The 61029-nt window shown below is 45.5% G+C and overlaps 1 protein-coding gene across 1 annotated transcript; it reads right to left on the bottom strand.

Moving 5' to 3' along the window:
- Window positions 1–9015: 9015 nt before the first annotated feature.
- On the bottom strand, window positions 9016–58025 carry LOC135256025 (multiple PDZ domain protein-like). Its single transcript, XM_064337897.1, has 42 exons — window positions 57494–58025; window positions 55455–55548; window positions 53743–53909; window positions 51219–51422; window positions 50489–50628; window positions 49074–49287; window positions 46686–46814; window positions 45643–45831; window positions 45047–45149; window positions 44816–44904; window positions 43374–43587; window positions 42336–42415; window positions 41522–41677; window positions 41008–41160; window positions 40127–40300; window positions 39325–39534; window positions 37871–38023; window positions 33964–34069; window positions 30639–30837; window positions 28371–28472; window positions 26583–26678; window positions 25535–25712; window positions 24547–24657; window positions 22049–22114; window positions 21654–21719; window positions 20697–20877; window positions 19726–19922; window positions 19172–19263; window positions 18683–18752; window positions 18128–18208; window positions 16967–17059; window positions 16519–16593; window positions 15871–16057; window positions 15468–15595; window positions 14576–14659; window positions 13252–13445; window positions 12730–12877; window positions 12521–12607; window positions 12218–12340; window positions 11691–11767; window positions 11208–11331; window positions 9016–10803 (listed from the first exon to the last, which is right to left on the bottom strand). The coding sequence occupies exons 2-42, from the start codon at window positions 55465–55467 to the stop codon at window positions 10636–10638; spliced, it is 5421 nt and encodes a 1806-aa protein (XP_064193967.1). The 5' UTR covers window positions 55468–55548; window positions 57494–58025; the 3' UTR covers window positions 9016–10635.
- Between the last annotated feature and the right edge of the window lie 3004 nt (window positions 58026–61029).

Raw genomic sequence — 61029 nt, 5'->3', positions numbered from 1 at the left:
GACGACAATTTGGCCGGTCATAAAATGTTTTGTCATTGTTAGGTGGCAAAACATCTTTGCACACTTACACATCCCCTTCTGAGGTATGGATTTACATAATTTAGAATGAGAACCCTATTAGTAATGCACCCTGTAGTAACTGATGTTCCCTCCGTGACAGTTCAGCCCAATGGTGTCTCGCCCAATGGTGGTTCCTGCTAACGATGCGTAAGTATGTGGTAAATATACCTTTTAGATTCCGCACATTAATTGTCTGCGGTGGTTGTTTGAAGGACAGTGGGTGGAGTAGCTTCAACACGCAGGAATGAGGGCAGTGTTTTTGCGGTTTGGGTGGGTCTCAAAATAACAGCTGTGGGAACTCTAAACCATACATGTGTTTGGCTACAACACACACCGCAGGCACTGATATTAAAGCATTAGACCGTCTGTCTTAGGTATGTTTCCCTGTTACCATTAAGTCATCTAAATTATTTTACTGTATAATAAAATATGATTGTATTATATAAGAAGTTGGAAAAAAATCTTCCTGCATTAGTGCATGTGATTGATCTGTGTGGTGTATGTCCATGTATTGAATTTTTTGCATTGCATTGCAATGTGATAACATTTTTTTTTTTTTTTTTTAACAAAAAAACTACCTTAAACATGAGATGAGGTTTACACCCCTGGCAAAAGTTTTAAAAAATTCACTGCTCTCCATCATGATACACCATAATTTTTTCAGTGCTGATCTTCAGTAATCTCTTGAACCAACATAAAGAGCAAGTTTCTCTGAAATGTGAGAAGCTTTTAACTCCAGCCACATCACAGACAGCGCAGTTTACGTAGTGCAGTAGCACGTTTATTTTAATAGAGATGACAGAAGTCGATTAGACGAGGCCGCAGATCTTATTAGAACGTAATTGTGACTAGCATTTTTGCTATCTGATCAAAATAAAGATTGAAGGTGCAGTCCTTTGAACATGCCATGAACACGGTTGTTTATTACGTCAGTTATACGATAGCATTTACCACCGATATCATTCATATTTTCTTCGTTTGAAAAATGCAACAGGCTTAGGAAGCCTGCGCTCAGCAGACAGCCTCGAGTCTCTCGCTTGTGACAGGCTGCAGAAAGGATCTATCCACACTTCACATATTTAAAGTTTAATTTGAAGGGGGGGGAGGTTCCTCCCCGTAATGGCCTTTAAATGAACATTACATCACCGCCCTGAAGATCAGCCCCCCCGCCCCACCCCCCACCCCCAACCCAAAAAAATTAATCTGCTTGCATGCGGATACTTTAAAAGAAAGAAAAAAAAGAAAGGCACGCATTCTCGAGATAAGCAGGAGCACGTTTGGCGGCTCAGAGTAAAAGAGCCGCGTTTTAACTGGCCCCCGTTTCGAGCTGCAGGGATTAACTGACACCCCGTGGCGCTCGGGAGCCATTTGGCAACGCGACCCAAATGCAGCGAGGCGGAAGGGAACTCAGCGATCAATCGGACAAATGGAACCATTTCGGCACCATCCCATTTGATTATTTGAGTTGTAGCAGGTCATCAATTATCAAGCCTGGTTGAGCAACACCTGTCAATACCCATTAAGCAATACCGACCTCCACAGATGCACAGAACATTGGCGATGTCCTAAAGTGTGCTGTAGACTGCTCTTTCTCAGGGTAGATGCTTAGAGATGTGTTTTTACCCAGTGTGAGCCATATATTGGTAGAAGGGGGACTTCAGTTAGTATTGATAATTGTATATGTTTGTCGTTTTTGCGAAACAAGGAACTGACACTTTTATATGTTGTCATGCGGCACAAATTCCATTGAGATCAAGGCCTTGTGAAAACTCGGCCATTTTACCCAAAACGTTATGAGAGTTGAAGTTGTCATTTCTTGAAACCTCCAAAAAAGATTTTTTGCTGAATCAATAAACAAAATAAAACAAAATGAAATTAAGTCACATTACATTATAGCAAATGTTTTCTATACTGTCTAATCAATGATTTCAACTAGCAACACGATTGCACCACTTGGTTTGAGTTCTGAAGGCTGCATGAGAGATTTATGCACTACTGGGGCATAAATCAGACTGATCCATGGGAACTTTCCCAAAACTGCTCGCTTTACATCTGTGGTTCCTAAACCTTCCGAGCCCATGGCCAATTTAACGCAGCAATACATTTTCCATTACCTTATGTTTATTCAGATTAAAACGTAGCTGGTCATAGTCATGTGAACCTTTGTGGAAGAGGTATAAAGACAGAGTTTTTGTCTTTTTTTTCATGACCCACACCAACCTTTTTCATGCCAAACCTGGTTTTGGACAAAAATACTTCAGAATACAAAATTTAAATACGGAGTTCAGCAATGTGACTTGTAAACCCGTATTAACATGCCCTGACCAATTAATTCAACAGTTTACGGAAGGAGGTGAATTGGAGACTATGGGAATCCATGAGGGTCCATGAAGAGTCATTGGCCATCCCTGAGCCAATCAGATATGCAAGTAGCTTATGGGGGCTGGGGCATTGTTTTAAATGTAGTTTTCTAGATCAAGGAACGTCTACATACAGTGTATGATATCATCACCGAATGTACCCCTAACATCCACAGTAAAAGCATCATTAAAAAAATAAATAAATAAATAACATGCACGACGGAGTTCTAGAATCAGGCTCCGCTATGTTACTGGTCGCATTCGACTGTACCTGTCCTGCCGCGAATAAACCGCCTCTTCTCTTAGCGGTAATCCACAGGCGTCCGAGCGTGGGAGCCTGGCGGCGTGTCAGACAGAAGAGCGGCCTCTCTCTCCTCCGACCCCATCCCGACCTTCGTTCATGGGAACCCCGAGGAAAAGAACGTTTTTTTTTTTTTGGGGTGGGCGGGTTGTTTTCTTAACTTGTCCTCTCCTTGCACACTGGGATTTATGAGTCTTGACGTACTGGTGAAGAAGAAGAAGAAAAAAAAACATGAGTGACTGTAGACGGATTGTAGATTGCTAGCAAAGATTAGAATCTGCCCTGTGTTTCCGCTTGATTTATTGAAAGGATAACAGCAACATGTTATTGGTTAAATTGTTGCATGTATGGCAAACGCCATATGATAAACAATAGTCATATTTTGGGTATTTCCCTAAATTTGAAAAGAAAGCACATCATTCATTCTCAACAATCGTTTGGTGTTTACACACCAGCCCTATATGACAGATGGTAGGCCTACCTCTTCCCCTCTGCATAGCTGCAGTTTGCAAATTGACAATGACAGCAGTCCATACAGCAGAGCTGCCCAGCCCTGCTCCTGGAGATCTACCGTCCTGTAGGTTTTCACCCCAACCCTAACAAAGCACACCTCATTCAACAGCTAGAGCAGAGCTGTCCAACCCTGTTCCTGGAGATATAACGTCCTGTAGGGTTTCACCCCAAACCTAACAAAGCACACCTCATTCAACAGCTAGAGATCTCGTTGAGCTGCCAATTATTAGAGTCAGGTGAGCCAAATTAGGGTTGAAATGAAAACCTAGAGGATGGTAGATCTCCAGGAGCAGGGTTTTGCAGCTCTCACGTTCTGTCTTTCTCCTGCTTGTCATCACAGCAGAGATGACAGGGTTATGATGTCTGGGGCCAGCACAGATAGACAGCAACATGTCTGGAAGCATATGCCCCCAGCCCTGAGGCCACATAAGTGCCATTTCGGCTGCAGTGGTTGTTTATTTATGTTTTTACACCACAGGTGTCCTTTGCGATCGCAATCGCTCCCACCCGGATTTGCCATCCAAAAAGTCTGTGCCTGGCCTTGTCTTGCAATGATTCATGGTTTCGTATAAAAAATACTACATCATAAAAAATGATATATATGGAATATCTACTCTCTCCATTACTTTAACACATCCAGCACCTGAGACCAGAGAGGGCTGTTGAAATACAGAAACCGTTTTCCGAATTCAATGGAAAACAACAGCTTTGAAACTATGTTTTTTTTTAAGGCTTTCAAATTTTCTCCTTTCTCTGATGTCGTGTATTCGTGTCATCATACACTTGGTCATTGACTAAATTCTGTGATCGTGACACATGATAATTCCACAGTTGTTTTTTAATATAGATATTTATTAATTCATCAAACTATATCAAAGTTTTTTTTTTTTTACAGACCCAGCATGCTACACTTCAGAAGACCAGCTGAGAAGAAAAATGACCTTACTTTTGTTCTTAAAAAATGTTCCTATGAAAAATCAATGGGATTCATGACACATGTGCAGACCTTTGTTTTTGTGCATATTCCAGGTGTATGAGATGATGAATGCTGACTATGTAAATCCAATCCTGTTCACGTGATTAGCATAAGGAACCAGCCATGAACAAATACAGATAAGAAAAAATTGAAGAATGCCAAAATTTCCTAGGAATCGTTCTTACGCACGATTTACGATCATACACGTGTTCTGTGAACGAGGCCCATTGTTTCGATTATACAGCATTGCTATCGGTTATCTAACATTTCCTCTGATAAGGAAAAGGTAGAGTCATTTAAACTACAACGTGTCACTTTCTAATCTACATATCCTTTTCCATCCAATTCATTCTGTGCATTATTAATCTTACCATCAGGTCAGCACCCTTGTGTCCCCGAAGAATCCATAAATTATTGATATTTAATTTGGCAGACGTGTGATCCAGTGTGAATTTGAATAGATGCCCACCGCGCATCACATGAACAGGAAATAACCTCAGCGTAGGCATAAACGAGTCCTGGTGACTAAGCAGAAATCTGAAAGTCAGCATGCTGTATCTATTGATCCCTGTCTATTGTAAACATGACCACTGCATTGTGCACTTAAAAAATAAAAATTTGAAGGCAGGAAGAACGATGAACCATTTTAGACAAACCAAAGCTACAGCCCTTAGCCTTGGCATGCATTGCTTCTAACACTCATAGCTTTAACTGATACTAATTAACATCTAATCAGACTCAGGTGAGCTTCTTAAATGGCGAAGGTTTGCAATGCCATCACATTTAACACAAACCAGTGGTAACCAACCCTGTTCCTGGAGATCTGCCATCCTCATTCAACAACTAGAGATCTCGTTCAGCAGTGAAATGAGTAGAGTCAGGTGCACCAAATTTAGGGTTGAAATGAAAACCTACAGGACGGTAGACCACCAGGAACAGGGTTGGGTAGCCCTGCTCTAGCTGTTGAATGAGATGTGCTTTGTTAGGGTTGCAATGAAAACCTGCAGTATGGTAGATCTCCAGGAACAGGGTTAGTTACCACTGGTCTAAAGTAATTAACATTATTATAAAAAATTAAAAAAATAAATAATAACATATTTTTTAAATTACTTCCTCATATAGGGTGGAGTTACACGGACATTAATAAACATTTAAAACCAAACCTCCTACTTCACATGGCCCCAGCTCCCAGTGCTGGACACTGAAAGGTGCTCCTGCTGCCGTTGCCATGCTCTGTGTATATATCGCTCTCTTCATTATCTGGAGTTCATTGTGTCTGTGGATTATCATCATCAGGGGACTCAGTGTGTAAATCATTAATAGAAAGCGTACAGCACAGGAGCTCACACAGGGTGGATTGTGTGGCATGGATGTGCAGACACAGAGAAAAGACGCTGAGACACATACACACACACACACATGTCCACCCCCCCCCCCCCCCCACACACACACACACATATAGACTCAAAATATTACTAGTAAATTTCTGTTGTGCACACTAATAAAAACACGGTGAGATATGGATGTAAAACTGAATGCTGATGTAGAAATTTCTGCATGCATCAGTGGGAGTCTGCTGCCGTGGGGGGTTTCTATCCTGGCAGTTGAACAGGTGCTCATATGCAGGTCAAATTCTTCCCGTTACTGCTGCGCTATGTCACAGGCATTTCAGTCACGCTATGGAGACGCAGGCGTGGAATCCATAAAAGTATGTTGTTAACTTCATGTTTATGTGATGGAATTTCCATAAACCATGAGTCTAAGCATCATCAGACAAGCATGTGCTTTCCTTCAAACCAAGTGGCACTTCCTGTGATAACGTGTCACTTCCTGTCCAATGGCAGCTTACAATTCCAGCTCAGACAGACATCAGTTGAAGGAGGACTCTTCAATGTGCAGTTTCTCAGGCAGGTAGTCAATCGTCCAGTAGGGGGCACCCCTGTGTGCTGAGATACAATCATCTTGGCCGAAATTATTTCCTAAGCAAAACATATTATTTTGGACAAGAGAAATGAATTGTACGAAGACAGAAGCATATATTCATAAATTACTGAGTGGATGAGTAAAGCAACTACCACCAGCCTGGTTTCATCAGTGTAGAATCAATACCGCATACCTTCCAGGTCTTGTTAAAACTACCAGGCACAACTCGGGCAAAGTTGTTTAGAGTTGTACAGTGATTTATGAAATATGAAATGCTAACAGAGGCTGTATGTCTGCTCTGTTGCAATGCTCATTGCGTTGTGGTATTTCTGCGATGCGTTGTGTACGTGCCCTGTCTGGTGTCTTCCAGATTTTTAAAAATAACACTGTAGTGCATTTCTCCCTTGGATTTATCTTTGAAAAAGGGTGCTAGCTGCCCTTTCTAATTACGGTGCTCGGGTTCCATAACTTACTAAAAGCTCTGTAATTTACTGTTCTGTGCTAAAACGTGGGGCTTTTTTTTTTTTTCTTTTCTCAGCGGCGATCGAAAGTCAGGCTTCAATAAGGAAGTCCTAAACGCCGCCGCGGAATGCTGTACGGCCCGCAGTTTAATCCCCAGATTCATTGCGCCTGTCGGCCACGTCTGTCTGCGTTGATGTACCGTTCCTGTGGAGGGGAAAGCCCTCTCCTCGCTCCGGTTTACGGGAGGGGTCAGCGAGCGGGGCCACGTACGTCCCGCGTGTATTTGGAAACGTCACTTCACTCCGCTCCTCGGAAGGCGCCCCGAGTCGAGAAGGTTACCCCAGTATCGCTGCCGGAGCTACAGCTTCATGAACACGTGCAGGGAATAATCGGCTTCAAATTCCACTCTTGAAAAGAGACATTAAGGTACATTCCAGTGTCAAGGCATAATTTATTGCTGCAGTGCCCGCAAATACCATGCCTAGGTGTTCTCAGCGTATATACAATGACAGGGAATTCATTCCATACGTGTTTGATAAGTTGACACCACTTTGACAAAACTGTTGGGTTTGACATGGCTCAATATTCCCTGAACAAGAATACTCAGTGTGCAAATTGTGAAGTAGAGGGGGGCTTTGGGGGGGGGGGGTGGTTGTGGACAGGTGAACCGATCACCAGAGACACATAAAAAACAATACTGTATAATTGAAATGTGTTCCAAAAAACAAGAAAAGAGAAAACGGGAATTGTGTGTCCCAGGGAAGGTTGTGACCCTAAATGACTGAGCAATTATTGCTGGCAGCCAGCACTGCTTACAGTGAATAGAAACGTAAACAAACACAGGCGTCCTACGCTGCTGCCGTATTAGATTAGAGACGAACAACACAACGAGGAAGGTCTAACCTGATTGTCTGGTTTTTTTTTTCCTTCATTTTTTTAAATCATGAGTCAACAGATGACAGGCATGTTTTTTTTTTTCCACATATAAAGGCCTTCCAATGTCAATATAACCTGTCAGCAGATATCACAATATGACATTGTGTTTCACACTTGAAAAGGCCCTGGGATCAGGCTGAGGAGGAAATGATAGTGCGATTGTGTTCGTCTGCACATATTCGGGTCGCAGAAAGTTGGCCCGCGTCCATGTTCCGTGCTGCCAGCCAACGGGTCGGGGCAAGTCGGAGAATCGGAGAGGAAGACATTGATCCCTTGGCACGTTTAAGCTCTGATACGACTGAGACCGCACGATAACTAATAAGCACCTGTGTGATGTTAAATACACGCAAGGCTATAATTAACGCTTCAATCTCGGGGATTTCAAACGTCAGGCCAGTGAGAGGTGCGACATCAATCAGGCGCTCAGTTTATGTTTTCCCATAGGCGACGTGCTCTGTCTCCTCCTCTATTCTTTACACCACAAGTTAATTACAACCTGAATTCACGGCAGCGCAGGAGGAGTTCTCAAAAAGACCGAAGACGGACGTCTGGTCACACGAGCTGCGGTCTTCGGGCCTGTCTGCGTTCTCAGACTCTTCAAAGCGAATCCCGAGCTGCTCGGCTAACGGATCAAGCCGTAAAAAAAAAAAAGACCCATCTACGCACGCAAATTATACATTCTGCATAAGACGGGGCCATTTTGTTTTTTTAGACCGCTGCATTCACCTAAATGTAACCGGCTAAAAACGTCTCAAAATTACTTGTTATTGTGTGAGCATAATTGAAATCGCTGTTAGGCCACAGAACGGGCCAGGGACGCGATGAGTCACTTTTGCTGGAAAGCCGCTGGTACGATGACAAGAGGTGATAAAATAAAAACGAACATGGAGTGCTTCTCACCAGCGTCTCACTAACCTGCCAATTATCACTTTCTCTACCGCAGAAAGAGGGCTTTAAAGAGACGGCTTCAAAGGGCGCCTGCGGTCTCCTGCGGGTATTTAAGGCATTTTCATTCAGGGCGAAGTTCCCTTGGCTTAGACAGGAGGAGGCGCAGGCAGCGGTGCGCTTGGATGGAACATTAAAGGGGGCAGCAGAATATCAATGTGCGGAACGTCTAACCGAGGAAAAGCTGTGCTATATCCCTTTAATCGCTCGTCTTTGGGGGATTGTGCCGTGCCGTTGGGTATTCCGACCAGTAAAAATCCCAAAAAGAATCCAGGGGCAAGAGCAAAAATCCTGCTTGCTTATTGCCCCCTGGGGGAGGTCATGGCTGTTCCTAGAGTATACCACTCTCAGCCACTGACTTCACACCACTCCATCTGTTGGACGTCAGTTTGCTTAACCTTCAGTTCACGCGGAAATGCTATCACACGGTTCTGTTCTCCTCAATGACGCGACGACTGAAGGTCTTTTATGCACTTACCGAAACGATCACACGCAAAAACAACTTCTCCAACCTTACACCATAAAACAGTGACAAGCTGTGTGTCTACATCAAACATTTTAATGTATATTTCTATTTTATATTTGTGCTTCACAGAAATCTTGATTTTACTGCTCTATTTTTTTCCCAGAAGTCTTATTCAGCAGACAGACATGGAGTAGCATTGCTTTTTTTGCAGTCCACAGTCAATTGTTATTGAAAGGATGGAAGAAACTAAATAAATTCATTGTTAACAAAACACAAATGGACCTTCAGGAAAATATATATATACATAAAAACGATGAGAGTATCCATTGACCTTCATTCGTGAATACTCCTGTCTTTCATAACATCACAAAGGCATCAGTTCAGTCTAACCACAAAGCTATACACTTAAGCAACGTTTTTTTCTTTAAATCTTTTATCCATAATTTTCTTTATTTTTCTCTCAATTTTCAATGCCCAGCACTGGGACAGCCTTTCACAATTCAGAGTGCTGAATAGCATGTGTTCTCAATACATGTGTAGCGAGCAACGTTTTTCTATTCATGCCACTGTACTGTACATAAGCTGAGATTCACAGTTGCACAGCGGTGAATTGCCCAATTGGACCCACTAAATGGGACCCATTGGCCTCTTTGTGGATTTTTCATGTTCCCCCCATGTCTGTGTAGATTTCCTCTGGGTGTGTGTGTCTCACAGACTGTAAAATTGAACAGGACAGATATTGTCACCAAATGACTTCAGCTAACTTAATTGCTCATGCTGATGTGTCATTGAACCCTTAACTCCATTTGAAGAATGGCCCTTAAACATAAACCTCCAAGTATCCATAATTTAACGGCACTGACTGACTGATGATCGACACAACAATTGTACACTCAGAGAAAAAAGCCGTTAAATGTAGTTTACATTTACTCAGATGAGGACAAATAAGTCTCAATGTGTACGACAAATGATAAAATATTTTCCTCAATGGACATCAAAATACATTCAAATATATAAATGAGATAATTTCACTCTGTATTGCTATACATCAATATTGCAGAATAGTTATTTTTTTATGACGGCAATTAACTGAGAGATGCTTGTATGAAATAGTTAATAAATGAGACACATCTTATCTGAGTTAGCAGCTCTAAACAGCACACACTTTTGCACAGCACCTACTACTAAACCTCCCACTCTCATGAAGCACTCTTCCCATGGTGCACTGCAGCACCCCGTACCATAGAGATCACTCTCTGTGGTGATATCAATAGTGATCAAAATATACATATCTGTAGTAACATGGTGTCTTAAGAGGTCTGCATCACAATACCTTCAAAAGAGGGATCATTTTTGACTAATGTTTCAGCACATTGGATACTTGACCTATTACAAAAATTATTAAATGTGTATGATTTACCATAAATGGACCCACAAACAATAAGTCTGCCTGAATCAGCCACTGTATTGCACAATTGTGGCTAATTCTAGCTAAATCACAAAATCGCCACCAATAGATTCTCATTGGGTTGTGTTCAGTGTTCAGCTAGTTACTTGAACATGTACTATGAACATATCTGGTGTACAAATTAAGATTTCATCAGGTAGATACTGCAAATAAGTTAGTGTAAAATATCACAGTGTTTGCTACTAAAGGTAAAAATGTGTGTGTGTGTGTGTGTGTGTGTGTGTTTTATAGAGTAGAATCTCTTGTGTGAGACAGAACAGTGACAGACACGGTCCCCCTGGTCCTCTTCAGGATCTCCACGGCCTCCTCGTGAGTGACCCCCTCCAGCGGGACTCCGTTCACGGCCACGATCTGATCTCCACGCTGCAGTCGGCCATCTTTGGAGGCCGCGCCCTGTGATAAGACACGTTTTTACTGACGTCGATGCTCACAGGGATCTCAAGCTCAAAAAATCCCAGAAGGCCGCTTCATCTGCTGGTTTCTGATGCGTTCCTGTGCTCAATTTAAGTCATTGGTTGGTTAAAGAGTCCGCACGCCTTGTGTCCATGACCTAAAATGGCCGCTGATTGAGAGGAAAAATAACACAAAGCCAACAGAGTCTCCGGCTCTCCAGGACTGGAGTTTGAGACCCCTGATGTAAGGTGATCCACAGCAGTTAACCAACTAACCAAGTCAAAAGCTTAACACGAAGGACAGGTCTCTGAACAAGAAATCATTTACACATTTGAGGGTCACTGGGCGCGGCATGAAAATGTGGGACCTGTGCGTAGTCTTCCTCAGAGCGTAGTCTTCCTCACCTTGCTGAAGACCGTTTTCACGTAGATGGGCAGGTCTCCGTGGGGACTGCCAAACCCACCCACAATGCTGAACCCCAGGCCGTCCGAACCCCGGTCCAATGTGATCCGTTTGTACTGAGCAGGCCTGGGCGGGAGGGGAACATGATATGTGTCTAATAACGGGACTCTCTCCGTAGCCAAAAATGAAATACTGACATCAAGTCACAGTGTCATTCTTAACCCTAAACCACGTTATTTTTTCTTGCTTCATGAATGACATTTGCTTCCAGGAACTGGCATTGCAGGTTTTCACATGTGCAATCTTAGCTACCGATCGGCTAAATCCACCCATAAGGGCCTATAAGTCAAAATTCAAACCTTTAGCTATAGGCATGTGTGTGTGTGTGCACGTGTGTGTGTGTGCGTGTGTGTGTGTGCGTGTGCGTGTGAGTGTGTGTGTGTGTGTGTTTGTGCGTGTGAGTGTGTGTGTGTGTAGGCCCTTACCCAAGGTCACTGCAGAACACATGAGTGTCCACCTTTTCCTCAGGGCACCCAGTCATGCTGGCGTTACCCCCCACCACCTAAACACACACACGAACACACAAAAAGTTTAAGAACCTCATCCTGCTTCCAGAGGTGAACCCCTCGCCCCTCGGACTTCAAGCCCAAGATAAAACACATCAAATGGTCCTAATACAATGTACAGCCAGCATGCCTGAATGAAAAGTCCTTTTCGTGCTTATCTGTCGGATGAAAATCTGATTCCACTGAACAGTACTTAAGAGCATGACATTGTGTCTCATTTTGATCGATGTTAATATGACATCTAAAGCACAGTGTACAATACTTTTGGAGCCATTGTAATTGATATTATCTGTATTAAATACAGAACTCACAGATGTGATACATCTTCATTGTGGAGGTTGGAAGGACAGTAATTGAGAGGGAGGGAGGGGAAATTAATTTACTGAATAAATGGTGTGCCAGACCATTCCCTGTAAGAGTCGCTATGGCTCGGCGGTGGGACCTACTTGCGGTGTGTGAGTCTGGGCAGTCGGTCCCTGTGGGGGCAGGGCGGCGATGTAGAGCGGGGTGTCTGTGTGGGAGCTCCCCACACCCCCAGCAAGGGTGAGTCCCCACGAGTCTGAGGGTCCCTGTAAATACAACAGCAGGGTCCTCACAAGAGTGCTACACACACACACACACACACAAACACACAAGCTACCATAAATGTTGATAAAGCAATGAACAAGGAACGGCGCATGTAGGTTGAACTCCTTTCTTTTTTTAATTAATGATTTTAATGAGATAATGGGAGAATGATGACACCTTACCTGGCTGCACACGGAGGGTCTCTTTTCAGACGGACAGGGCCTGGCTTTGAACCGAGCCACCTCCAGAATAACCCCCCCAGCACAGCTCTGAAAGAGAGCGAGCATTAAGGCAGGTCCCGAAAGGTCACCATAATCAATAATCTGATTTAGTGTGGGGTGTTTTTCCATGTCCAAGGGGGAAGGGGGCGCTGTGGTAAAACGGGACCTGCCTTCAGCAGGGAGGCCACGTGCTCCTGCGTGGCGGCGCGGACGTCCTCGCCGTTCACCGACAGGATCTGGTCCCCCGGCCACAGCCGGCCGTCGGCCTCCGCCGCGCTTCCCCGCGCGACGTCCGACACGAAGACGCCCGTGTCGTTCCTGTCGGGATGCAAAGGGACACGGCGGCGTCCGTGAATTCGTTCATATTGGCTTTTGTGTGGTGCGGTATGCTCGTCCATATATGTGATATTTTAGACCAATTGCAGGCGATCTCCACATTGATGTCAGTGTGCAAGTTTGGCCAGGAGGGATGTGCACACTGAGAAGTTTGCTTCTGCAGCAAGTATACAACCAGCTTTAGGAAGCTAATACTGAAGAATAGCTCTGTTATTACTGATGAATAGCACTGCTATTACTGATGAGTAGCTCTATGCTTAGGAAGCTATTACTCATGAATAACTCAGTTATTACTGATGAATAGCTCTGCTATTACTGATGAATACCTCTGCTATTACCAGTGAATAGCTCCGCACCTTTTCCCCACCACATCCAGGCCGAGGCCCCGGCCCGGCGTTTTAAACAGGTCCACAGTGAAGACGTCCCAGAGGTCCTCCTCTCTGTACTGGTTCTCCTCCCTCCACACGGTCAGGCGGACCCTCTGTGGTGTCTGCCTCAGGACGTTCATGGCCTCGTCGTGTGTGGCCATCCTCAGGTCAACCCCGTTGACCTGGCCAGGGAAAAGGGGAGGGGCATATGTGTTGGCTCAGTCCCGCAAGGCATTGTGGGAAGTGTAGTTTCCTCTACAGGTTCTCCTTTGGTGAGAGAAGCCTTATTAAAGAGGGCGTCCATTATTCAGGAAGTCCACGCACAGTGATGGGAAGCTGATTTCCCAGAAGATCAAGGCAGGGGTCAGAGGTCATAGCATGAGACTATAATGAGCCAGCAAAGGACTAAAGCGAACCTCTTTCTCACACAAAGAAAGATTAAGAATAAGCACAAACTACCCCTCCATGGAAATCCCACTTTCATCAATTTTAGCTGTCAAATTTAGCCTAAATTCTCTCACACTTTGCATAAATTCTCTGTGGTTTCATTTATACAAAAATAGCTCAGACACTAGTACTGCTATCATGTCAAAGTTCAGTGGCACGGGCGCAGCATTGCTTTCTACCCAAGCTGAACGGAGGATCACACAGCTGAAGATGGCCGTGGGGGTGCGCAGTCACTGTGGATTTGTGAATCTGGCTCAGTTCTCTGTATGGAGGACGGACAGGGCTAGCGGCTAACCCCGGCTCCATACCCAACACCCACTGCTGCGTACAGACGAGCGGTTAGCACAGGGCCCCTGATGGCTATTTGGAACATCTGCGGTATGCGCTGTCTGGGGGTTACCCCACGACCTGCTGGGGTCAGGCCAGATACTGTGTCCCCCCCAAGGTCACTGAGCGGGCAGGGGGCTCATTAAAAGGGCAATTAAGTCAGAGCCAAGGGGCAGTTACCGGAGCTACTGGAGGAAGCACCATGAGTGACTGCTGCAGTTAAACCCCCCCCCACCCCACCGCCCCCCGTACGGGGGACTAAATTATTAATACACAGGAATTTAAAGAACTCCCCCACACTGCACACAGCTGCACTTATTCCCTTTTACGGGACTGTAAATTATTGATAAATGGGAATGTGAAATCTCACATATACAGCACGGCACGCGGCTGCAATTACCCTCCGCATCCACGCCTACGTTATTAAATGGGAATGTGCAATCTCACATACAGTACACAGCCACAGCAGCACTGTATGTGTAGACGAATATCTGAGTATCTACGGTAGAAATGGGGGGGGGGTTATGCAGCTCCGTACCTCCAGGATCTGGTCACCAGCCCATAGCCTCCTGTCTTTGGCCGCAGCACCCTCCTCATAGATCTCATGAACAACGATGACCCGCTGGAGAGAGAGAGACGGAGAGGGGGAGAGGGATGGTGAGAGAGAGGGAGAAGTGGAGAGAGGGATAGAGAGAGTGGGAGAGAGATACAGAGAGAGGGAGAGAGAGTGAGGGAGGTGGGGGAGAAAGACAGTGAGAGGGGAACGAGAGTAAGAGGGAGAGAGGGGAGAGGGGAGTGTGACAGAGAGAAAGAGTGTGAGAGAGAGAGAGAGGAGAGCAGGGAGAGCAGGAGAGAGAGAGAAAGGGAGAGAGAAAGAGAGAGATGAAGGTGGATGAAAGTGGGATGAGACTGAATTAACTCAGAGGCGCCAGGCCCACATTCCAGGCCTGGACACTGTCCTCTCTCGCTCAGGCTGCAGGAGCCTCCGTTTTGCAATGGTTTATGGGAAGGGAAAATGTGACAGGCAGAACGGATGGTGCAACACTTTTTTTACAGGTTTAAGCAACGGTACACAATACAACGTACACTGTTAAATCAACTCTTACAAAGTAGATATGCCATCTTTCGGACATTTTAGTGTCGAGTGCTGGCATTTCAAATTGCTTTCATATTTCACTGAAATATTTGCAGCCATTTTCAACTTATGATGATTATTGTGCCCAATCAAACATAAAGAAAAATATGATACACTCTCTATCAACCAGGCTTTCACACACACACACACACACACATACACATACACGCACACGCACACGCACACGCACACACACACATATACAGTACATATAAATAAACACAATGTAAATCATGATGTGAACTTGTATTTGTAATGGAGAGCGTAAGAGTGGTCACTTCCTGTGCGTTCTCACCAGCAGCGTATCAGAGCCTCCCACGATGCTGACGCCCAGACCAGTATGCCCTTTGGACAGCTCTATGGTGCTCTCACAGCCAGGGATTATGGGACAGGTCAAGGGGTCAGAGGTCACACAAGGGAAACCTACAGGAAATGCACCATGACAAATGTGATTAACCAACTGATACGGTCTTTTGAAAACAAACAAAAAGGGTCTCCTCTAACATAAAGGGGTCAGAAAATATGCAATAACAAACATCGTCTAATTAATTATCTTAATCTCCTTTTCAGCTGAGAAAGAATTGCCCAAGAGCAATGCTGCCAACCAATGCAGGGGCTGGGCTATAGTATGAAAGCTTAGTGCAGCGAGCAGGGGCATTTCCAGCATGCACCACTCTTACTCCTGACAGGCTCTGTACCTTGGGGCTCCTCGTAAAGGAGAGGGAGGGCAGGGGCACTGGCTGGCTGTCCGTCGGGCCCCCCCCTCGCTGGGTGGGGGTGAGAGGAGGAGGAGGAGGAGGAGGAGAGGGAGGAAGAGGTGAGGGAGTTGTCCGTGCAGACGGTGAGCTTCACCCTGCTCCGAGGCGTCTGCAGCAGACCAGCCACCTGGGGTCAGACAGGAGGAGGTCAGGAGGTCACTGCACATGTCCGCTACGCAACCAGAGCATTTACCCCTATTAGCCTATTAGACCCCACGGTAAATCTATCAATCTGACCGCCCGTCTGACGGTCTGTCTGTCTATCTAACTGCCTGCACGTCTGTCTGTCTGTCTGTCTGTCTGCCTGCCTGCCTGCCTGCCTGCATGCCTGCCTGTCTGTCTAAAAGGTTCAGCGTTAATCTGACATTAAAGGAGTTTAAATGAGTTCATCAGGGGTCAAATGTACTCTATCAGAGTATTTAGAATACTAACGTTTAGAATTTTAGGGTGTAACTAGTTTGGCTGACCAATCAGTGGCCTTGGTCTGTAGTGCATCTGTTCTAAGTTTTTATCAGGCCTCTGAAACCAGGAAGAAACTACAGTAACCAGCATGCCCGGCAGACACAGAGCGAGCAGCGCTGACCTTACCTTCCCTACGGGGAGGCCGATAACAGTCTCATCGTCCAGCGACAGGATTTTATCTCCGGCTTTTATCCTGCCGTCCTGTGAGAGAGAGAGAAGAGGAATGCACCGAAGATACCTTCCAGCAGAGCGGAGGTTTATGACCTGTATATCACCTGTATACCACCTCTATATCACCTGTATAGCACCAGTATATCACCTGTATATCACCAATAATCCATCTGTATGTCACTTGTATATCACCTGTATATCACCAGTATATCATCAGTATATCACCAGTATATCACTAATATATCATCTGTATATCATCAATATATCACCAATATAATAATATAAATGTTATAGTGAGCATGACCATCGTATCAAGCAACTACACGTGCCATGAAAATGTGATTTTTCATTCAGGCTGTTAATACCGATCTTGTTTTTTTACACATCGAACCCGCAGCCGCACCTTTCTCGCCGTCCCGTGCTCAGACAGGCTCTCGATCACGACCCCGTTCCTCGTGTCCTCGTCACTGAGGTCGATCCCAAACCCACCTGGATCCTGTCCATCACAGAGGACAGGCGTGACAGAGCACCGCATCACACACAGTCAACAGGTAACAGAGCACATACGGCTGAAAATAAGATTGGAGTATTTGAATTTCTTTGACATGAGTGTCTTGGATGTTGCACTGAAAATACTTTTTAAAATAATACTTATTTTGCACTGAGTGTCCCTTGTGGTGTATGTTCCAGCATAGTGAACACAGTACACGGTTCCTGCAGTAAAGAATAAGACTTGTGTCCCCTGCTGGGGACAGAAAATGAAACTGATTTATTTTTTAAACCCTTCCTCCTCCAGCTGCTCCCGTTCCCCGCTCCCCCGGGACACGCAGGGGGCGCCCGATCTTGTTTGAGGTCTTTACACTCGCTCCCAAATCACATTACACGCTCGCGACCCCCAATAACCGCGTGCCGGACATTCCTTTACCGCGCCCCACCCACGCCACAGCCGTCCTCCCGTCTACTTCCCCCCAGCTCTGCATCTGACTCAACCCCACCCCTGACCCCTGAACTCTGACCCCATCTCTCTCAACCCACTTCCCCAAAGGCCAACCCCCCCCCTCCATTCCCCATGCATACAAGCACAGGCCTAAGAGACAACCATAACCTCATAAAATCCGGCAATTCATTTCTGTCGCCTGTAGGGGAAATGAGCCTCTGGTCTTCATCTCCACAACCATATACAAGGCTAAAGACTGCTGAAACCTACACTACAAGGGACATTTCATGGGGAAAAAAACAAATTCTTAGTAATATATTCACAAAAAATATTTCACTGCAACATTTTTGTCATCCAAGACATCTGTATTATGTCAAAAAATAAATTAATAAAACTAAGATACTTTTTAGATTTTGAGCTCAGGGCAAACTCAGTGAGAGATGTGAGTTTGCACGGACGACAGGTTCTAACAGATGTTAAATCCTGTTTGCCAGGTGCTGAGACAGGACTTCAGCTACATGTCTGCCATCCAATAAAAAGGGCTTTGTATTTACAACACTACTAATTACATCTATGGTTATGACCCAATCGTGTGCACAACCTGAGAACATGACTTTTAGTACTTACTCTGGGAAGAACGATATGCTGGACATATCTGAACATGTCAACACTGACTGCAGAGGGAGAAATGACAGCACTCTGGTCCAGCTATGAGACACACAAATACGTTTTTATATTTTTTTCATCCTTTTCCAGAAAACAGCTGAAGTGTAGACCACAGAGCAGCAACATCGTCAACATTCATTTCATATAGATATATTAATAACACAGCTGGAAAGCTGTGGTTCGTTGTGATACAAACAAGAAATATATATTGCAAAAATAATGCTACAGCGAAGTTAAAAATAACCACAACCTACCGCTGCAATCATGATTCGTGATTGCGCGGACTCGTATTTACAATAACACTGAACATGTGAGGTGAAGATGACAGAGGAGGAGGAGGCCCTTGTGCTAATTTTCACAGCAAGAGAGAGATGTTAATTTCCACGGAAAGAGAGAGAGTGATGTTAAGAGACAGATTTCCACACGCATCTTGCGATGATGTCACAGCAGTGGTCTGAGTGCCGTGTGTTTGCTGGGTATAAAAGGAGGACCTCTCTGTGTTTTGAGCTGCTGTACCTCTGTTTGCGAGTCCGACACGTCTCTGTACCCCGGGCCCACCGCCATCTGTTTCTCAGTCTCTGTGTTCCTGTCCAAAAAAGCAAAAACATTAAAATCTACGTGAGTAGGTTTATCTTTTTTTTCCACTGTGGAGGAATCCTCCGAGCGTCTCTAATGGTCTGACTCAGTGATAGATTTGTGCTGGAGGGTGGTCTGTTCTCTAGCAGGACCGGGCATCGACCGTCCGATGACCAGATGTGTTTTGATGGATCGGGCAGCGATTTGCCCCCCCCCCCGAATGACCGTAGTGACTTTATAGTGGACAGGAAAGCTTGGAGCTCAGCCAGTGAGCTGAGGACACAGACGCGCTCTTCCCCCTATGACGCTACATTAGGGACCGGAGAGACACATGCGTTTCACAGTTTCCAGCGCCCTCTGCTGGAAAGACACAAATATTGCAGAGTCCCAGTATTTTCCAAAACCTTGTATTATGCTGTATGTGCGTACCTGATAAAAATGACTTTGACTTTTGAGGGAGCTCTGTCGAGGATAGAGGAGGCGTTCTGGTGGCTGCGACCGTACAGGATTTGTCCGTTTATCTGCTCACACAAAGAAAGAAAGGAAAGCATTGTTGCGTCTCAGCACTTTCCAGCGATGCATTATCCCAGTACAGCGAGGGCTCAGGATGCTGCAGGCCGCAACCTACTCCTTCTGTTACTACTGCTAATACTCTTACTGCTGCTGTTACTTCTACGGCTAATTATAATTATAATAATAATACAATTTAAATATCATATTTGATAAGTGATAACAAGAGGCTCACAGTATACCTCAAAAAAGAATACATTTAAAAATTCAAAACACTCAAAATTAAATACAGCCCCCACTCCCTCCCCAGGCCCCACCCACTCATACACCAACCCTTTCATTCCCAGACCCCACCCCCTTCCCCTCAGGTCCCACCTCTTCACTCTCAGACCCCACCCCCTCCCTCTCCAGGCCCCACCTCTTCCCTCCCAGGCCCTGCCCCCTCCCTCCCGCCTGAGGCCCCGCCCCCTCACCTCCAGCAGCTCGTCCCCAACCGCGATGCGTCCGTCCCGGCCTGCGGCCCCGCCCGGGTCGACCCCTCCCACGAGGACGCTCATGGGGGAGCGGTCGCTGTCTCCCGCCAGGGACAGCCCCAGTCCCTCCGCCCCCCTCTCCAGCTCAATGGCATGCAGCTCACCTGGCAGACTGCCGTACCTGTCCACTATCTTCCCTGGGGAGGGGAGTAAAAATTCTGCCTGCTCAGGACTTCAGCAGCCGGGGCCCCCCCCACCAATCGGATCTACCCTCTGCTACACGCCGTCAGACCACCCGAGGTTTACTACAACTAGGACAGTGAGCCCCAAACGCCCTGAGCAGGGTTTAATAGTTTAAACAGCCGCTAAAGTCCTGTGCTCTGACCCAAGGGGGCCACCGTACCTCTCCAGAGGCCATTCCTCCGTATAAAGCTTCTGCTTTTCTGACACAGTTTCTGTTGCCTGGCAGATACTTTTATCCAGGGTAGCGTGCATCGCTAATTTATGACACATTACCTATTAAAAATACTTACCATGCTGCTGGCTTTGTAATGCATAAACTAATAAAAGTTTGAAGACTTTAAATAAGTAATCAAATAAGCTTAATTAAAGTCTGAGGACGTTAAATAAGTAATATTTTGCAGTTGCAGACGTTGTTGGTTGCATGACGACCATTTGCATTCCACACTTGTTTCTTATACTGCTCTGTAAGAGGACAAAAGTGCTCCAATAAGACTGATACAATATGTTAACAAAAACATATGATACAAACTAGGAGACATTACATTATATTAATGCAGACTCAGACTCCCTCTCACACCCTCTCTATCGATTTATACTGTATATACACACACGCATTTACATAGAACATACGCCAAAAAAAACACACTTTTGAGGAATAGTGCCATCTAGTGGCAGTTCTGGTCTCATGCAGGGATGTAAGAAATCTCCACAGAGTCATAGTTACTCACTCCAACTGTAGCCAAACTGGTCCTCCTCTTCCCCAAGAGCCTTCAGAGTCGGAGCCTGTGGCCTGGGCGGTCCCTCGGCCTCCATGGAGCTGTCCGTCATCTCTGTGGGAGGGGCTACAGGTTGCTTGAGGGGTGGTTGCACCAGGGCAGAGATTTTCCCACAATCCCTCGGGGCTGGTGGCTGTTGGGACACGAGGAGGACTGTGAAAACTGGACTACATCAAAGAACGGAACATACCAGTCATTGTGGAATCACACTTATATCACAGCAAGTGTGGGAGGGTACAGATTTGAGCAAGCAAACACACGCATAGTTTTTGTAAGACCTCTGCATTTAGTTCTGATTGAAATAATCCAGGTTCTTTGATGTCTTTGTACTTTCATTTTGTTCCTCTTTTTTGAATTAATCAAAATGATTTGCAGCCTTTATAAAAGGGACTGTCTCGAACAGTGCTTGATAATTTTTTATGTTTATAATAGCTTGTGAATCTTCTACTAAGCATTTTTATACAATACGTCCGCATAATTAATGGTTTGTTTGATCAAAAATGTATTCCAACAAAAGGCAGAAAAACAGGCCCAGAATGCAGGGTAATAAATGACATATTTCATAATTAATTATACGTTTTTATGCTGTCACTTTCAGTTACTTCCATACAATAATAAATAAGAAGGAAAATCAAGAACTGAGATTAACTTACATGTGAATGAAGAACTGCAGAACTACAGTACATTAGTTTGGGGTTACGTAACATTTATAAAGTATTTATGAGCAGTCATATGCATGACATAACTGGGCATAGCACTTCCATAAGCCTCCATACATATGAACATGTATCTGTAAGTGCAAGGTGCTGGAAGAAGGTATGACCCTGTACCCAGGCACACGCGTGTACACACACACATGTAAGAGAGAAGGATGAGCACCGCAAGACACACACACACGCTCCTACAAACCTTAAAAGGGGTGGGGGTGAAAGGGTTAACTGGGGAGAGGAAGAGTTTACTCTGAATCTCAGCCCCCTGAAGGAACAGAGAAGATTCAGCCGCATTAAGGCCAGTGGAGACACGATAACACACCGTCTTACAGTCAAAATCTCCTCTGCAGTTACTGCGCCAGGGAACGTAATCTGACACAGTATGGGCTCCCGAGACCCGGCAGAAATGCAATTCAAGTATTTGAATTTCTTAGACGTAGTGCAAGTGTCTTGGAATGAAAAAATGTTACAGTCAAAGTATTTAAAAAACATTTATTTTTTAGGTACTCTGTATGGTAGAATATATGGTTCTTGATATTAAGACCAGAGACCCATGTCCCCTAGGAGTATATAATTTTATTTTTAAATAGCTACCTTGTTTTCGGCCGATGCGTTTGTCGACACGGCTGTCGGCTCGTCGCTGGCGTCAGGGGGCGGAGACTGCCGGGGCCGTTTCCGTGAAGGGGACGAACAGAGACAGGAAGAGAGCAAACATGGTCAACTGGCAGGAAAAAGACGCGACCACAAAAACCTCAGCGAGCGGAGTTTTTAGCCACCCCTGTAGATACCGCAAACCCTTAAAACACTGCTGGTACCCCCCCGCTGCATTTGTGGTCACAGCTGAAGAGGGCCGAGAGAGGCTATGCTAGTACTTAGGCCCCTCCTCCATCCTGCACTCGAGTTTACTCTCCCCGCACAAGTACAAACAAACAAAACAGGGAGAAGTGCGTCCGCCTGCGCTGGAAGAGCGAACTGGAGTCTGAGTCTTTACAGCGCCTCTCACTCTGCTCCGGCTGCGAGCGCAGACGAGGCAGGGGTGCGGCGGCCCGGGCGCGGTCGGGACGCCAGGCTGCCGCGGCGCTCCTGGGGACCCCTCGCCTCGCGTTCGTCGCCCCTCAAAAGGCGGCGAGGGAAAGATGGCGGCCCCGCTCTCTCCCCGAGCGGTGACATCTGCTAGCAGCCAGTGAGCCGCCTTTTTTTTACGGCGGGAACATCTGCTCGCGGGTTCCTCCCCGCCTTCGACTGACGGCGGGGACAGGAAGTGGAAGCCGGTCGTAACGGTTACGGTCGCCCCCGGTTACAGGAGGAAAGAGGATGAGCAGATGGTGGGAGAAGTACTTTAGTTGGGGGGTGTGGGGGGGGGGGATGGTCTTCAGATCTGCGAAAACAGACCTTTAAAAATCCACAACTTCCTCACTAAAAACAAACAAAACAAACAAACGAAGAAACAGACGGGCAATCTAAATCTAAGCTAGCGGCTCTTCAGCTACGGTGGCTCAGGCTACACGTGGCACACACAGGAAATGCCAGTGCACTTCCTGCTTTAATCATTAATGAATGAACGAATGAATGAATTCACCCATTCATCCATTCGCTGAGCCGGCTGCTGGGCCCTGTCTCTTTGGAAACGTGTCACCGTTCCGGGCGATGCTCGGCTCTCGTCTGACGGGCATAATCTAACCGAAGCTCGAAATAGATTTTTTAATTTATTTTTTATTCAGGGTTCTGGGAACAGTCGATACGTGTCCGCTAACGACCCTCAGAAGCGACGCCCGCTCCAGCCGCCGGCTCGCAGAAGCCCCAGGAGGCCGATTTTAGAACCGCGCGGTAATTATGACCAACCGCGTTCCCCGGGTTTATTTTAGCCACAGCTCAGCCCTAAGCACCCTTACTGGAGCATTCATTAGCGCTTTTAGGTAGCGCCAGTTAGCACGCACAGGCAGAGAGATAAGGCTGGCACCAGGTGAACGGCATTCTGGGACAGTTGGAATAGAGGGGTACCCAGTCAAACCTGAAGCTGGGCTCGTGGAAACCGGACGGGAGCGGGTTAAACCGGTGTTTGGGGAAGGTCCGAGGGCAGAGTTTGGATTCAATACCCCGTGTCCTCATAATGGGATACTCACACATCCTGTGGCTCTCACCCTGACCACAGTGCATATTGACCCCCCTCATATTGACTCCATGGGTCAAGAGCGCACTGCAGAACGCATCGTGTTTATCATCTGCTTATTGACACGCTGAATGATGCACTCCATATCCAAAGGAACAAAATTGCTGACATCAAGTTCAAGATGAGGCAAACCCTTGGCCGTATATATATTTAGTTTGCTACTTCTACATATTTATGATGGTCTGACTCCTACAATGGAGCCCCACTTGACTGTTTACCCTCATTACTGAGGGCTGGCAGCGCGGTGCGATCATTAGGAAACCCAGAGGTCACGAGTTTGATTCCCCGTTGGGGCACAGCCAGCCGTACTCTTGAGCGAGGCACTTAACCTAAATTGCTTCAGTGAATATTCAGCCGTATAAATGGGCTGTATGTAAAAGGCAAGCTGTGCGTGTCGCTCTGGATAAGAGCGCCGCTAAACGTCTGAAGTGCCAAAGAGGCGGAAAAAACATCCCGAGCGTTTGGGCGAGCGAGCCGGAGACTCACCTGGGGGACTGAGAGAGCGAGCCAGAGACTCACCTGGGGGACTGAGCGAGCGAGCCAGAGACTCACCTGGGGGACTGAGAGAGCGAGTCAGAGACTCACCTGGGGGGACTGAGCGAGCGAGCCAGAAACTCACCTGGGGGACGGGGCGAGCGAGCCAGAAATTCACCTGAGGGGACTGAGAGAGCGAGCCAGAGACTCACCTGGGGGGACTGAGCGCGAGCCAGAGTATCACCTGGGGGACTGAGAGAGCGAGCCAGAGACTCACCTGGGGGACTGAGCGAGCGAGCCAGAGACTCACCTGGGGGGACGGGGCGAGCGAGCCAGAGACTCACCTGAGGGGACTGAGAGAGCGAGCCAGAGACTCACCTGGGGGGGACTGAGAGAGCGAGCCAGAGACTCACCTGGGGGGGACTGAGAGAGCGAGCCAGAGACTCACCTGGGGGGACGGGGCGACGTCCTGCACCCGGAACACCACGGGGTCCCCCGCTTTTCGGATGGCCTCCGCGGCCTCCTCGTGACTGGCGTCCTGGAGGTCGACTCCACCCACCTGACACGCACACACACACACACACACACACGCACGCACGCGCACGCACACACACACACACACACACACACACCACCACACGCACACACACCACACACAGCACACACACCACACCACACGCACACACACACACACACACACACACACGCACACACCACACACCACACCACGACCCACGCACACCACACACACCACACACACACACACACACACCACACACACACACACACACACACCACGACACCACACACACCACACACACACACACACACACACACACACACACACACAGACACCACACACACATACACACACACACCACACACACACACACCACACACCACACACGACACACACACACATCACACACACACACACCACACACACACACACACACACACACACGACAAACACACCACACACACCACACACACACACACACACACGCACACACACACACACGCACACACACACACACACACACACGCACACACACGCACGCACACACACACACACACGGGCGGTAAATAGAGCGCTCCTTTCAGACAGAGGGTTGGATTTGTTACCCGTTCAACAGAATGAGCGGGCCCAACTCCCGGTTAAAATGTTTTTCATTTTATTTACTTCATCTTTATAAAGTCGACAAAGCTAGTGTAACGTCAGCCAGTGAGGGCACTGAAATCTGTGCTGCGATTCGGACCGGAGGCACTGGTCATATCGGAACAGGTGCCATATTGGCACTGGATTTTGGTACCCAATCCCAGTTAGGGGCGGGAATGAAACAGGTCAGCTGACAGGATGGCTCTGACCTTTGCGCAGGTGACAGGTGAACAAACAGGTGAGCACTGTGCAGGTGAGAGGCGGCGGTCCCTCCTACCTCCACGATCCTGTCTCCGGGCTTCAGAGTTCCGTTCCTGCCGGCCGGACTGTCCTCCAGGATGTGCTTGATGAAGATCCCCCTCATCACCTCGCCGTTGCTAAGACGACTGCCCATGCCACGCCCCCCCATGATGCTGATCCCCAGAGACTTCCCCGGCTCTCTGTGCAGCTCCACTCTGGAGGGATCACATGACACATCACATGGCCCATCGCCCCCGGTTACCGTACCATAACAGCACCTTCCATCTGTCTCCTTCTGGACATGTGCTGGTGAACTGAAAGCGTTTATCGTTGTATTGAAGTGATACATAAGCAGCATAATGTCAGTCTAGTTAATAATTCATACAGATACTAATGGTAACTTAGAATGAAGATCTCCACAACCTCAAACTCAGCAAGAGAGGAGTAACAGATGAAGCAATGAATAAACCAATCAGTCGAAATCAGATGAATGGATTGCTGGTGCAACCCAATCACGTTTTATTTTGTTGAGTAAATCAATTACTGCACAGCTTGCAAGACTGTGTGTTTCTCTAATTTATGAGATTCGGGTACGGAATATGCTTTCGCTTTGCAATTTCCATCTCTACTGTCTTCCACCTCCTTCAGCTGAAGTAAAAAATGTATGCCTGATTTTCAAATTTTTCACATTTCTTAAACAAGACATGCAATCATATCTGGAGTAGTGCTTGCAGGTTTTGATAAAACTCATTATGCCTCATGCGGCAATGAACCAAATTAATCCAATGACATATTTTTGCACCATCTTGGTCAAAGTACCTCTTTTTACAGATCCAATGAGGCACATTGAGACACAAAAATAAACACATAGCTGGCAGTAAAAGCGTGGTAATGCTTATGTTCAGTAACACAATTTGCCTCAAATATCCTAAAGTGCCCTTCAAACACAAGACACACAGCAGTCCCAAATGTAAAATCATGAATAATTAATCAGCAGCAAACAATGACTGATGCTTCACTCCAGCTGTTGATTGGACAGCTGGAACCTGTCACAACAGAGCGCACTCCTCATTGGTTACTCTTACTTCCTTGGCTGGTTCCAGCTGTCGTGCTCGAAGCTACGTGGCTCGAGCCCCTGTCCTTCGTCGCGTTCCTGTTTCTTAAGTTCTGTCATCTTTCTCCTGCGGACGAAGGAGAAAGAGCGCCCAGTGAGTAGTTATAACTTCCTCATTGCACATCGCCCAATCACGGCACTTCAGCTGTTCCCGTTGCCAGGGAAACCTGCCACCTGAGTGTGATCAGCTGGAGGCTCTTCATCACTGACACATCGCTGGCCGAGCCAAGCTGCCAGTGCTATTTGTTCTGTTCAAAATGCACATCCTTAACCTTGAGCGACCTTGGAAAAGTTTATACTCTACCTCCTGGCACACTGGCAGCAATGCACACACAGACACACACACACGCACACACATACACGTACACGCACACACGCACACGCACACGCACACGCACACGCACACGCACACGCACGCACACACACACATACACAACAAATCATCAAATCCTATACATTTCAACAAAATCATACCCTCGGCAAAACATCTGAAATAAAAACATTGTACCCGGTGAATGTTGTGCCTTAGTGTGCGACTGCACTGTGAAATCTCCAACATTAATTCAACTCTAACTGGACCAGAGTGGGACCAGAACAAGACAGCAGAAAGTATTCATACATTTTACCTGTTATCTTATCTCCGTTACTGTCTACAGACAGAACTCTGCTTCCAAGATTTCCAAATATCGTGTGCACTATTACACACACCTTCATCATGAAAAGCTGAGCCAAATGAAAGGTGGTTTTCACTGTGCTGGGAATTACAACTCATGAATTTCTGAGAATGTAGACTGTTTCCCATAACTGGGGACCATATTACTTTTCAAATAATGAATAGTGGGCCGTATAGAAAAAGAGTGAGAGAGAGAGTATCGGTGGAACTCATTCATCAGGTACAAATTGCTCCACACGGTGGATTTCATCACCTTGTGCACTGGACGCCCCCACAGTTTGTTCATGAGTTCTGAAAAATTCTCATGAATATATTTGCAGATAATGCAGCAATTTGGACAAATTATAATGGTGCCTTTTTCCCGTGTCTCTGCACTGTGTCAAATGTTTGAACAGGAAGAAGAGTCTCCTTCTTCACCTCTATCGTCCGCCACCAGGCAATCAGAGTCACCGATATATAATATCCGTGAAACATCCTGAGAATGAGGCAAATTACTGCACGAGCATGGACAATGTGCCACGGACGTGCAGTCAGGCTTCTCGAAATGGACCTTCAGAATAGCAAGCGTTCCTGAGTTTGCTATCCGCTAGTTCACCGTGTTGTGCTCCTATGAATAAATAAAGAACCTCACAAGCCTCAATTACTGAACTCACACTGCGTCTGAACTACGGTGTTAACCCTTTAAGGTCTGAGATCGCAAATATGCGATTGGAATGCTCTTAACTGAATATTCTAATGCTGATATCACAATCACTACTGGTAACTGAAAACAATGGAGTTCTAGAACACTGAAACCCACTCTCCAATGGGTTAATGGACTCTGGTTCTGGAAGCAGGCATTCTAGCCAGGGGTGTTGACACCTGAATCTCAAGATTACCTTGATCTGAACCAGTTCAGCTCCTTCGTGCATCTTAAAGACAAAGGTACTTGGAGAGGTGTATAGTGTGCAGAAGATTATCATCCCTTCATGTGGTTTTGGTTTCCTGGGTCGAAATAGTGGAAAACCCACAGACCAAGGTTGGGAAGTCTTGTCTTATAACAGTGAGGATTTAGGCAGAGACCCCATCGGCAGAACCGCCACTCACCGCAGCCCCGGCAGGGCGTCCACCACAGTGACCTCGTCCGGGGCCGGCAGCCTGAGGGTGGCCCTGTACTCCTTCAGCTGCTCTGCCGGGACATATGTGACGCTGGAGGAGAGCGGGAGAGGGGAACCGTGGGCCACAAAAACAGCAGTGGGCTTTTACACAAGTGAGAAACACATCCAGTAGCGAATGTGCGTGGGCATCGCTGAACACACGTGGGCAACAGTCCCGTCCCACCTAACCCTAACCCTAAACATCCCCGTCCCACCTAACCCTAACCCTAAACAGTCCCGTCCCACCTAACCCTAACCCTAAACAGTCACATCCCACTTAACCCTAACAGTCCCGTCCCACCTAACCCTAAACCTAACAGTCACGTCCCACTTAACGACCCCTAAAACCTCTGTCCCGTCTAACCCTAACCCTAACACTCCCGTCCCCCTAACCACCCCTAACAGCCCTGTCCCGTCATGTTTAACCACCCCGCAGTGCGGGGGGGTAGGGGAGACCGAAGATGCGGCAGATATAACTAAAGTTTTCACCTTCAGTGTTGCTGAAATTGTTTATTCATCTTCAATAACAGGTTTTTTATGTAACGTGATCCCGCTAAGGATCAGTAGGCCTAAACATGGCTGCCGTATGAATAATGTAGTGTCGTATGGCTTAATGCGCGAATGAAGCTTGATTTTGACATCAGCTTGCATGTTCACATCCAGCTCATCAACATTCTGCTGAATGGGTTGAATTTTGTTTATTTTATTTTATATATATTTTTAATCTTATCCTCATCCAGGAAGGAAGTAATGGTTTCATTCTAAATATGCACATGTCTTTTGTGACCTATGGGGAAGTGTGAATGAATTATTCACATTTATTTCCATATAATTATTGAAAAAGTTGCTTTAGAAGGGTTAAAGAAACTGTGTCTGCAATTTATTCCATTAAATTTTACACAATACACATAGCTTGATTAGGCATGCTATCCAGATTAGTTATGCACATCATTCACATAAATATTTTTTGTTTTGTGTGTGTATGTGCGCTCGCGTGTGTTTTCCTGAAGTTTATTTGAAAGTCTTTTTTGCACTGAGCAATATACAATCAACGAGGGGACTTTTCTGTTCACAAGAAAAGTTAATTATTAGTCAGGTTTAAACTGATGTCAGTAAATTGAGCGTCATCTCATCATTTGCATTCTCTAATGTGGGGTAAAGAAAGAGATCACAATGACAGACACAGTCTCCTGTCACAGTCAGGACAACTTTGGGATTAGGCCTCGCTCAGCAATTAATTACCCGGATAATTGTCTCCCTTGTTTATCAAACAACATAAGCGAAAACAGATAAGAGACCAATTATGAGATCAAAGGTAAGACTTCGGCCGGCTAATTAAAGTGGTGCCCCCGATTTCCGAAATGCCGTTTGGAGACCGTGCGGTGTGTGATCTAAGGGATTAGCTCAATCCACACCCTCGGTCAGCCCCAGCCCCTGAGCCACTCCAGCGTCCCATTTATGGTACTGCTAATATGACTTAGAACTCTGTGTTCCGTGTTTACATTTGTAATACATCAATGTCAGTAAATTTATGAAAGTTCTGTTCATCCTTATATATATATATATATATATATATTTATTGTGTACTGGTTTATCCTTTTCTGAAATTCATGGAATAAGTATTATCGGTAAATCCAGTGATACACAAGTGTAATTTTTTTCAAAAACAAAACAGATAGAGAATTTTGTCTGTGCTATCAGTTACCATAGTGACCGGTGTAATGGTATGCAAAAAAGGTCACTAAATGGGCATTAGTCAGCCATGAACCACACCACAATGCACCCTGGGAAATATGCCTCTAATTATATACTGATTTTATACTGTAAATGTGCAGAAATGAGCAGGTATCTTATGTTATACATTAGAGGCTACACTGATGTGGCATCTTTTGGCCATGGTTCTTGCATTATAATGCTGCACTGCTTAGTGGTAACTAATTATGCTATGACTGTAGCTTGATCTAACCGCAGAGTGTTTTTATTTATCTATTATTCAATTATATACCAACACATTTAAGGAAGACTTAATTACTTCCATTCCATTCCATTTCATTCATAACCATGATTTACATTTCAGTTCTGTATTTTAAGGTTGAACCACATTGAGGTTAGACTGAACAGACCCCTGTCTGGCCATGATTTAGATTGTGGTTCCCCGCTGTGGTGGTGCGTGTGAGAAACGGTAGTCGGCATTGGCACGCTCTCCCCGCCCCCTTACCTGATGTCTGGGCCAATCAGAGACTGCCGCCTCAGAAGTGCCCGCCCCTGGGCGTTGGTCAGATTGACGGTGGGCTCCCCGTTGACAGCTAAAATGGCGTCTCCCACGCCCAGCCGTCCATCGCGGCTGATGGATCCTCCGTGAACGATACTGCGAATTATCATCCCTGAGCCATCCTTAATGGCGCTCACTGTCATCCCTGCCAACACACAGCGTTTCAGATGACATCACCGCTATGGTTGTACAGTACAGTACTGGGCATGCTCACAACAGGCCTAGCATTAGCGCTCTGGTTATACAGTAATGGGCATGCTCACAACAGGCCTAGCATCACCAGTACGGTTCTACAGTACAGTGCTGGGCATGCTCACAAGAGGCCTAGCATCACCGCTGTGGTTGTACTTTACTGATTACTGGGCATGCTCACAACAGGCCTAGCATTAGCGCTATGGTTATACATTGCTGGGCATGCTCACAACAGGCCTAGCATCACCGCTGTGGTTGTACAGTACATTACTGAGCATGCTCACAATAGGCCTAGCATCACGACTATGGTTGTACAGTACTGGGCATGCTCACAACAGGCTTAGCATCACCAGTATAGCTATACATAATTTGATGATCAGTGGTGACACAATTTTCAGAAAGACGGCATTCAAATTGCAATACAACCATAGTGTGTCAAATACATTGCTTTTGATTGAGTAATGATTGAGTTACAAACAAACAGTGTGTAACAGTCCCACAAGGAAACAAGAGCAAGAAAATTCAGCATTTCAGTTTATTGAGTTGTATGTATTTAACACACAGTGTTCTTACAGAGTCACATGAATGAAGCTATTTTACTTTACTCCCTCCTGTTCCTGCCTCATCTGAAAGCCAGAGATACTCAAAATCTTCCTAATCAGCACTGATTTAAACCCGGGACACCAGATCAATGAAATAACTGACCAATTCGGTGGCATTAATCAATCGATTAATCATCAGGTAGAAGAGAAAATCAGCAGTACTGCTGGCCTACAGAGCCAGATTTGAGTATCCCCGGTGTAAACCTTACTCAATACTACACAATACTCAACACATACTACACATACAACAACAAAACACCATAAGACAACAAGCAAGGCAAAAAAAGACTGGGAAGTATTCATACACCCAAGCAGAACCCGAGCATCTGTTTCATGCATATTAACTGTATGCAACTAGAGTCGAATTAACACTGGACATTTTACTGTGTAGTGGAAATCTGACATAGTAAGAAAATACACTACACCATTAAGAAAACACACACATCCTTTTACATACAAGACTGGTTTGCCCTACAAACTGATTTTTTTTAATGTACACATAACTCTACACTGCATAGATTAATAAGTAGCCAGTCCGATAGGGTGTACTCAGCATCAATAAAAAGCATCGCTCACATTTTTGTGATGTGTGAGGATGCTTCAGTGTGGTGTCCTGGATAATGGTCTAAAATTGAGTAATATTTTGGTGTTTACTTCTTCATCATGTACAAAGTTACTGCCTGTAGGTGCGCCATAATTTAAATCTGTGGATTTTCATTGGACTGATTAGCACCTGTGTATAACAGTTCTCTCTCTCTCCCCCCCCCCCCCCCCACCTTCCCCCCAGCCCTCAGAATGTATGAGAGGCAGTGTTCATGCAGCAGTCAACGGCAGTTCAGCAGATCGCAGTCATTTAAAAAAAATTTTTTTAATTAAAAATCAATAATCTCAAACAAGGACCAGAATGTTTACTTCGTATTTTTCTGAACACACACACAGACAGAGCAGCGTGCTAATTCTGACGCTAGGTAAATCAACGTTCTGCAGGTTACAGAGCATCACAACTACAGGTGATACGTGAACAGGCGTGTGAGCTAGCGCCCCATGCAGATCTCATCTCCGAATTTCATTTGAAAGATTGTCTGCGTATATCACAATACGTTTTTCAATTGACTACTTTTTCTAAAGGCTTTTCATTTTTCTGACATGTTCCCGAGTACTACATTCTCTTCAAACATTTTTTGTCCTCTTCTATTCTTTCTGAAATGAAAAGCGCCTTGGCACTGTTTTGCCAAGGTTACTTCTTTCTTTATATCCTAAAATGAAAAGCACAAGCTCACTGTTTAGGCTACGTTAAGTTTTTCTTTTACTCCTGAAATGAATAGCACAAGCTGACTGTCTTGGCTAGGTTAGGTTTTTCCTTGATTCCTAAAATGAAAAGCACAAGCTCACCGTCAGGAAGAAGCAGACGGTGAGCAGCACTAATGTTTGGTCTGCGTTTCTTCCTGTTTAGTCTTAGCTCTGTATCAGGAGTACGAGCTCTATGGGCATGTTAAGTTTCTGTTACTGAATCTGTTGTTTCTATTTCGCTTGACATTAATAACATCTAGGCAAGATGCATAGATTCATACAATGAGTTTCTTCAAGCAAACATTACATGGGTCCTGCTCATCAATTCACACCAAAAATGAAAAACAGGCATATTGTCTTACAAAACATCTATTCACTGAACGCATGCTCTGTGGATGAGCTGTTCTGAAAAGCTGTTTCAGTTATTGCTACAATACAGAACCGTGCATGTGAAAACTACCACGTGAACTAATTCATTCTGAAATTGAAATTTGCCACTCTTTGTTCCTGCATAAATCTATACTCTCGATATCAAACAGTTAATCAGCATTAAATCTCAACCAATTTAATATATGATAATAAAATAAAACTGCTGATAAAAACATTCAAATGAATCATTAAAATCATTCAGTAATACAAAATTGTATGCAAAAACATATCCACATTTGATTGTGCATTTGTTTGACAGTATACAGTTAATGAACAATATCTGCGACTGAACAATCATTAAAATAATACATAACTTTTGTGAAAATGTATTCATTAATTTGAATGGGCACTTCACCATAGTACAGCTTGGTAAGGAGAAGCCTATAATAATTTGCATTTAAAAAATGAATAGTTTTGTATTTCATAATTTCGACTCCCTGAGTCTCAATATATTAATAAGTGTTAATACACCAGGTTTATTCTACAATTACTTATTCATGCATTCTTGCCCTATTTATTTCTTTGTTTGTTGCATTTTGTAAGTGGTTCTATGCATCATTTGCTGAGTGTAATGTGTAATGCACAACACTAGTTTAGTATAATGGGCACCGTGGGGAAGTCACATTGTATTTCACACAGACTGCGTTATACTTTGATTTTTATAGCTCTTTGGAAAAACCGACACCATTAAGCGTTGCCATGGTAACTGTGTACATACACAATGAGAGCCAGGACCATGAAAAAGACAGATAACATACCAAGACTAGAGTTGCCCTTGGCAACCGTAATCGTCCTCTCGAAAGGGGTCCCGGGAGCTGGGGGGCGCTTATCGGCCCCCTCCGAGGCGCCGGCGTCCCGTTCCTCCTGCGTGACCCACAATGACAAACACACACCGTCAACGTCAGCATCAGTGCGCCTTATCAGGGCCCGGCCGTTTCCATGCTAGCGCGCGGCGGTATCTGAGAGACAAATTAGCCGCGCGCGAAACCTCAGAGACGGACCGCCATTGTGGCGTCGAGGCGCGGCGGTCGTCGCGGGTGACAGGGGAAGGTGAGAGGGAACGAATCGGTTCCGTGATTCATGGGCAGGGGTCTTAAGTCAAATTTAATGCCCTCCCAGGGAGGGGGGTTGGCCTTTATGGGTGGCCACGACAAACACAGCACAACCTTGGCTTTGGGGACACCGCACGAGAACATGCAGCCACAAACACAACGCATTTTGAAATGGATACAATCTTCTACTTATTGTATGGCACCTACTGCATCTCTGCTAGATATTATATACCATATGATATACATATTTAGCATATAGTATATATGGATATTAATGTAATCCACGTCTGCAAATAGTCATGCTTATGCACTCTACAATAGTTTTCAGGTGCATGCATTATAGTGTTTTTACCCTAGACATGAAGGTTCTAAACTGGCTTTTAAAAGAATCACAACCACAAAATTAATCAATAATTCCCAAGTTGTTTCATTTTTGCCTTTTTTCAATTTCCAAAATAAAAAAAGTGAAACCTTATTTTTCAAGAGATATTGATCAGGATTTCTCCCACCAATTTTTCTCGACAATTTGCAAAGGCACAGTGGCAAATGTTGGACTGTTACAATCAATCTCAATGGCCGAGATCACATTCTACAGTGATCACAAATCCAATACTATAACAGTTATTCAAACAGCCTGCTTGTAAACAGTATCACTCCATGCACAAACTATTACTTATGGAATAATATTACAAAATACATAATACTGCCATCAATTAATTGTTTCTGTACGCTGTAACCATTTTATAAAAGCAATACGGCACTCGAGGCCGTGCTGTATGGTGAATACGGCACTCGAGGCTGAGCTGTATGGTGAATACGGCACTCGAGGCCGTGCTGTATGGTGAATACGGCACTCGGGCCCGTGCTGTATGGTGAATACGGCACTCGAGCCCGTGCTGTATGGTGAATACGGCACTCGAGCCCGTGCTGTATGGTGAATACGGCACTCGAGGTTGAGCTGTATGGTGAATACGGCACACGAGGTTGAGCTGTATGGTGAATACGGCACTCGAGGCCGTGCTGTATGGTGAATACGGCACTCGAGGCCGTGCTGTATGGTGAATACGGCACTCGAGGCCGTGCTGTATGGTGAATACGGCACTCGAGGCCGTGCTGTATGGTGAATACGGCACTCCAGGCCATGCTGTATGGTGATAATACGGCACTCCAGGTCGTGCTGTATGGTGAATACGGCACTCGAGGCCGTGCTGTATGGTGAATACGGCACTCGAGGCCGTGCTGTATGGTGAATACGGTCTCGGCTACAGGGGGGTTGCCGATACTCTGCTTCGCGTCGTGCCTGACTACTCCCCCGTAGCCGTGACTGTGCGGCACGCTCGTGATACGGCACAGCCTCCTGTGCCGTATTCCTTAACCGAACATCAGGCCCGAGCTGCCTGGGTACCCACGGCAACATCACGGCGGAGGCGTCGAAAGGCTGAGAAAACGTGCTGGGGGAGTGTGTGCGCTAGATTTGGTGGGGTGGGGGGTGCAGGCAGGCAGTGCTTCATCAGCAAAAATTCCGCCACCACCAAAACGTGGGCTCTGCAAACATCGTCTGCACGAGCCACTCTGGCACATAAAACTAAAACCAGACTGCACAGTCGATTAGAACCGCAATTACCCAAACTGACAATTAATTCCCGGTGTCTTCGCCCCCGTCGTACTCCCAAGTAATGAGCCGTTCAGCAGGGCATTACCGGGCCGGCAGGGAATAACTCCCGCCATAATATCTCCTGTCCTGGAGGACTCCTGGTGGCTGAGGAGCACAGTGTCGCCTCCGCTCCCGTGGATACGACGCATTCGCGACTCCTCTGCATGGGCGTGAATCACTCAGCAGATTCCTCCATTATCACACGCATAACAATAAAAGTAAAATATGAGTGCTTCAGCCCTGGCCCTGTTTGTTTTTTTCTGTTTGTTTTTTTTTCAGGGGTGGTGGAAGACCCCTCCAGCTGAGGGGTTGGGAGGGTGGGGGAGGGGGAGGAGTCAGCCACCACAGCACTGTGAGAAATTTATTTAGGAAATGTTCCATTTTCACAAACAGAAGTAAGGGGATCACATTTGAGAACGAAGAATGAATTTATAAAGATGCGGTTTTCACTCCAACCCTAACATAGCACACCTCAGCATCAGGAGGTCTCACTGAACCGCTAATAAGTAGAATCAGGTGTGCCAAATTAGGGTTGAAAAGAAAACCTACAGGACAGTGGATCTCCAGGAACAGGGCTGGACACCACTAGTTCATTCCATAGTGGATACTAACACCAGAGTGTCTAGCTTTCTTATATCAATCAGCTTTTGCTTTCATATTGCATTTTGGTTGACCTGTCAGTGCAGAGGTTTGTACATGTTCTACAGAAATTTTAAAGCAAATATCCAAGAGTAGATTTCATGGATTGAAGATGTGAAAAACCTTTGCAGCTTAAGGCAGCATTCCAAACAAAAAAACAATCTAATTCTGCAAAGAAATGATAGACGTGTGTGTGTGTATGTGTGTGTACGCATGCATGCATGTGCATGTGTGCCTGTGCCTGTGTGTGTGCGCTCCCTTAGGTTCTTATTTACCTAGTTATTTAGGGTACAGCATATTACCATACATAAATAAATATGATGCAGGCCGCGGGAAATCAGTTAACCTGGAAAACATCAGGGGAAGGCAAGCGAGAGTCTCGCATCCACTGCATCTATAATGGGCCCAAGATCCATTACGTTTCAGGCAAGATGGTCCAACGAAATGAGGAAACCCAGCAGTTTATGTAATCAGCAAACACGACTGAAATCTCTCCGTGCCTACAGCCCGCTGTTTTCAGCAGAAGAGGCTGCCTATTTACAGTTATTTACTGCCTATTTACAGTAATTTACTGCCTATTTACATTTAGAGGCCCAATGCAGAATCATATCCTTTCCTCTGTTCTACACTTCCTCTGAAAGCCTATTTTAAAACTGAATGGATAACGTCCATTTTGAAGCACCGATGGAGATGTACACCTTCGAAACAGATGTGTTAAAAACAACACATGCTGTGCCATTTTTTTAACTCAACTCTATGTCTGGCTACGGACAACACATTTCGTGTTTCTTTCAACACAGCCCGTGTTAAAAAGTCTATCTTTGTAACATGAACATAGTATATTTGTAACACAAAAGTAGTGACTTTGAAACAAAATGTGTGTTGGATATTAACACATCCTTTGTGAGAGTGTATCATGCACAGCTAAACACACCTGTAGTTTAGGTGAACATGAAACACACACGCCTGCAAGAGTATAGCACGCGAGCATGTGGACAGTTCTTTTCCTTCCATGGCCTTACACCCAGCGTCAAAAATTACAAGCAGAGGTGGAAACTCCAGGTCCACAAAGTAAAAGTCCTCCCCAGTATTTTTATTCCAATCCCCTGGATTTGCTCATTAGCACAACCCTTCTGCCAGGAGGTAGAACTCATTAGTGAAATCAGCTGGATGTTTACAATTACCTCCATTGGTGGATATTTTGTACTGCATGCACAGCAGATATTGTACAGTATGCACGCTACATCATACTGTATATATCATATTGATTTCTCATTCACAAACACAAATTTCACATTGGAATGCTTATTAACAGGAAACCTTGGGACTATTTCTGTTCAGAATTATTATGAAACCACAAACCTTCTGTCCAGTGCAGTTGTTGCTATGAGGGGCCAGCATGGCTGCCTTGTTGGTGTCGTGGTAACGCTCAAACGTCTTCTCATTCGTTAAGTCCAGATCATAGTAGTCCATCTGGAAAATAAAATTAAGCAAATAAACGATAAATATTAGCAGCAGAGAAAACGTCTGTTGCAATGGTATGGGAGTAACATCCACTTAAGAAAACACAGGATAATATTTCATAGTGTTTCTCTCAACACTGCTGCAAAGTCAACACCTATTTACTGACAACATTAGAGCTAAGCTTGGCAAGAATGGTGCGCAATAGCACAGCTCATAGCCAAAGTCAACACCACAGCCAAAGCGTAAAGGCATCCATCAGTCTGGTTACACAACCTTGGCTAGCCAGCACTATTTCAGTGTGGAGACGAGACTTCTGTCATCCTGGACAAATAGTGTAGAAGATAAAGGCGTCCACGCAAGAGTAGGTTTTGTGGGGGTAGGGCTGATGTACCTAGAAGACCTCCCCTCTCCCAGAATACTAGCATGGCTAAAAAATCCTCCACAGCTAAAACATGTATGGATATGAAAGTGATTAAATGGTTGATCATTTGGAATGTTACAAAAAGCAAGCTAGCTGGTTTAGCATCTTATTAAAAACAGGCATGCTCTTTCAAGTTAATAATTAAAATTTCAATGGCCAAATTTAATTCCAATTAATTTAAATTATTTGAATAGCTTCAGTTTTATTACTTTTTAAAAATGACTTTTTGTTTATTTATTTCTTTCTTTATTTTTTCATATGCCTAGATGTTCTGATCACACAGCAGAAATAGCCTACAAATCCGCATTGCATTGGTGGGGATAAAAAAACCACTAATAACTCGAGGCAAACTTGACTCTTCACAGACATCGTGAGCATGAGCAGACACCGCAGAATCTTCTAGAATAGGCTTGTTATTCCAACTGATGCATGCAACGCGTGTCACCGTGCGTATCGAATCCAACGCGAATCAATTTCTGAAAAGTGAGGAACGCCCAATGCAAAACAATGAGGCCTGCACCTACGCCCTGCCAACAAAAAACAGCACCCTGACCTTGAGCAAATTGAACAATTTGCCTCCAAATGAAAGGAGTGAGGGGTTTGTCGAGCAGCGAACGCAAGACCACCGCGGGTAATTCCTACGCCGAGCGGGGGCTTGAATTTGACACCGTGCCACAAATTCGTCGCCAGCGCCTCCGCATGAAAAATTCAAGCCGGGGCCGTAACCGGATTCTTCGCCGCCCCCCCACCCCCCCACCCAACCCCTCCCCCCCCCCCCAGTTGCTAAGCTACAGGCCACAAGAACAAACGCTTCACAAAAGGAAGAAACCGTGCGTGCATGCACACACCTGTGACATTTTAGACACACACAAAAAAAAGTGTCGCTTACGGGCAACGGTTTGGCCACCCCGATTCTGACCGCGCCCGCGGCCGCCCCCTTCAGCGCCCGCACGGCAGCGTCCAGGCTGGCGTTCTCCAGCCGGGCCTCGTTGACGAACATCAGGCGGTCACCGGGGAGGAGCCGGCCGTCCAGGTCCGCCGCCCCGCCGGGAACCAGGGACCGGATCACCGTCACCGTCTCCGCCGGGTCCTGCGGGTCCTGCGACAGGCCACACGTCACGTTGCGTCGCTGCCCGATTCGCTGCCGGGCCGCTGACGACACGCGCGCCACGAGGAGATGGGCATGGAAACGACACGGACAGCGTGACGGCGTCCTATGATAGGCAGACCCCCGGCTATACGTGGAGCGCGGATCACGTGACAGACACCGGCTCACATTACAGTTACACGCACGCCCACTTTGTGTGTGACTCAAAGGCTTCATTAATAAAAGGATTAAGGATGTGTTTATCTTTATTTGGAGTTCAATTCCTTTATTTAATAATAATGACAACATAATTGCAACTGATAATAATAATTATGCAAATTGAGAGATTGTGAGTTATGACACAAAAAGGACCAAACTTTCCATAAAAGCCACATCACATCTCTGGGAATTTGTGTAACGTTCCCCAGTTTGATACTGTTGCAGGAAGTCCTTGTTAGGGACAGTCCAGTTACCGCAATTAACTGCTGCTCATGCAAAATAAAAAAAATAAAAACTTTTCTGCTTGAAATGATCGCACAACGATGTGTCACGTAATACACCCCACCGCTGGTTCCTTTAAGCACTGCGTTTCTTGTCCACACACCTGGTAATCTAAGATACTGAAGCCGAGGCCAGCGTCCCCCTTCTCCAGCTCGATAACCTGTATCTCCGTCTCCCACATGGCCAAAGCGGCCCCGGGCGAGTCCTCCGGCAGGTGATCTCTCAGAACGTCACCGTCCTCACGGTACACAATGCAGTCTTCCAGCTCTCCTCGCGCCTTGAGGTGGGGATTAGAGACCATGAAAAATCACACTTTTGCACGCAGACAAACAGAACACACACTCATTCACCCCCCAAACACACACACACACACATATGCACACATGCACGCACACACAAATGAACAGAAGCACACACACTGACATACACACACACACACACACACAAGTGCACACACACACACACACGCAAACACACACACAGAGCTGCGAAGTGCGACACATTTTTCCACATTTTCATCAATTTGCCTCAGTTTCTATTTCATGAGTCACGTTGTTTCCTGTAGAATATAAAGTCGCTTTCTGTTCATTTGTTAGCACTTGCGTAGCGTCGCACCTGCTGTGCTTTGTGGATTGATGACATCACACTAGTTCCGCTCAGAGTCTTGCTCCTTCACATGATAAATGCAGAAGCAAGCCTCCTGCTCCCTTAGACAGAGGCTGCATACAGATGACTGCACTCAAATGAATGGGTGAAGGAATTATGAAAGCCACACTGTAGATGCCTTCCTTTAAGTACAATATTCCCCAATATTTCAACAAGCAATTCAAGCATTCTTGGTGAGACAGATACAAATATGTCAACACAGGACAGTTATGTTTTGTGACAGTATTTATGAAGCTATAGTGGAAACTTACTTTGAGGTGAAGCAGAAAGCACTGATTTGTATTGGACGGACAGAGACACTGTTCTCAGAGGACCCACCTTCAACAAACTCGATCCGGATTGGCCGGCTCTGCTGTCACTCAGCTCGGTGTGGGCGGGGCGACAGCACACCATGTAGACACACACGGGCAGCTCCTTCAGAATGCTCACCACCTCCTTATGAGGCTCGCCAATGAGAGGGATGCCATTGACCTGCGCCAACAGAAGAGCAGTCAGGCTGCATTAGCTCACCCGCTAAACACAGGGGGCTAAGTCACCGATATATATAATTTTAGATGACATGATACAAGACATCAAAACTGTTCTACCACATCATATTTTTTCATATTCATATTTTTTATAGTCCACGCACAGGCTCTTTTTTTTCACAATCTTGTAAACAGACTCTTGCGCCACGCTGTCTTTCTGTCTCTATGTCTGTCCGTCTGTCTGTCTACCCTTCTGTCTGTTTGTCTGTTTGCCTGCTGTGTGCAGTGTCTACCTCAATCTACAGCATAAAAAACTGTTCTGCTATGTCAGTTTTGTTTCATATTCATATTTTTCCGGTTTTTACCTCAAGCAGCTGATCTCCAGCCGCGATCTTCCCGCTCCGCCCCACAGGCCCCTCCGGCAGGACGGAGCAGACGTAGTGGTGCCCGGGGTCCCCGGCCCTGGCCTCCAAACTGAGGCCCAGGCCGCTGCACTCGCTGAACTTCTCCACCTGGGCGATCTGGAGCAGCAGGGCGGGGAGAGGGGCGTTCACACAAGGCCTCTAAAAAAGCACACACCTTTACCCCCCTTACGCTACAGATACAGTGAGCTACTGCCAGCAAGCAGGTCACCGTGCCAAAATCTCCCCTGGGACCGTGAACAGAGGTGGGTAACCTGGCTTCAAAGAGTAAAAAGACAGACCATGTATTTGCTCCACCACCAAGCACTAAACCAGCTGATTCTAATTAGCATAACTCTTCAGCATGATAGGAGACCTAATTATTGTAATCAGCTGGTTTAGTGCAGGTTGGTGGAGCAAATACATGGTCAGTCTTTTTACTCTTTGAAGCCGGGTTACCCACCTCTGACCATATTCTGAGAAATATTCAGCTGGCTGAGCACAGATACTTTCCAGTTACAGGTTTAAAACTAATACAAAAACACATTACGAATTAAAATTCATAATATTTCTCATTATGTATTACATATTTTTCATAAAATGTATCATTTATAATGCATTGTGAATTGTATGATAGCTTGTATTTAACACATTCAAATTAGAACAATGAAAATGTAATTATGTAGATGGAATGCAAATTTTTTGGGCAATAAAACAGAAGAAATGAATAAAGATGCATCTAAAAATGAGCGACAGAAGTCGCTGATCTTTCTCGTACCACAATTTCATTACTGAGGCCGAGGGTGTTTTCCCATTTCCTCTTAAGCTCCTCTTCTTCAGACTCAGTCAGCTTGGGTCCTTGAAAAATAAAATCATATTAAAAACATAAAAACATAAAACACCAAATAATCCACCCTCACTGGCAGCTGTGGAAGCTGAGGACCAAAATTCAGCGACTGAAAACCCATCCGTAACTCCGTATATAACACGGCCAATTTGTACGTTAAACATTACTCAGCTCAGTGAAATCTCCAGAGCTGAACATACAAGTGAAATTAAATGTTCCCTGTGAAAATAAAGTACAGCAAATGCATCTGTTGGATCTTTAAATAATAGAATAATTTCATCACAGTGCAATAAATCAAAATTGGATTCCAAAAATATATGACATTGAAAGTTAAGCAAATATTCAAATCTGACATTTCCATTTTATACATTCCTTTGTGCAGTCAGATTTTACTGCAGTTCTGCTTAATTGCCTCATTTTTTACCCCACTGTACAATTTTTTTGTTTTCTTCACAAAGTGCTTTTTCACAAATGACTGCAGTATTAATGATTGAATGAAAAGCATAAAAGGTTGTCCCTTAAACCTTTAAAATTGCGCCAATCAGCTGGAGCGCTGGGATGGGGAATGATTGGTCCTTTAATGGCAGAGCCACGCCTTTGCCACGCCCTCAACTGGTAAACCCCGCCCCTTCTTCTGTGCGCTGTGTCTATTTCATTCATCCATCCATCCATTCGTCTGCTATCAAATCCGCTTACTCCCAGTCAGGGTCACCCATCCCAGCATGCACTGGGGCGAAAGGCAGGAATACACCCCGGACAGTTCGCCAGTCCATCACAGTGCACACACACACACACACACACCATTCACACACACACACACACACTCATACGCAGTTAAAACACAGAAGGCTGAGAGTCAGACACGCGTCTGCTACCCGCTGTAGCGCTGGCGCTAGCAGCTACGCGGTCACAGGACCCACAGCTCGACACTGTGATTTAAACTGAACTGCGGGGTCCCGGATGCTGTACCTGGTACGGCGTCCATTCTCATCCTGTACCCAGAGAGGCCCGTCCCGGCTTCGGGCGGCTGGTCCCGATGCACCGTCACTGGGGCGGGTAACGTCGGCGCCGGCCCGGCCTGGAGGCCCCAACGCCGGAGCTCCAGGAACACGGTCTGCCCCGTGTGCCTCAGGAACTCCACCGCCTGCTCGTTACTGTAGCCCTGGATACTAGTCCCGTCCACCTGCAGGGACACACACACACACACAGACAGAAAACACACACACACACGCGCGCACACACACACATTCACACACACACACACACACACACATTCACACACACACACACACACCGACAGAAAACACACACACACACACATTCACACACACACACACACACACACACACACACACATTCACACACACACACACACCACACACACACACACGCACACACACACATTCACACACACACAACACACACACACACACACACACACACACACATTCACACGCACACATTCACACACACACACACACACACATACACGCACACACACACGCGCGCACACACACACATTCACACGCACACACACAAAACACACGCATGCACATGCACGCACACATGTGCATGCAAGTATGTAAGCACACAAACACAAACACCGCCCACACACACACACACATTGAAGACACACACCCATGCACACAAACACACATACAGACAAATATGCACACAAACACACACATACAATAATTATAAACAATAACCCTGTAACATAGCTGTCATGTTAATCTAAAATTAAAAAAAATATATAACATTATCAAAGGAATGGGTTTGATATTCTGCTGAGCTGAATGACAGCCGCAATCCAATAACAAAACAAATAAAGAACATTATTACAAAAATTAGATATCAGTGGATATCATCAGGGTTTGTTTAATACAAGCTTGTGATGAGCTTTGCAATGGTCTGTCAGATTACATAGGGCAGAGCAGCGTCAGAACATGACCATCTCAGACTGGTCTATGAGCTAACTCGTTTAATATTCAGACCGAGCAGGAAACCATTCTCTAGTTTTTAATTAGGCTTGAGTGGGTCAACAATTGAAATGTTAAACCTTGTCAGAACCACCGATTCTAATTACCTCAGTGCAATGTGTATAATTAATGCAAAATACGAAGCTGCAATTTCCACTGAAAAAATAATCAAATGAATCATCAAATCTGCAATTATCTAATGCTGTTCTCTCACTCTCATCGTGAACCCTCAGTTGTCACACCCCCCCCCCCCCCTCTCAAATTATCCACAGTGATACATATAATCATATACAATTGAATGGTGGGACGTAATGAGAAATTAATCGAACGTTGTGCGGAAACCAAATCTCTGAATTCTGGAGCGGGTGAGTGTAGAATAGCTAACAGCAGAATTCAACGTTTTACATTCTGCGGGGGAAAAAAAATACTCACAGCTAAGATCTGATCTCCGACATGTATTCGTCCGTCCTGTTCCACAGCGCTGCCCTTTATTATACTCTTCACAAAGATTCCGGAAGGTTCTGTGTCAAGAAGCACACACAATTTAAAAAATGACACGTGCTATACACTTCTAGTATGCATATGCAGTAATCTTTATGAACGTAGGCACTCTATATAAAGGTATCTTTATATCTTTCTTCCATAAGAAATGGACACTTTTACCAGAGTTTTTGTCCCCAATATATCCAGCGATGGTGATCCCTAATCCTTGAGCGTCTTTGGTGAGCTCCACCTCAAACGCTTCCTTCTCTTCGTGTCCGCAACCCTGCGATGAGAAAAAGGAGAAAATGGTGGACCGTGTTGGGCTGAGGCAGGGCTGGCAGGGAACCGGGCCCGTCACTCCAAATTCTCCCGATTCCACATGCGGGCGCACCATTCCACACGGAGGCACCAACGACATCCTGTCAGCAGCACAGCGTTCCAATGAGGTGGGATCATTTCACTTCAGAATCTTCCCCTTCATTACAGTGGAACTTTTTTTAACACAAAACATCATCATGTCTTTGCAAAAAAATGAATAAACCATAAAGTATTTGTATCAGCCTATTGGTCAAGCTTTCAATGTCAGGAGACTGATTTCATACTCTTGTCAAATACCAAACCACTTAAAAGCAGTCCCAGGCCTATTAAACAAATAAAACTGGATATTAATGTACAACAGCAGCAAGTATACTGTAAGTGCTAATTGAATATCTTGGTTTAGCAGTCACTGCCTTTGAGTTATTAAATGTAAAAAAAACCAGGCCTTGCAGCATCACCTGTGGCTTGTTGTCAGAGGCCAGAGCCAAAATGGGGCTGGGGGGCTCATCCGGGACCCCCCTGGAGACGAGGAGCCTGACTCTGCTCCCGCACTGCTGCAGAACCTGGGCCACCTGCTCACTGCTCATCCCTGACACGTCCGTGTCCCCAATCTTTAGGATGCGATCCCCACTGCACAGCCTCCCATCCTGGGGGGGGGGGGACTGCACACGCGAGGGGGGGGACATTGCACCACCGTCATTTTTCCAACAAGCCCCCCACACACACACACACACACAGACACACTCACAGATGTATATAATCAGTTTCATGTAAAACCCTCCACTGTACCTCATCCAGCTCTACATACTGTATACACCTCAGAAGTCAACAATCAATGAAGGGCATTCAGCTCTCCGTCTGCTAAAACCCCAACGCTGTGCTGTTATGTCATAAAAATATAGGAATGTGAACATCTTCACATCAAACCAACTATTATCTACAAGAGTGGACCGGTTCTGAGTGTTTACAAAGTGCTGATCTAATAGAACAGCAGGACCTGTAAGCGAGCAGCAGAGCTGCTGTGCAGCATCTCAAAGCATCGCTAACAGAGCAAATCCAGCCAGGCAGCTTGGAGACGCTCTGGGGGAAATCAGAGAGGGGGGCTCGGAGGGGGTCCAAAAAAAGGGGACGTTCAGAGGGATGATGCTCACTGGAAGAGGCACTGTTCAACCGAATTAATCAACTGAGGAATAAAGAGGACCAAGACCCTCTTCCAAATGCCGGTCACAATTCCTTTATTACTTCAGCATACCCGTGCAGGAGATTATAAAAGCATAAACCGCCAATACACTTCAGCTAAAAAAAATAAAAATAATAAGGTATCCTCTCTATCTCCTGATTGAATAAAGAGCACAATGACAGTCTTGATTTTCACAAATGCAGTTCCCTGGCAACAGCAGGTTTAAAACGGTATTCGTATCTAGCATGTGGGGATCATGGGTAGGCCGTGTAAGGTACAGGAAGTCAGGTGTAAGTGGCAGGAGGGTTTTTCTCCACAAACCTTATCAGCGATCCCCCCGGGCAGGATGGTCTTCACCAGAACTCCCTTGCGCCTCTTCCCCACGATGCCAAACCCCAGACCGGCCCCGCTGTTCTGCAGCTCTATGACCTCCACCTTCTCCGTGCGCTTCTGCGGGAAGGACAGGCGGTCCCAGTGACACTCACAGAACAATAGACACATCCTTACCTGTGACTTTCATAATCACGAAGGGAGGTTTCGCCACCAGGGACGTTTTAGAAGTAAGGGAGATGGTGCCCAACCTTGTCACCGTGAGGTGTAGCTACATCGCGACAGCTGTACTGTACATGAGGAAGTGTCAGAATCAGAATCAGAATCAGAATCAGAATCGAATTTATTGCCAAGTACATTTACACATACGAGGAATTTGCTTTGGTCAACACACCGAGGCAGCCATCTGCGGCGCCAACTTATTAGATGAGAAATGAGAGAACAGGAGGAAGGAGGAGGAAGAAAAACAGTCCTTTCAATGAAACGAGAGGGCACTCGTTTCATTGAAACGAAGAAAAACCTCAGCACATAGCAACATCATAAAAACATTACAAACATTACAAACATTACAACAAAAACTCGAAGACTTGCACATGTGGTAGGGGGTAGGGTGTCGGGGAGGGGAAGTGTTGCAGCACAGACACTGGGGGGAGCGCGCAGCCGCTCAGGCGCAGCGCATCAACCCTCAGCAGACTGCACTGTAACGGGGAGGGAGGGGGGTGGGAGCCAAGAAGGCGTTGAGTAGGAGGTGGTGTGTGTGTTATTTTCATGTGCGTGTGTGTGTAAGTCCATGGACTTCATCTCCACCACAGTCTCAACATTGTCTCTGCCGTCTGATACTGATGACGAGGACACGGCCGTTGCCGTGGAGATGACCTCGAAGAGTCCTGATCCAGAGACAAAGTTCCATAGGAGCAGGGAGGTGGGGGTAGGGCCGAGCATCTGGCTGCATAACAATCCAGGAGAGTGGAGAGATATCAGCCTTCCAAGGCTGATGTGGGGGAGCCAATGAGGATAAGGATTGTTTTGGGTTCAGGCAGACTTCTGCATTTTTCGTCTACCTTTAGTCCTGTGGTTCTCTCAGCGTTGTTCCAATCATCCGAATTAGTGGCCCATTTCAGTGAGCCGAACCGACAACTTCTCCAAGTTGGTATCCGTCATGCGAATTTGCGATCCAATCGCATCCAGTTTGCGATTGAGCTCACAAATCGCTTGAGTCTGAGTGTTGACAGCCCTGCCCGTTCCCTCAATGGCGGGCAGCTTCCCAATTAGTGCTGCCAACGCCTTCGGCATTTTGCGATAAATCAGGATGCTGCCAGCTCCAAACAGCAGAAAGCCTGTTATCATAATTCCAATCAAGTAAACGTCTTCAACATCCTCAACGGAAAGGATCGACAGGCACACGACCCTCCACTCGTTCCAGGAGTCCATCGTGTATCTGGCTGCAAACGTTCCGTCAGGGCAAGAGGGCTCTCCCTGACCCGTTCTTCTCGTCGAGAAAATACTATCAATTGCGTTGAGAGACCAGTTGATCAGATCCATGCTTTTAGGTTTCGGAGAGAAATGCAGAGAGAGGCTCCGGATAGTTCAGACAGACGCAGCACAAGACAAGAGAGCAGCAAGCAGGGGCAGATAAGGGCAGGGAGGGAGCAGAGGAAAAAGCGTCCGCCTTCGTTGAGAGCAGGAAGAGAAAAAAAAAAAAAAAAAAAAAAAAATTTGTCCATTGCAGTCGTGTGTTTTCTCTAACAGTATGCAAGCAGCAGAGTCGGGGTTCCATTCCATTTCATTTCAGTCAACACGGGCAATGAACTGCAATTCATTTCATGAACTGAAAGCGCACTGTAATTGTTCTGTGAGGATTACTCAATGAACCAATTCAAGTTCAGCTCACATCCTGAATTGACTGAACTGAAATGGAACTAATGTAATTCATACCCTGGCCTGATGTAGATCCAGGTGGATCGAACTGCTGTCTTGTATAAGGGCAAAGGCAAAGGTTTTTTTTTCTCCTTCAAAAGCTTGGGAGCTAAAACAGTGTGTCAGCTTTACAAATGAAATGAGTACAGATGTAAGCACCATAATCATATGTGATATATAATTTGATTCTTGGTTAGCACAGTTAGCTTGCATTAGCAGTTTAGTGATGTTGCATTTATACCTGCTTGTCTGGAAACCTACTTTTACACTGGAATTCACTCTGGACAAGAGCGTCTACTAAATGAAATATAATGCAATGTAATGACACATAACTGTAATTTGAGCTTTAGTCTTGGAATTGATAAACACAAGTGAAGATACAGCAGTGCAAATCGACTAAAGGATAAAGGGTGAGCTTGGCAAGTGGCCGTGTGTGCAACAGGGCAAAGGGGGGGGCGTTACCGTGTTTTGACATGGCGGCAGGGTATTGGCTGAGGAGCTCTTGATGGACAGCACGGGGCTGTCCAGCTCCTGGACTGGGCCTCTGGCGACGGTAAGCTGGACCCTTTCCGGTGCATTCCGCAGCAGGTCCACAGCCTGCTGTACGGAGACGGTCCCGTCCAGCGGCTGCCCGTCGACGGCTAAGAGCTGATCGTCCTGCTTCAGGGTCCCATTGCTGTATATCGGCCACACGGAGAAGAAGATATTATTCAAGCAGGGATCGTACAGCCAACACAGGCCTTTTCCTCACATCTGTCAGACCGCTTAGTTCTCTGTGCACTATTTCATCAAGTTTTTTGTGATCACCTTTATTTTCCAAATGAAAGCACATACACGTTTTTCACATTCACATATTTTTACATTGTAGCACAAAGAACAGGTTCATCTTTATTGATTATTATCCACCCATTTTTCATGTCCAGGAGTTCCATTAAAATCCTGACGCGGTCTACCATTTCACACCAATAAAATACAAAGCCGGCTGGTTGTCAGCAGTCTGGATCATCAGTTTTCTTTTTCAGTGGGCTTTAGCTGTCAATAATGGGTCAATAAACTATTTGTATAAATACCAAATACCAAATCTGTTGTAATGGGTCTAGCTGAATTCATCTGAGGATCCTTATTTTGTTAGAGACTGTTAAGCCAGCTGGTCTCATGGCTTGTGTCTGGTCATTCCATTTGTAAGACCGGGTCAATAATCAACAGCAGTACAATTATATCAGAAGGAATCTCTCTCAGTCCAGGCCTACTGTATAGCAGTCACTTCCTGTAATGAGCCTACCCAGGGATTCCCAAATCCTGTGATGTGTTTTTAAATCACACTGGCCTTCGCCGTCCGCTTTAAATTCATCTATATGCTAATGCCAAGATGTCCTTATAAGAGTAATGTAGTCAAACATTCTGTAATAAGGATGTGGATTTTGATCAATGTGACATTCTGATACGATTTGGTTTGCAAATATAATATTAAAATAATCTAACTCCATTTTTTTCCCCCTGAAGGTACGGAACTGCAGTGTTTCCAGAATTGTGATAAGAAACAAACAATAAAAATCTATGTATTTCCTTTTTAATTTAGTTTGGCCCAAACGGGTCACACTGAAAAACAGAAAATACACACACACATGCACACGCACACACACGCATGCACACACACTCACACACACACATACACACACGCACACACACGCACACTCACACGCACATCTGAGGCAAGATCACAACTCCACATACAGTAGTTCCTTGAGTAGCGTGCAATAATAGTATAAAAAATAAACAGAGCTACATGCTAGGAAGCAAATGCACAACTGTCTGTCCACTGAAATGCCTGTTCTCAAATGCTACACGCAAAGCCACTCATAACAGGGACGGCTTACCAATGGGCGTTGCTGCCCGGCTGTACCTCCTGAACGAATATGCCCCCTTCATCGCGGTTCTCGCTGCTCACCGACGCCAAGCTGAAGCCAAGCTCGCCGGAGACGGGCTTCAGGAACTCGATGTCTGTCACGTAGCGGCCCTGCATAAAGACCCGGGGCCATATCGAATATTAAAAACACCACACCGTTACCTTTTACAGCGGCAAAGAGCACATGCAATTGTTTCTACTCCTACTGCACAATCTTATCTTCCAGGAATAATCATGGCTCATTTTCTTCACTGAAAAAAAAAAAAGTATTGTTGCAAAAACGGTTTCTTTATTTTTGATTATAGGCATTACATTACAGGCATTTAGCAGACGCTCTTATCCAGAGCGACTTACACAACTTTTTACATAGCATTTTACATTGTATCCATTTATACAGCTGGATATATACTGAAGCAATGCAGGTTAAGTACCGTGCTCAAGGGTATAACGGCAGTGTCCTACCCGGGAATCGAACCTGCGACCTTTCGGTTACAAGCCCAGTTCCTTACCCACTGTGCTACACTCCGTCCTAGGCCAATCAATTAGCCAACTTTAAGTGGCACATTGCTACACTGAGCCATGATCTCTAGAAGAACACACTGAGCAGAGCGAGCACAGCGAGGAGCTCAGCGGCCCAGGCTTTTTCTCCCGAGCGAAGGTGTGCTTTCAGCACGCTCGACGGCGGCGGCGCTCGGTCACACCTGAGCCGTGGCCTGAAGGACGAGCTGGAGCCGGGCGGCGGACAGGTCGCCGCAGGAGGCCGACGCCGCGGGGGGGTCGCCGGGGGGGCCGCCGCGGCAGAGCGCGGACTCGTACGAGTCGCTGCGCGGCAGAGCCGGCAGGCTGAGGGCGGCGGTACGGGACAGGCCGCTGCTCAGGCACGGCGACGCTCGCTCCGTCCTCCCCTGCGCGCGAACACACACACAACACACAGCATTTTAAACACGCACTCACGTCCACAGCAGCACACACAACACACGGCATTTTAAACACGCACTCACGTCCACAGCAGCACACACAACACACAGCATTTTAAACACACACTCACGTCCACAGCAGCACACACAACACACAGCATTTTAAACACACACTCACGTCCACAGCAGCACACACAACACACAGCATTTTAAACACACTCACGTCCACAGCAGCACACACAACACACAGCATTTTAAACACACACTCACGTCCACAGCAGCACACACAACACACAGCATTTTAAACACACACTCACGTCCACAGCAGCACACACAAGTCATATCTTTACATACAATCCACTGATATGGCTGGATAGGATATTCATTCTAAATGCGCTGATCACAGGTAGGCCTACTATAATGGCAGTGCCCCACCTGTGAGTGACAAGTCCAGCTGCCTAGCCACTGTACTACACTGACGCACCTGCCTATGTGAACGTATCTGCCTTCAATATGAATCGGTAATGGTTAACCCTTTGAAGAGTAGTGTTTTACTTTTCTTTCTTTTTTTTTCAAAATTCCAAGTCAGTCAGCGTTCTAGAACTCTGACACTGCTTTGAGTCACCAGCGGTGATTGTGACTAAAGAACATTCTAAGCGCACGCTTGTGATCTCGCACCTTAAAAGGGCTAGGAGATATCACTGGTGGCTGGCTCTTTAGAAAAACGAGCTCCACGGAAGACGTGGTCCGTGAGTGATCCTGCAAGGCCTGTGACTGCTGCTCAACGTGGGCTTTGTCGGTCAAACCGGGTAAGCAGATTAGCATTCCAGTTCGGCTCTCACGCATTTAAAGACACCGTCTCTGTCCCACCTCACACAGCACAGTCACCGCAGTTTTTTTTTTTTTTCCCCCGGAGCAGGCCGTTGCCATAGTAACTCCCAGACGGGGGGGGGGTTTCGGCGAACCCAGACTTGCCGAGCCCTCAAAAAGAAACAAAACCCCAAAACTGCACTTTTGTTCCTGATAGCTCTGGCTTAAATTAGTCAGCAAGCGGTTTTAAATTGCCTTCAGCTCCGTCGCGCTCAGCGACAGTTGGAATTCAAAACATGTCTTTCTTTGTTCTTCTTTGTTCTGTCACCGCAAGGAAAACCCCACAGACATTTTACCTCAAACATTTTTATTTTTTTTTATTTTCGTACTTCGGAAGTGGTGGGGGACCGTTCACGGGGATTGAAAAAGATCAATAAAAGAAATCATCCAAACTGAAAATACTATGACATTATGTGGTAATGTACTGAAAAATTCAATATCAGAACACATTTACTGCATTAACAAAAACATAAACATAATTATACAATCGAAAACAGTGGTACCACATTTCATCCATATTTTCACTTAACAATGCCACAACAACTTCTCTGTTTGACTACTCTAATAAACCGGAGGAGCATTATGCGCTGTATATATATATAGTGCTAATGTCCTTAGCATGCCTTGACTTAAGATGACCATACATTGGATCTCAAAAACAGAGAAGAGGGGTATGTGGGTGCTATGGATATAATACTAGGCTATTTGTTCATTTATATCCAGTCTATGGAACGAGCAAAACCAAAGCGACATTTTTCGGAATCCGCCTGGACAGATATTTTCGGACTCAAAATGAGGAAATGCCTGGGAAAAAGGACGTTTGGTCGGCCTAGGTTTGAGAGAGGGCAAAAATGTCCTGGAGCTTCCCACAATGTGAGGGTCAGAATGTTCCTGAACTGATCTCAGCAAAGTCCCAATTTATCCCAGTGAACCCAAAGACAACATTCGGGCACTTGCAGTATTTTTTAAATGAAATATCTCGTGATTTTGCTCAAATTCACAAAAGTTGGACATGCCCTATGGGAAAGCAGTATCCACCGGCATCCGTCGAGGAGAACAGAGACCCAGCGTGGTCTTCTAGAGCCGGACCCTGCTTTGTTTCTGCCGCTGTACCAGAGAAGCGTGCTCCAAAAGACTGCACAAACCACAGGGCTACCGGTGTGTGGCTTCTATTCAGCCAGTGGGTCCGCGTAGCAGAACGACAGAATCCCAACACTAGCGGGTAGCTGATACCTCATACCATTAAAATGACTGTTACACAGGTACACAGGTACACACACACGCACACGCACACGCACACGTGCACGCAAGCACGCACACACACACACACACACACACACACACACGCATGCACACACACACACACATACACACACACAGTGTATGGTTGGAGCTGATTTAAAGACCTGGACCAGGCCTCCTTCCTCCGCGCACTCACCCAGGCCTGGGGGAGGAGGCCGGACGTCTGCACGGCGAGGATCCGGTGGAAGAGGGGGCTCTGGAGAACCGTCTTCAGCGTCCTGAGCTTCTCCTCCGCGGGAACCTCCCCCTTCCCCTTCAGCTTGGCCTGGAGACGCTCCACCGCCTGCAAGGCATGCTGGGTATCTGCCACAGTCAGGAAAGCGGGCAAAGGGGGGGCGAGGTGGGGTTATGAAAAGGTCAGATTTAATATTTAAGCGAGTAAAGTGAATTGACTTCAGGATGACTTGATTTAAATATGACTGTTATCGCTACCCAATTTTATCACTATCGCCTGAGTCTCACGCAGTTCATATTGTGATGGTATCACACTGTGTGAACAAAACTCTGACCACTTGTCATTCAGTATAACCAGTGAAATCAAATGAAATCACAGTGGATGCTCCATCATGATAACTCTCTGATACAGTTTTAGATTCATTAATTTATTATGAAACAGACTGTAATTTAATAACATTATTGAACTGTTGTTCACTGTTCAGGGCATCATCATCTTGGTAGCTATCATTCTACCAGCATTTATTCTACATAATTATTCTGGCATAGTGCCAGCCAATGGCAGCTGTGAGGCTGTTTTGAATATTAACACGTGAACACATACAGAACACACATGAACATATGCTAAGGAACATGTTCGTTCGCGGGTGTACAAAGCCGCTTCTAAATCCAGTCTAAAGCAGCCCCGCATGGCTTTCATCCCAGAATCCCTTCACGCTGGGTTTTATTGGATTGGGAATGGTCAAAGCCATTTGCCTGCGCACCTAAGCCCCGCCCCTCAAAAGTGATTTGCATAATGTCGCAACGGTCGTCGTAGTTCCACTGGCAGCCATCTTGGATTTAAGGTTCACCCAAAGGTTACTTATGAAGCTCCCCAGCACAAGGTGTAAACACACATACCCTATACTTTCCAATTTGCTACAACCAACCCAATGCTGTCATTGAAATTGGCTTAGCAGAGGCGTATGGTGACCATGGGGCCTGTTTAAAACTGGAAAGTCAATTATTTCTAACTTTTTTTCCCCCCCCTCTAGACAGTCTCATCTAAGAGCAGGGGCTGTATATAATCCATTCATGTATGCGGAACGGGAGAATCTTCACCTTGTTGTTCAAATGTATTCCCTCCCTCAGCGTTTTCGGGAAACGCAGCGATCTCGAGCCTTAAGTGCAAATTTCCTGCTGCCAATATCAACCACCGCCCCCGTCCCCACGGCAACAACCCGGCCTGGAAAACTACACATTTGCAGCCTGCGATATTTCTGATATTGATTCGGTTATGTCGACTTTTCCCCACCCGACCCAGACAGAATATACCGGGGCGAAGCGGGACAAGTGATGATGAATGCTTTGAACGGTTTTCCGAAAGCTAGCCCTTAATCACGAGAGGGCATTTGTCGTGACGGAAACCTGATCGCAGTAGCATGCCTGAGCTTTAGCAACACGCCGATTATCGACTTCTATTTCCTGTTGCACAGCAGCATGCAAAAAAGGAAGCATTCATACTGAAAAGTGAAATATGGTATCCTGCTTTGATTTCACCCCAGGTGACTGCATTCCTTTACTGGAATTAAAGCAGTGCCTTTCCAGGAAACTCAAATCAGCTAAAAACAAAAGAAAAAAAACCCCAAACATATAACAAAGCATTGCATTGCATGATGTTCAGAAGAAACTTACTCATTTTTTCCATTATTTATTTATTTTTTTCCCTTCCAAGTCGAGGCCAGTGGTTTCAGCTCATCTGGGACTGCGGAAGTCCATCTCCGCAGATCTTCAAAATATAAAGAGAGCATCAGTGTCTGCTTCCCTATTCATACATGCATGTAATGTAGGCCCAACCTGCACTGAAATCACTATGAAGAGCTAAGGAAAAAAGAAAAAACATTAACATTTAAAAAATATTTTTACAATGAAAAATATAAGCAAATGTGAACATTATCATGACGGTAAAGTTGTAATTATTATTTTAAACAGATTCTTGAGGAAGAAAAAGCTTTGTGAAAAGCTGAACTGACGTTCATGAAACTGAGTTCAACGTTTCGAATCAGGCCTCCTCAAGAATGGCTTGTAGGAATTCAGGCTCCAGCTCCATGTTACCAGGGTTCGCCTCTAAATGTTCATTTTAGAAAGGGGCTTTTCAGACAGTGGTGTAATATTCCAGACATGGCACATTCAAGATGGTTCAGTTTTTCATAGCATTTGGACCGATGAAAAACACACTGGCTTGACATTTAAGAAACAAAACAAAAAAAAAAACCTCAATAAACAAAGAATTGTAATTTTCAGCATAATACACCGTTTATCGTCACTTTGTACAGTTCATCCATGACCAACAGTTGGCAGGTTTGCAGCATTGGTCACTGGTGTCAATGTGAGTTAGAGGGCAGCGGCAGAATTACAATGGGTAGTTGTTGTATGGAAAACAGCAGAGTTTCAAACCTGATCTTTTGCGGCAAAATGGCATTTCTGCGGATTACATTTAAGGACTGCCCTGAAGACTCCGAACAAAAGACACTACAGACCCTCAGTAAATTAGAACCACGAATCAATGCACTGTATTAACTAGAGAATACACATACAGCTCAACTCACACGTCGCAGTCGCGACATTAAATGTAAATTTATGATAATCGATCATCCATAAGGTGACACTCATTTCAGTTCCTATGTTTTTGAGCAAGGTTTCGAGAAGAGGAAATTGACCTGGTGAAAAGGCCTAGCTTTATGTTCACGCGCTTCACTGTACCCCTCGGCACAGATTGTTTGGGTCTAATGCTCTTATTCTAGGATTAACATCTGCAAATTGCCTTAACCGGGCACTACATGTTAATTGACTTTGACGTATGGCTTTACAACAGAATACGCAAAAAAAAAAACTGCAACTGGTTTTGATGACACGAAAATTATTTGTAAATGTCCCTCCTCTGGTTTTATTGCGTTACCTTTTAAGCAGGTATCAAGGGTATGCAAACAATTTAAACTGTGGTAGCCTATAAGAGCGAAAAACAACAACGGTTCTACGTTAACGAGCGAGTGACCGGCAGTTTCCTCAACCCACCATGTATTTAGGTGGACGTATGTGAACTAGGGAATCGCTTTAAAATGTTGTGAAAGCTTTAGATTCCAACATTTGCAAAGATTGCAAGCACTCTTCGTTGTTGAAGATATTTAGTAACAACAGTGGAACACAGAAACTTCAATAACACACAGAAATGCTTACTTCATTATTTATGTTAGACTAGCCTATTATTAGCTATTATTATTAGTCGTCGTCGTTGTTGTTGTTTTTTGGTTTTGCTTGCCTAACATCCTTGGCCAAATCTATCTACTAGAACCGAATGCTGTATTGACACTGCTGCACACGCAAAATGCAATCCGCTTTACTCTACCACTACCCTTCTCTGTTTCTCATGCAGAGCGGCAGCAGGCGTCCCACGCAGATAATTGTCGGGAATACATAACAGATGCACAATTTGTTCCAAACCGTTTCTTCACTCAGACAGTATAAAACCTTCCCAGAAGTTAATTGTGTGTGTGCACAAAAGCAAAATCTGCACTGAGGCTGTAATCGATGAGAGAGCGTGACCATCCACAGCGCTTGCGTAGCCTATAGTATTCATAAACTGTTGCCAACAAGTCTGGTTTATTACAGCCAAAGGATTTATGTTCTACATAAATAGACGTGAGAGAAGTGTGGTAGAATAACTAGAAACTTACATGGGCGTAGTCAATTTCTCTTAGACACAGTGTCGGACGCTTCCTAGCCCGCGGAGCTCCTGCAGTTGACAGTTCATTGTGGCTTTGAAGTGGAATGCGACGGGCACCGTTCCACGCATCTTCTACAGTAGCGGCGCCGCGAGCTGAGCAGCGACAGTGCCACCTGCAAGCTTATCACAGCGCGCGGCAGAGGTCACGGGCACAGCATGGTGGACGCCATGACAACCGGTGGTAGCCTACCTCGCGCTTTAATTTCTGCCAGGTGCCATAGGTTCAATATTCACGGACATAATTTACCTGCAAATTTTAGCCTGAAGTCGAAGGATTTACAAGCGATATGGTTGTTGTGTGTGATAAAAATGTTATTGTTTTCCCGCCAATCCGCATGTCCTTATGTCCTCACATTATCATTATTCCATTATATTCCTCCCCGAGGAAACGGAGAGTAAATAGATTTGATTAGATTCATTTGTGATTATCCGTCAGCGCTGGGAAGCCACTTTAGCAAGGGCACAGATTTCATCTCTCTTCATAGTCCTAATATAAAGAGCGCTATGGATTGGTGTAAACACTCCACAGTCGTGACCTTGGTTGACATAGCATGTTTGACTGAACCCTCTGGGACAACACAGATACTGAATAAGTGTCAAATGTGGGAACATGCATTTTGCACCAGACGGGCATGCTGTGCCCCCCCTCCATACACACACAAACACACACACACATGCATATACACGCATACACAGACATGCACACACACACATGCATATACACGCATACACAGACATGCACACACACACATGCAAGGGTGCGGCTAGTTTGGGTGAAGGGGGGGGGGGGGGGGGGAGTGGACACAGATTTAAATAAATAAAGAAATCAGTTGTTTTATTAAAAAAGGGGGGGCCAAGCAACATTTTTTCAGGGGCCCAGAATTCCTTGGTACACACACACAAAAACAGGGTGAGGGAGAGAGAGAGAGCGAGAGAGGAAGGGAGAGAGAGAGAGAGAGAGAGGACTCATTTGATGTTCATCCACATAAGCTGCGTTCTTTATTTCTCCACTTGATGGCATTGTGGCAGTTCATACATCAAGGAGAGATGACTGCCCCATTTATTGGTCTTTGCTTCATTCTGTAAAATCTCTCTCTCTCTCTCTCGCTGCCCCCCTCTCTTTTCACACACACACATACACACAGTTAGTCTTAGCTCATCCACTGAGCTGCAACACAACTGCTTACTTAATCCTGTGGTTTGTATGTACCCTACTTTGCATACTGACACTGCTAAATTAATGAATTGTACATAGACACACGATGAAATGATTTGTATGTTATCTCAGATTCCGGCTAATGGAATTGTGCTCTTGTTTTAGAAATATGTTTGCCAGTTGATAGAACCTGGTTGTCATAGTTAAGTACATAAATTGCATGTGCAAGCAAACTCCCTTTGTGATTTGAAGATGATTTTCACTAGAGAGCAGTGGAGTGTATTTATTGTACCCAACCCATGAGTAATTACATATGTACAGCTGTGTACTATGATAATGACTATAATATGCCTCAGTAAAGGTGCGCGCATGTACACACACACACACACACTCGCACACCAGAGTTGTGCCAGTGAAAGGAAGGCAGTTGGCTTAATGGGTCATGGCTCAACAAAACAAAACAAAGCAAATGAGTAGCAGTTTTGTTATCTAGATTTTGCTAAGAATGAGATTTTTCACACAATAACAGTGATATGCTTGCTTCTTATGAAAATATACTTTCAGATGTTGATGACAAAGTTGCACTTTTTTTTTGTTGCAGCTGTCCCTCCCGAATTCCACATTAAATATGACAGGGCAGGTGCAGAAAAATGCATCTATCATCCCAGAAGACCCCATTAAAGCACCAACACAGAGACATTAATCCTAACCAGCATAGTGTGCCACCCACCTGCCTGTAGCTGTTGCTCACAATGTGTATTATCGCTGCATGTTACACTTCTTTCAGCTGTGCAGCAGCTCGCCTTTAACTGGCATTCATGGCTTTTAAACTGCGGGTGGTTTTTGTGCGCCTTGTCATTCAAACATTTCTGAATCATTATGTTCCACTGATATTATAAAGGCTTGACTTGAAGTCGCTTATGAGGAGATGGAGCTAGCCGAACACAAATGGCAAGAGAACGGATAAATTAGTCCCGGTCCGTGACCTCTGCAGACTTCCCTACTTGCGTGTGGACATATGTGTGTGTGTGTGGTTTACCGGAGTAGTCCTGTGGGGCTTTGGACCTAATCTCACACCTACAGTATAAGGTTTCAGGTGAGTCACTGCTGTTACAGTGTACCTGTGAGAGACGCATTTGACCTGAGCCACGTCAGTGAATGTCCTGTTGCATTAGAGGATGTCAGAAAAGTATATTTTTACGTGTATCTTCATGGAAATGGGAGTCTGTTTAGCAACGGCATGAAGAACCTTTGGGTAGCAATATATAATATCATGCAGAGACCATTAAAAAAAAGACCTGAAACCACATAGTAGCACTACATGCTAGAGAATGTTTTGTACACATCAAATACCTACCATTCAGATTTTTTTTGTTGAATTGTGCTCAAAAATAGCCAAGCAAGTGCAAGGTAGCAACGGCTGAATCTGCTCAAGGATGAGCAGTCTGTTTCCAACAAGAGTGGGCTTGATGGTCTCACACACCATCAAAAAAAAATGTTTCCACCTTGTAATACGTTGAACCTTGTCATTTTTTAACCTTGTACCTTGTTCCATTGTAATTTCACACCACTTCAGTATTTACAGAATTGCCTTAGATGTAAGTGTGAAAAACTGTGGGCGAAACCTGTCTTCCTGCGCGGTTTAAATTCAGGGGCTCGACTGCTATTACCTGCAATAGACAGCAGTGCACTTTAAAAGGCCCGCAAAACAAAATGGACGGTGGGCGATACACAAGCCAATGGGAGGCAGGTACCCTCTGCGTGAGCCGATCAGATGAGGCTACAGTCAGACTCTACTCTTCAGTACATTCAGTGCTCTCATCATCCAACTCCTCTAAACTACACTACACGCTTCGTGTTCTATTATTCCTGTTAGTTTTCACCTCAGCTGTGACCTGCTTAACCCATTTTATTTGCTGTCTGCTCCTTTACACCAGGCTGGCCAGTGGAGGAGGGGCTCCCCCTCTATAGCCGTGTTCCTCTCGAGATTTCTTCCCATCAGGGAGTATTTTCTTGCCGCCGTTTGAGGGTTTTCTCAGGACTTCCTATTTCGGGGTTCAGGCCTGGTGTTTTCTCGTTTTGCTGTGACTCTTGCTTTGTTACTCTATCGAGCGAGTTTGCAACAGCTCTCTGTAAAAAGTGCTATAGAAATAAAAAACAGAATTGAATACATTGCATTGAGTCAACACCCCTACAGGACCTCCCACCACACACAGAAGTGTGGATTGAAATATAAATACACAGAGGAGAGATGACGATAACTTTCTCTTAAATGTAAACAAGACCCTAGACATTATTTTGATAATATTCTTCCGTGATTGTTTTTCTGT

The sequence above is a fragment of the Anguilla rostrata genome, chromosome 5 (assembly GCF_018555375.3).
Source record: "Anguilla rostrata isolate EN2019 chromosome 5, ASM1855537v3, whole genome shotgun sequence".
Lineage (NCBI taxonomy): Eukaryota > Metazoa > Chordata > Actinopteri > Anguilliformes > Anguillidae > Anguilla > Anguilla rostrata.
This window is presented reverse-complemented; position numbering and strand designations above follow the sequence as displayed.

Coding starts and splice junctions, on each gene's coding strand:
- LOC135256025 (XM_064337897.1), bottom strand. Junction 49,288..50,488: donor CCGGGCAGCAACGCCCATTG/GTAAGCCGTCCC, acceptor GCCGATATACAG/CAATGGGACCCTGAAGCAGG. Junction 34,070..37,870: donor TGAACAGAAATAGTCCCAAG/GTTTCCTGTTAA, acceptor TGGGTCACGCAG/GAGGAACGGGACGCCGGCGC.